Here is a 50,956-nt window from a genome sequence, read left to right as displayed (position 1 = left end):
CCATCCTCCAACCTCCCCCCTTCCCCCCCCCTCCTCCTCCAACCTCCCCCTTCCCCCCCCTCCCTCCTCCAACCTCCCCCCTTCCTCCCCCCCAACCCCCTCCCCCTCCTCCTCCTCCACCTCCCCCTTCCCCCCCCCACCTCCTCTCCTTCCCCCCCCCCACCTCCTCCTCCACCTCCCCCTTCCCCCCCCTCCTCCTCCTCCAACCTCCCCCTTCCCCCCCCCTCCTCCTCCTCCCCCCCCCCCCCTCCTCCCCTCCCCCCCCCCCCTCCTCCACCTCCCCCTTCCCCCCCACCTCCTCCTCCAACCTCCCCCTTCCTCCTCCTCCAACCTCCCCCTTCCCCCCCACCCTCCTCCTCCAACCTCCCCCTTCCCCCCCCTCCTCCTCCAACCTCCCCCCCTCCTCCTCCAACCTCCCCCCTTCCCCCCAACCTCCTCCTCCAACCTCCCCCCTCCCCCCCCCTCCCTCCTCCTCCAACCTCCCCCCCCTCCTCCTCCTCCAACCTCCCCCTTTCCCCCTCCAAACCCTCCCCCTCCCCCTCCTCCCTTCCCCCCACCCACCCCCTCCTCCTCTCCTCCTCCCCCCCCTCCTCCTCCAACCTCCCCCTTCCCCCCCCACCTCCTCCTCCCCCTCCCCCCCACCTCCCCCCACTCCCCCCTCTGCCAACCTCCCCTTCCCCCCACCTCCTCCTCCAACCTCCCCCTTCCTCCTCTTCCAACCTCCCCCTTCCCCCCAGACCTCCTCCAACAGAGAGGGCCCTTGTGGCCCTCCTCCTCCAACCTCAGGGAGTTAGATGTGGCCCTTCCTACGGATACCTCCGGGATACTGAGTTGGATGATCAGCCATCCTCCCCTGAATGGCGGTGCAGGCTCCCGAATGGCCTCTACTCCTGCACCTAATTTCTATGTTTCCCCCCCCTCTAACCACCTCCTCCAACTTCATCGCTCGCACATATTCTCCTTCTCCACCCTCCCGTCGTGCCTCCCCCCTGGGCCCCCCCCCGCACGGCCCTTCTCTCCCCCCCCCCCCCCCCCTCCCCCTCCCCCCGGCACGGCCTTTCTCTCCCCCCCCGCACGGCCCTTCTCTCCCCCCCCCCCCCCGCCCGGCCCTTCTCCCCCCCCCCCCACCCCCACCCTCTCCCCCCCCCTCCCTCCCGGATACTGCCGCCCCCGGCGTTTCCAGATTCTTCCAGCGTTTCGCCTCAGCCCCTGGGCGCCACCATCTTGCCGGACGTCGCGTCACAGGCCGCTTGTGACGCGCGGCGGGGCGGACGTGACGCCAGTGCGGGGCACCCGGGGCCCTGACGGGTGCCTGCCGCGCATGCGCGGTGTGGTCCCAGGCCACTCCATCTCCAAAGATGTCAAGTGATGCCCAAGATGCTCATGGATACAAAATGCTGGAGTAACTCAATGGGACAGGCAGCATCTCTGGATACAAGTCTCCCATTCCTTCTCTCTGGAGATGTTGCCTTTACCACTGACTTACTCCAGCTTTTTGAATTGATTTGAATTAAATACATTTTATTAGCCAAGTATGTATACATACAAGGAATTTGCCTTGGTGCTTTGCTCGCAAGTAACAACACGATATGCGGTAGACAATTAGAAATAAAACATTATAATTTAAACATGTTAAGAATTAAATTAAATACCAGAGCAAAAGGGGGCTACAGACTATTGGCCATTGTGTCTGTAAAAGACGTTTTGGCTGTTGTGATTAAGAAGGAACCGCAGATGCTGGAAAATCGAAGGTAGACAAAAATGCTGGAGAAACTCAGCGGGTGAGGCAGCATCTATAGAGGAAAGGAAATAGGCTAAGTTTCGGGTGGAGACCCTTCTTCAGACCCAGAAGGGTCTCGAACCGAAACGTTGCCTATTTCCTTCGCTCCATAGATGCTGCCTCGCCCGCTGAGTTTTGGCTGTTGTGGTTCAGGTCGAGACCCTTCTTCAGACCCAGAAGAAGGGTCTTGACCTGAAACGTCGCCTATTTCCTTCGCTCCATAGATGCTGCCTCGCCCGCTGAGTTTTGGCTGTTGTGGTTCTGGTCGAGACCCTTCTTCAGACTGAATAGACGATGATGTAGAGAGATATAGAACAAATGAATGAAAGATATGCTCAGATTCGTTAAACAGGTATTTATTTGCACCTGTAAAACATTTTTTGAAAAGTGATACTGATGATTTAACTTCAACAGTCAGTGCCATTCCTCTGTAACTTTGGCTGCTATTTACAAACTTTTAAATTACTGTCCTCAACTGAACAAAGAGATAACATACATACTGTGCCCTCCATAATGTTTGGGACAAAGGCCCATCATTTATTTATTTGCCCTTGTACTCCACAATTTGAGATTTGTAATAGAAAAAATCACATGTGGTTAAAGCGCACATTGTCAGATTTTATTAAAGGCCAATGTTATACATTTTGGTTTTACAATGTAGAAATCACAGCTGTGTTTATACATAGTCCACGCATTTCAGGGCACCATAATGTTTGGGACACATGGCTTCACAGGAGCTTGTATTTGCTCAGGTGTGCTTAATTGCCTTCTTAATGCAGGTATTAGAGAGCTCTCAGCACCAAGACTTTCCTCCAGTCTTTCCATCACATTTGAAAACTTTTAATGCTGTTTATCAACATGAGGACCAAAGTGGTTCCAATGAAAGTCTAAGAAGTCATTATGAGACTGAAAAACAAAAATAAAACTGTTAGATACATCAACCAAACCTTAGGAACATCATTAAGAAGAAAGAGAGCACTGCTGAGCATATTAATCGCAGAAACTTGCAGGCCAAGGAAGACCTCCACAGCTGATGACAGAAGCATTCTCTCTATAATAGAGAAAAAACCCCAAACACCTGTCCGACAGATCAGAAACACTCTTCAGGAGTCAGGTGTGGATTTGTCAATGACCACTGTCCGCAGAATACTTCATGAACAGAGGCTACGCTGCAAGATGCAAACCACTGGCTAGCCGCAAAAATAGGATGGCCGGGTTACAGTTTGCCAAGATGTACTTAAAAATGCAACCACAGTTCTGGAAAACAGTCTTGTGGACAGATGAGATGAAGATTAACTTATATCAGTGCGATGGCAAGAGCAAAGTGTGGAGGAGAGAAGCAACTGACCAAGAGCCAAAGCATACCACCGCATCTGTGAAACACAGTGGCGGGGGTGTTATGGTCTGGGCATGTATGGCTGCTGAAGGTGCTGGCTCACTTATCTTCATTGATGATAAAACTGCTGATGGTAGTAACATAATGAATTCTGAAATGTATAGACACATCCTATCTGCTCAAGTTCAAACAAATGCCTCAAAACTCATTGGCCGGCAGTTCATTCTACAGCAAGACAATGATCCCAAACATACTGATGAAGCAACAAAGGAGCTTTTCAAAGCTAAAAAATGGTTAATTCTTGAGTGGCCAAGTCAATCACCCGATCTGAACCCAATTGAGCATGCCTTTTATATGCTGAAGAGAAAACTGAAGGGTACTAGCCCCCAAAACAAGCATAAGCTAAAGATGGCTGCAATACAGGCCTGGCAGAGCATCACCAGAGAAGACACCCAGTAACTGGTGATGTCCATGAATCGCAGACTTTAAGCAGTCATTGCATGCAAAAGATATGCAACAAAATACTAAACATGACTACTTTCATCTACATGACATTACTGTGTCCCAAACATTATGGTGCCCCAAAATGGGGGGGGGGGACTATGTATAAACGCTGCAGTAATTTCTACATGGTGAAACCAAAATGTATAAAAATGGCCTTTATTAAAATCTGACAATGTGCACTTTAATCACATGTGATTTTTTCTATTACAAATCTCAAATTGTGGAGTACAGAGGACATAAATAAATGATGGGTCTTTGGAGGGCACTGTATGTAGTGATTGTACATTGCACCTCTGCACAATAACAAAGTGCATTTATAAAAACACCTTAAAATAAAGTACCACAAATTGGTTAGCACAAGACAAACTATGTAAGAACAGTGAGGATAAAAAAAACCCATCAGGCAATTAACTAATGCTGTGCTTGCTTGCTCGTCCTTGTTAAATACTTTGATGTCAGGTAGGTTGTAAAGGAGGGCAGGTAGAGGATGTCAGAGTCCACGCCAAGACGTACAATAAACTCATATTTTTATCATAGTTTTGTTTAGTTTATAGATACAGCGCGGAAACAGGCCCTTCGGCCCACCGAGTCCGCGCTAACCCGTGATCCCCGCACTCCAACACTATCCTACATACACGCACACACATGGGACAATTTACAATTGTGCCAAGCCAATTAGCCTACTAACCTGTACGTCTTTGGAGTGTGGGAGGAAACCGGAGCACCCGGAGAAAATCCATGCAGGTCACGGTAAGGAGGTACAAACGCCTTGTTTATAAGGATTCGCCCTTGGTTGTACAAGGAAATCAAGGAACCCAAGGAACCAACACTTATTCCAGCAAAGAAAAACTTTTTTTTTTTTTTTTTTAATGCACTCCAGCCTTGGAGAGATAGCATGCAGAGTTGCACGTATGCAGATCCCATGTTCCACCAAACCAGAGCCAATATTGTCATGGGAATATAGACTGCTCTGATTCTATGAAGGAAAGAAACACCTTCAAACCTGCGATTTGCAACTCCATTCCTTCCAACAGCACCCGCCCAGATATCGGCGTAACCACACACAAGACAGACAACGTTGAGGACACTGTGTATGCAAAGTCTTTACATTTTATAATTGACAATTTTAAAAAATTGTAAGAGACAGGGGTGGGGCAAGGAGAATTATTCTCCCAAGATGTGATGATATGAAATGCATTGTCCGAGGTGACGCAAAAAGCAAATTGAAGGATAAATGCAAGAAATAGAAAAACAAAATGCTGCCAATCCTGGAGGCAAGGTCACAGAAGTGGAATTAATTATACAGCTCTTTCAAAAAGGGACAGGAGGCGTGATGCACCAAATAAACTCCATGTGCACTGCTTGAGCCGATAAAATCCTAACAACAGCACTTTCCACATTAATAGATCCAAGGCGTATGTATTTTTCAGATCTGGTTAGAATCTGTAGAGAGTAAGAAATCTCCATGTGGATATCACAGTCATGGGGGGAGGGGGGAATTTCTTGTAAAAAAAAAAGTGAACACCCACCTTTCTTGTACGAGGGAAAAATATCAAGCACATCAGCCAATCGATAAGCACCAAGAGTTGTTATCCTGAGGTTATATTTATAAGAAGCTTTACATATTGTCCCTGGGATACAGTCAAGGTGAGAGAGTGTATTTCAATGGATACTCCAAGGAATACTGTCCGTTTGCAAGCTGACATGAGCTGCCAACTCATGAGGTACTTGCTTTATTAGCTGTTCAAACACACAAGCTGGGTAGTCACAACCACTCCCTGGTTAACACAGCAATTTATGCTTGTCTGTCGAAACCCCCACCCCCCCCTGCTCTCTGCCCTCTCGTGATCCGTGCGACAGTGTCGATCCAGTTCACAACTAGACATCTCACCCCTGCCAAGTTCACCAAGACTGGCAAACGCATTGGAGGGCAGCTCAGCAGATTCAGCCTTGCCCTGTTGGGGTTAATGGACATATCAGGAGAAGTGGCGGCAGATAAGGGCATATCTTCACCAACTACCCCCGACAACTGGCATTGTGGCCACCCACAGCAGCAGTAACTTTACCACCTCCCCCCCCCACACCCCCCAACTCATGTGATCCCCAACGTCTTGCATCAAGCCTTAGACTTTAGAGATACAACGCGGAAACAGGCCCTTCGGCCCACTGACCAGCGATCACCCCCATACCAGCACACTCCTACACACTAGGGAGAACTTGCAATTTTAAACAAAATTAAGCCAATTAGCCTACAAGCCAGCACGTTTTTGAAATGTAGAGGAAACCGGAGCACCCGGAGAAAACCCACTCAGTCACAGGGTGAACGTGCAAACTACGTACAGACAGCACCCGTAGTCAGGATTGAACCCAGGTCACTGGCGCTGTGAGGCAGCAACTCTACCGCTGCACCACCATGCGGCCCCATAGAGAAATCCTCCTGGGGTTTGTTTATGAACATATTTTAATCAATCACCAATATATTGTGTGGGGGGGGGGGGGGGGGGGGGGGTAGGGGGGGGAGGAGAGTGTAAAAAGACACCAATTTCCAGCATCAGAATTGTTGTTCAAACTGGAGTGATCACCAGCCACTGAGCTGAACAAGAGTCGGTGGGCGTTTTGGTTGTGAGGAAACCTTGCCCTCTCCACAGAAAACTCCTTCAGGAGGCACCAGGGTGACCCTCAGACAGAGTTCTCGCTGGCCGAGGAGGAGATGTCGAAGTCTATGGAGCCATGGCTGACCACCAGACGCAGGTGCTTGGAGCGAGCAAAGGGAGTGAAAACACTGGGTCTTTTCTCTTGGGCCACCGAGGAGGCAAAGCAGCTGTGGGAGAGCAAGCCCTCGTCGCACTCCCCGCCCGGCGATGTTCCCAGCCCCATCGTCTCCGGAGAGCTCGCCAGGCACCTGATCCGCTTGTGGCGTGTCGAGTTCTGCCTCGAGCCGTCGGGATCCGTCCCCGCTCTCTCGCCGTCCAGCTGCTTCCGTTTGACGGCCGACCTCGGGGAGGGCCGGGCTCCTCTCCTCTGGCCGCCGCTTGCCCGCTTGTGCCGCCTGGCGCGGGAGCACGGCTGAGCGGTCCTGGCCGTGCCGCCTCCGCTCGCTGCTCCAGGATCAGGCGGACCAACCTGATGTTCAATGTTCAGCCTGGCCGCCAGCTTGCGGCTGTCGTACCAGGTGCGGGTGGCGCTCTGGCAGACCTTGGAGATGTCCTCCAGAACTACGCGGACACGCTGCAATGCCAAGCGGCTCGCGCTGTCGCCTGGGTCTTGGCCACAGTTGGGGGGAGGTGTCGGGTTGCCTCGCACTTTGTTCTCAACACTGGTGACAAGGACCATGTCCTTGCTCAGATCAATCTTCACAAAATGGGTCAAACCAAAAGATCTTCTTGGTAACATCTCCGGGCTTTGTGAGGTCCTTCTCTTTTGACCCGTCCTTTCTTTCGATCCCCGTTTCCTTCGACACCACCACCACCTCGTCCTCCTCTTTCTTCTCAAGGAGCTACCAGACACACTCTCAGGTTTAGTGGGTGAAGCAACAGGAGGCTTCACTGTGGAGAAGTTGACGTTTGCACCAGAGGCCAACCCAAAAACCTTTGAACTCTCCAAAGTGGACTTTGACTCTCTGGAGTTGGGCCCAGATGCTGGGACTCTGCCGGTGCTTGCAGGGGGGTTTAGATTGGTCACATTTGCTCGTTGCTGGGATGTTGCTAGGTTTTGACCCCATTCCGATTCTTCCCGGAATCTGCCCCCGCCTTTTGTTGCAGTGATTCCAGTCGGATGGGTCAAGTTTCCAGCCAGATTCCCGCAGTCGTACAGGTCTACTCGCAGTCCCTTCAGGACCACACCTTCGGGCACCAGGGACACTGCCGACGTTCCAGGGTCGGTTAGCCGAGCGGCAGGTGGTGACTCCGGCGTTGACGGCGGGCACCTGGGGGATGTCCCCGCCATCGGCTTCTGCAACCCAGCCTCGCCACGGCAACAGTCAGTCCTGCCCTCATTCGGCAAACACTCTGCTGGACCGGGCCGCCTCGCTGCCACCTCTGCTCTGCCAGCTGGAAAGGTCAACGGCCGCAAGGCCAGCGCTGGAGCTGCAGATGGCGACCTGGAGTGGGCGTTTTTTGACAGCTGCCTTCTCCATTTCTTCCGTTGGTTCCTTCTCGAACTCAAGGAGAGCCTTCTGGTTGAATCTGAAACCAAAACAAAACACACAAATGTGTTAGCCTTCGTCAGTCCCATCAATTGTCATCCCAAACTCAGTTCTTTTCCTTCAGCTTTGCGAGCCTTGAACTGGTTACATAGAAAACATAGAAACATAGAAAATAGGTGCAGAAATAGGCCATTCGGCCCTTCGAGCCTGCACTGCCATTCAATATGACCATGGCTGATCATCCAACTCAGTATCCCATCCCTGCCTTCTCTCCATACCCCCTGATCCCTTTAGCCACAAGGGCCACATCTAACTCCCTCTTAAATATAGCCATGAACTGCCCTCAACTACCTTCTGAGGCAGAGAATTCCACAGATTCACCACTCTCTGTGTAAAAAATGATTTTCTCATCTCAGTCCTAAAAGACTTCCCTCTTATCCTTAAACTGTGACCCCTAGTTCTGGACTTCCCCAACATTGGGAACAATCTTCCTGCATCTAGCCTGTCCAACCCCTTAAGAATTTTGTAAGTCTCTATAAGATCCCCCCTCAATCTGCTAAATTCTAGCGTGTACAAGCCGAAGTTGGTATCCCCTTGGCTGTATTTCCACCGCTTAGAGATCAATTAAGTTGGCGATAATTGACTAGGTGTCTGATCGAGGGAGGAGTTCATGATTTCCACTCGTGCACAATCAAAAAGGGGACGCCCCAAAGTAATGCCCGCTGTCTTACAACCTATTATGTTAACACCAAGTCAGGGTGGCACAGTGGTGCAGAGGTAGAGTTGCTGCCTCACGGCGCCAGAGACCCGGGTTCCATCCTGACCCACGGGTGCTGTCTGTACGGAGTTTGCTCCAGTTTCCTCCCACACTCCAAAGACATGCAGGTTTGTAGGTTAAATTGGATTTGGTAAAATTCTAAAGTCCCGAGCGTTTTACGTGAGTGATTTATGTGTTCTTGAAATAACGCGCCAATTTAACTAATACCAAAACCTAAATTATGCACTGTATTTATGAAATAACATGCTCAAATGTTCACCTTTTTAAATATATATGTTTAATTGACGTGTTTTTGAACGACGTGCTGCTATTCAGGAACATTAGCCCCATGTGAAAGGCTGGGTGCCCCTAGCTTGTTTTGAAAAGCCTGCAGTATATTTAGAGAACGGGCTCTTTAACCTGTATCTGTACACTGAAGATGGTTTGATTGGAACATGTATTGTCTTTCCGCTGACTGGATAGCACGCAACAAGAAAGCTTTTCACTGAACCTCGGCACACGTGATAATAAACTAAACTAAACTGAGACCTCTGGAACACAGAATTTACCAACTGAGGTGTAAATACATTTCTTCTCATTTCAGTCCCTTATTGAGAAAAGTGCCCCCTAGATCTGGAATCTCAGCTCAATGAAATGGAGGTAGCAACAGCGGAGGTTGAAAACCCTGGAAGAAGTTGGATGGACGAGCTAAGGTGAGCCATTAAACTTTCTTCATTGTGAATACTATTCGCAAGTTCGTGATGAGTTTTAACCTGATCAACAGACTGAGAATCCATTTGGATGTTTCACCAGCCATTTCCACCCAGAGTCATAGACTCAGGGAGTGACACAGTGTGGAAACAGGCCCTTCGGCCCAACTTGATGTATTCAAGAGAGAGTTAGATATAGCTTGTGGTGCTAGCGAGCGGTCCTGGACATCGGGCCGCCCGTAGCTGCAACTGCGGAGGGCACGGGGAGGCCCTGACCACGGGGAACAATGGAGGAAGAGACCGACTTTGGTGCCTTCCCACACAGTGGGAAACTTTGATTCTGCTGTGTGGGGATGTTTTATGTCAAACCCTATAGTGTGGTGTGTCCCTTATTTTTATTGTATGGCTGTATGGGAATTTCATTTCACTGTGCCATCTGGCACGTGATGAATAAATCTATCTTGTATCTTGTATCTTGTAATGGAATCAAGGGATATGGGGAGAAAGCAGGAACGGGGAACTGGTTGTGGATGATCAGCCATGATCATATTGAATGGCGATGGTGCTGGCTCGAAGGGCCGAATGAATGGCCTACTCCTGCTCCTATTTTCTATGTTTCTAACTTGCCCGCACCGGCCAACATGTCTCAACAACAACAGAACCTGCCAAGCCCCAGCAGTAGCCGCATACAGCGGTGATATTACTCACCCTGCCACATTGCCCTATCCACCGTTTTCTGGCAACGGGAAGCACGTGTTGCCATCAACCATCTTCCTTTGCTTTTCTCTTTCATTCGACTCAGGCGACTGTCCGTCTCTCTTAGTCTGTAATTGCAGAGAGCATCCATTTCAACATCTCGGTTCTTCATCCTGAAGGCTCCTTCACCTCTCCTGGAAGAATTTAAAGATCAACTCTTTTTTTGTTGTTGTTCATGATACGAACAGCGAAATAACAAATCTTCATTAATGGAGTTAATGGAGTTCATTAATTTCTTGCCACTGGCTACTTTGTGAGTCTTTGCAAAGCTGCCGGTACCTGTACTGAACTACCACAGAGGCTTGCTGAGCCATTTAAAAGTCACCTTCACTGTTGTGGGCCTGTGGTCAGGCGTAAGTAAATCAGACCAGCCATGGATGGTGGAGTTTCTCCGCAAAAGGACAAAAGTGAACATGATGGATTTTAAACAACTCAGTCATTTCTAATCAACCGTTCTCAGATGCTGCCTCACCCGCTCAGTTTCTCCAGCATTTTTATCTACCTTCAGTCAATTCCAATGGTCACCATTACCAAGACCAGTACTTAATTGCAGATTTGTTGAATTTTTGAATGTGTTTTTTTTCTATCTGTGATGGTGGGTTTTCAGTTCAATTGACCAGGCCTCTGGATACGAGCCCAATCATTTAATTACACCAACTGTTGAACTCAATGTTGACTGAGGCCATTGACTTGTCTCCGACTCACTTCACCTGAAGTTTGCAATGTGGTGCCTCAACCCCTACACTACCTTCCCCCATATTAGGTCTGGGAGTGATCTGATCTCTCACCTCTCACACGTGTAGCATTCGCACAGCTCGTTGTTTTCACCAAAAAAGCTGTTGCCGTAGTAGCAGGTGATTTCGTCTCCAGGCTCAGTCTCGCGAAGGACTTTGACGCATGCACGGCCACCCTCCGTTGGAACAAACTGCGTGAGTAAAACACAAGAGGAATGCATTTACAGGAGGCCAGTTGTGCCATGATACAGTGTGGAACAACAGACCACAACATCACACTTGCAATCAGAGTGAAACAGCGTGGAAACAGGCCCTTCGGCCCAACTTGCCCACACCAGCCAACATGCCCCAGCTACGCTAGTCCCACCTGCGTGCATTTGGCCCATATCCCTCCAAACTGTCCTATCCATGTACCTGTCTAACTGTTTGTTAAACGTTGGGATAATCCCAGCCTCGACTATTTCCTCTGGCAGCTTGTTCCATACACCTACCACCCTTTGTGTGGAAAAAGTTACCCCTCAGATTCCTATTAAATCTTTTCCCCTTCATCATCAACCTATGACCTCTGGTCCTCGATTCCCCTACTCTGCGCAAGAGACTCTGTGCATCTACCCGATCTATTCCTCTCATGAATTTATACACGATCCTCAATGCTGCAGTTTTCTATGCACAGTAATCCTATCTCTAGCATTCCTGAACCCTTCACCCCTCTCTCTTCACTTTAGATGCTTCTTAAAACCAATCTCCAACCAAACCTATGATCAACAGTCCCAATGTCTGCTGGTGTGGCTTGGTGTCGTATTTTGATTGCTAATGCTGATGTGAATTGGGCGGCTATGTTAAAGCCGCTGTACAAATGCACGTCATTGCTACTGTGAGGAAGAATGAACACGCCATTTTCCCCACAGAAAGGGAAGGGTTTGACCCAGATCGGTTGGGACAACACCCATTTTCTGTTCCTAATTTTCCCCAAAGACAGCAAGCACGGTAAATACCCAAGTACTTGGTTTTGGTTGGTGACAAATGCTGACGAGCAGAACACTGGCGAACATTTACGCCCAAATGAGAAGGCAGACTTATTCTCCCCATGATGTATCAAGTCTCCAAGTACAACACCAAGATATCAAAACGATGGATTCTTTTGAACTTGAAATCTGTTAAGATTCATAAACTAGCTGATACATTTCATAGTAGGAAAAGCAGACTGTAAAGGGCCTGTCCCACGACGATTTTTTCGGCGACTGCCGGCATCACTGACTGGCGTATCATTTTGCGGCGTGATGGCGTGTCGACGCGCGGTGTTTTTTCAAGTGTCGCAACATTTGTTTTGTCGCCGCTGAATTTTGAAATGTTCAAAATCTTTTGGCGACACTGACATGGCACCGGCAGTTGTCAAAAAAAATCGCCAAGTGGGACAGGCCCTTAAAATTTACAGTCAATACAAATTGAGGAATTGTTTTCCTTGTATGGTACCAAGGAGGAGACAGATACAAAAGGCTGGAGTAACTGAGCAGGTCAGGCAGCATCTCTGCAGAAAAGGTAATATGTGATGTTTCGGGTCAGAAAGTTCCTTCAGACTTCAGCTGTTACTGTCTTGGTTGCACAAGGGACTACGGCTTTGGTTTTGTTTTCCACTAATCTTGCTTTTTTTTTGTGGAACTTTTATTATTAATTATGCTTTGTATTGAGTACTGTATTTACAGACCTGTTAAGCTACTGCAAGTAAGAATTTCATTGTTCCATCTTGGTACATACAACAAATAAACACTTGACTAATACACTACAATTTGACTAATGTGATCGAGATCTCTTACCTTACAGTTTGGTCTGCAGTCTTCAGGACATGGAGAGAAAAGAAGAATACCATTATTACGTTTATTTAATTGTGCTTTTTCTTAAAATTGAAATGTAGCCATTTGAGCTGTGGCCTCCATGAGAATTTGTGCTGCAGGGCACTGTCACACAGCAGTAAGGTTAATGGAGCAGCAACCAAAGTTCAGGACCGTTGCTTTTTAGTTTAATTTATTGTCACGTGTACCAAAGTATAGTGAAGAGGTCTTCTTGCGTGCTAGCCAGTCAGCAGACAGATAATACCTGATTACGATCAGGCCATTTACAGTGTATAGCTACATGATAAGAGAATAATGTTTAGTGCAAGGTAAAGACAGCAAAGTTCGATCAAGTCACATTACTTATCTACAGAGATGCTGCCTGTCCTGCTGAGTTACTCCAGCAGAACTGCCCATAGATACATGTTAAGGGAATAACGTTTGAGTTTAGTTTATTGTCATGTGTACCGAGGTACAGTGAAAAGCTTTTGTGTGTTATCCAGTCAGCAGAAATCAATGCATGATTACAGTCGAGCCATCCACATTGTATAGATACATGAGAAAGGGACTAATGTGAATAACGTTTAGTGCAAGGTATAGCCAGCACAGTTTGATCAAAGATAGTCCAAGGGTCACCAAAGAGGTAGATAGTAGTTCAGCACTGCTTTCTGGTTGTGGTAGGATGATTCAGTTGCCGCATAACAGCTTGCATGTCCAGGATTACATGTTTGAATCTCATTATGTGTAAGAAGGAACTGCAGACGCCGGTTTAAACCGAAGATAGACATTAAAAGCTGGAGTAACTCAGCGGGACAGGCCACATCTCTGGAGGGAAAGAATGGGTGACGTTTCGGGACGAGACACGATGGCAGCTGGAATATTTAAATTCAAGTAATTCAATAAATTTGGGATCAAACCTCAACTCAGTAACTATAACCATGAAACTGCCAGGTCGTCGTAAAAACCCATCTGGTCGACTAATTCTTGCAGAAATGAAAATCTGCCATCCGTTCTCATCAGGCTGCAAATTCACCATCGTTAATGCCCGCCACTCAGTGCAATTAATGCTGGCATTACCAGCAACGCCCCTATTCCATGAATGGATACATAAAGATATATTTACAGTGACCTTCGCACGTACTCGCGCACTTTAACATCCACCGAGGATCGTAACAGCAAGAAAACTATTTTAATTTAACGACGCCCTCACTTGTGTGCAGTTAATGCCAACATTGCTAGCAACACCCAATTCCGTGAGTGAATAAATAAAGATGTTTTTACGGTGACCTTCGTACGCCGGCACGGTTTAATATCCATCTGGGATCATAACCGCAAGAGAACCATTATAACTCAGCTAAGATTGGCTCAGAACAGTGTTGGCTATAAAATCGACTGCTGGTTCAAGGGTTTTTGCTAGAATAAGCCCACACAATGGAAGGCAGATGAATCGTGCATAGGAAGGAACTGCAGATGCTGGTTTACACCGAAGATAGACACAAAAAGCTGGAGTAACTCAACCGGATGGGCAGCATCTCTGGAGAGAAGGGATGGGTGACTTTTCGGGTCGAGACCCTTCTTCAGACTCTATTTCCTTCTACAGTCTGAAGAAGGGTCTCAACCACGAAACATCACCCATTCCTTCTCACTAGAGATGCTGCCTGTCCAGCTGAGTCACTCCCGCTTTTTGTATCTACCTGCAATGTATATATTCTTCTTCTTCTTCTTCTTGCTTATGGCGTGCACAGCCTAAAGTTGTAGGACAACTTGTTCTATTTGATCTTATTTGATTGTGCACACCGGGTGGATTGCATTTGTCGAAACAGGGCGGACCACGTGAAGGTTGCAATCTCCCACCCCTATATGTTCTTGAAGCGTGCGATTGTACAAAGAGAATTGAAAGATTATTTGCAACAATGGCACAGTCTCGCTGATAGTTTTCCTTCACTGTTACAGAAGGGCCAAGTGTGGACGTACCGTGGTTGATGAAGGACGCAGGCCCCAGCCACAGCTGAGCACATTTCTTTCGGGTCGAGTACATTACGCTGAAGTCGTTCTCCCCTGGGCGCAAGAGGGACTCCTCCTCCTCGGAGAGCTCCGCCAAGCAGCCGACAAGCAGCTCGATCTTATCATTCTCCTTCCTGTTGAGCAGGAGCAAAGAACGTCGATTAAACTGACGAGGAAAGGAGAAAGGCGCGACTGTTGCATGGAAGTGAAGCAAAACGAACTGGACAATATCAATGTGTAGGAAGGATGCTGGTTTATACCGTAGACACAAAGTGCCGGAGTAACTCAGCGGGTCTGGCAGCATCTCTGGAGAAAAAGGATGGGTCGGAACTCTTCTTCAGACTTTTTCTCCAGAGATGCTGCCAGACCTGCTGAGTTACTCCGGCACTTTGTGTCTCGAACAATATCAATATGATGGTGGAATCTTGAGTATAAAACGATGTGCTGGCCCCTTACTAGGTTTAGGGTTATTATTACCATGTGTTAGAAGGAGATAGAAATGATCAGTGCAGGGTTGGGAAACACTCTATGGTTGGAGGCTGTGAAGGGGAAATTGCCAGAGATGAGGGAGATAGAAATGGGCAGTACGAGGTTTAGTTTAGAGATACAGCGCGGAAACAGGTCATTCGGCCCACCGTGTCCACACCGACAGACGATCCCACACACTAACACTATCCTACACATACTGAGGACAATTTACTTATACCAAGCCTACAAAACTCTGCTTCTTTGGAGTGTGGGAGGAAACTGAAGGTCTCGGAAAAAAAAAGATGTGGTCATGGGGATAACGTACAAACTCCGTACAGACAGCACCCGTGGTCAGGATCGAACCCAGGTCTCTGGCGTTGTAAGGCAGCAACTTTACAGCTGTGCCACTGTGCAGCCCACGGTCGGGGAACGATAAAAGGATGAAGAAACAAAGAAGGATCCTGACCCAAAATGTCGCCAATGTATGTTCTTCAGAGTTGCTGCCTGATCCGCTGAGTTACTCCAGCGCCACAAGATGACATGATTATCACATTACTCTGGCTGGAACCTTGTCTGAAGTGAAAGGCCATGTCACTACTCACTCAGATCACATGAAAGGCAAGGAAACATACCACTTTCTCAAGGACACAATCTTGGCTCCGTTAGATTCTGAAGAATATCGATTACACGGGAGGATTTCAAAGCCACTTATAGGCAGGAATATTCGAAGGTAGCGGAAAACCTAAATTAGAGACAAAATTCCAAACATTTTCCATATAAACAAATGACTGAAAGAGAATCCTTGGAGTATATTTAACTTACACATGTGCCTGCCTGCATGTTTGCTTATTTTTACTACATGTATATTTTTGCATATACAGAGCATATTAAGTAGATGACAAAATTAAAGGTACGTTACTTAAAAGTACAAATTCTACTTGAATAATTTGCAAAATAATTTCTTTGAAATAGGCAATATCAATTGTTCCAATCAACTGCCCCCCACATTGGTACTTATTTTAAAGATGGGACTGTTACAAGTGGTTTGCGTGTCACAGGCTGGTGAAATAAGAGAAGATATTAATGAAGTGACATGTAACTGATGCCTGACCAATGAATCTGTTTGTTTAGTAAGGAATAGACTAGGATCTGGTAATGTTACTTTCTCGACATGCAGTTATAAATGGCCACTTGGATATTGAGCGCATTATTGTTGCCAGTGCTTACGGAATCTACAGTACATTGCTTCATTATGGAGAGCAAATGCGGGAATAAAATAAAACCATTCAGAAGAGCTGTACTTTGGGTAAATAAGCTGCAGCCCCGTGGTTTATGTCTGTTTCTTCAAGTTGTAGAAAACACAAATCAGTACATAGGCGTGTCGCACAAACTCTCCCCGAAAGCTTAGCAGGGGAGAGTTGAACTGAGGCACACACATGCCCCGAGGCGATGGCAGAGGCCTCACAGGCAGCCTTAGAACTCCCTGGCAAGGGTGGAACATGACTGGGGGGGAGCATTAAAACCAACAGAGGAGCATTCCTGATTGTTCACAACGTATGACAAAGTGGAAGTGTGGACACTGATGAGGACGCCAAGGAGCATATTTTGTTTAGTTTAGAGTCATGGTGTTACAGTGTGGAAACAGGCCCTTCGGCCCAACATGTCCCAGCTACACTAGTCCCACCTGCCCGTGTTTAGTCCCTCACAACCAGTCCTATCCATGTACCCGTCCAACTGTTTCTTAAACGTTGGGATAGTCCTTGCTTCAACTACCTCCTCTGGCAGCACGTTCCATACACCCACCACCCTTTGTGTGAAAAAGTCACACATATTCTTATTAAATCTTTTCCGCCTTCACCTTAAACCTATGTCCTCTGGTCCTCGATTCCCCTACTATGGGCAAGACATTCTGTGCATCTCTGCGATCTATTCCTCTCATGATTTTACACACCTCTATAAGATCACCCCTCATCTTCCTGCGGTCTACGGAATGGAGTCCCAGCCTACTCAACCTCTCCCTGTAGCTCAGACCCTCTTGCCTTGGCAAGAGGGTCTGAGCTCTGTACCCTCTGTACCCTTTCCAGCTTGACAGTTTAGCAACAGATCCTTCAGTCCATGGTGCCCACTCTGCCCACCTATCACCTTTTCACGCTGGTTCTATGTTATCCCACTTTGCCATCCACTCCTTACACACTTGGGGCAATTTACAGAGGTAAATTAGCCTACACGCCTGCACGTCTTTGGGATGTGGGAGGAAACCGAAGCACCTGGGCGAAACCCACATGGTCAAAGGGAAAACGTGCAAACTCCACATAGGCAGCACCAGAAGTCAGGATCAAACCTGGGCCCCTGGCGCTGTGAGACAGCAGCTCTACCCTCTACACCGCTCCTTTGTTGCAATGATTCCCACAGCTGGACTGGACTCGGGCAGAAAGGCTGGAATGTCAATCAGGTATTTATGGAGCTGTAGGAAGCATGGCAACTCTTTTAAGAAAGGTGGAGAGAAGAAATAAAGATTTGCTCGCTCACTCACCTGAGATTTGAATATTTCTTCTTCGAGAGGTGTCTTGTGTAGGAAGTAATGCCAGGCCCAGTCGCCCAGCGTCAGCGCCCGATACACAGTCTCCAAGTCTTGAGACTGAAGAAACCTTTGAAGAATATCCCTGAGGTATTGGTGTCTCCTTACAACAGGTCGATGGCTAGAGTTAAATAAAACACACAGCGTCATTGGGAGTTTCGGGTTGCTTCAGTCCCAAACGGGAGAGTAGAGTCAAGAGAGAATCAAGAGTTTCTAAGTGCCACTGTACCAAAAACAGGACAATTAAATGAAAGGGAGAAAACAAATAAGAAGACCTTTGCAGATCAGATACTAAAACATACAAAGTCAGCAATCAGCCGTAAAACTCCTTTGCACAATAGCTTCCACCATCTGGATTTTGCCAAGAACACTACATGAAGATTACAGTGCAGCACAGCGAATAGGTCCGCTGCCTCACGCCAACAGAGACGCAGGTTCAATCCTGACCTCGGGTGCTGTCTGTGTGTGGAGTTTGCACGTTCTCCACGTAACGGCAAGGGTTTCCTCCAGGTGCACCAGTTTCCTCCCACATCCAAAAGGCATGCTGGCCTCTGTGAAGATGCCCAGAGAGTGTGGGGAGTGGATGAGAAAGTGGGATAACATGGAAACTAATGTGAATGGGTGATCAATGCTTGGCCAATGCTCGGTGGGCTGAAGGTTCTGTTTCCATGCTGTATCTCTAAACTAATTAGTAAGTGGTGAATGCAAAAGGGCATTTTAGCTATTATAAATCTTAATGTTAGGGTGGTGGCCATGTCGTAAAAGTGTTGGGATCAATGGAGTAAGGAAAGGTTACGTATTATAATAAGCATATGGAATCCCTTGCTTTCTTTCAGACAGTATTACAAGGGGTAAGGTAGCACACTCATCAAGGAGTAGGAATGAGTAGGAATGATCAAGGCTTAGCTGGTGCAATCAGTTCAAGGAACAGAACATACAACAGCACAGCACAGGAACAGGCGCTTCATCCCACAATGTCTGTGTCGAACATGATGCCAAGGTAGACTAATCTCATCTGCCTGCACGTGATCCACATCCATCCATCCATTCCCTCCACCTGTCAAAGGGCGGATGAGCTTCTAGCGAGCCAACGGCCATCCACACTTCAGTAGAAGTTGCGATCGCTGTCGTACATGGCATTGTAAGGCACCGTACCCGTTGATGTTTTCAACAATGATGGTGATGATGATGTTGAGAAAGGCTCAGAATGGAGGGATCCTGCCCTGGGGCAGCTCAGAGGTGGAGGATAGCAGGATAGAAGCAGCAACCTGCTCTATGCTCACCTGATGTTCATCTTGTGGGTTTGAAACCCCAGGTAAGGATCCAGTACGAGGCTTGTAGCAAGATCATCATACTCGCATAAGTCTCTAGCTGTTACACGTTTGGATTCCATGTCCTGCAATCACCATACTAGCGTTTACAGGATTTAAAAAGAAAGAACGCATTAGAATGAACAATGCACAAAGTAACAATTTTTAGTTTAGTTTAGTTTATTGTCACGTGTACCAAGTGTACAATGAAAAGCTTTTGTTGCGTGCTAACCAGTCAGTGGAAAGACAATACATGATTACAATCGAGCCGTCCACAGTGTACAGATACACGATAAGGGAATAACGTTTAGTGCAAGAAAAAGTCCAGTAAAGTCCGATTAAAGATAGTCCGACGGGTCTCCAATGAGGTATATAGTAGCCCAGGACCACTCTCCGGCTGTTGATAGAATGGTTCAGTTGTCTGATAACAGCTGGGAATGTTAACTTGCTACAGCTGTGATGACGTGTTGAGCCGGCGCAGTGGTTGGGTTGCTGCCATAATACGCCAGAGAACCGGGTTAGTTCCTGACCTATGGAGTTTGTACGTTCTCCCTGTGACCGCGTGGGTTTTCTCCGGGATCTCCGGTTTTCTCCCACGTGCCAAAGATGTACAGTTTGGCGTATGGGGTTCGCTGGTCATCACAGACTCAGTGAGCCAAAGGGCCTGTTTCTACGCTGTATCTCTGAACTAAACTAAAAGATAGCCAACAATAAATGTGAGAAGATTTCTTGATTCCTTATTTTAAAACAGCATCCTAGATTGTGTAGTGCACAATGACCCACAATGATTTCAAAACATTTCAGCCAACTTAGGCCAGATAATAGTAAGGTTTCGTAGTCTTATTCTTGGGTTAAGGAGGGCGTGGTGCTTCAGTTCCAGTTCTTGCCTCATTACTGTGTGAACTAGTTTTGGTAAACTTCACTGAATGAGCCTCAGAGCCAGATTAGGGTTAGTTGTGAAGCTCCAAGCGATCATTGAGCTGATCCAAATATCAAAACACAAACATAAAGAATTGTAGATCAAAGAACTGCAGATGCTGGTTAATACACAAAAAGGACACAAAAAGTGCTGGAGTGACTCAGAAGGGTAGGCAGTATATCTGGAGCACATGGATAGGTGATCTATCGGGTGGGGACCATTTCTTCCTGTCGGGTTTTCACCATCTTGCCCTGACCTCCCCTTTTCCAATGCAAAATGGTCAGTCCTCAGCAGAAGCCTTACCTTTGTACCCGACACCCACTTCTGAGACCACCTTATGATCTCTTCTACTGTCGACTCTGTCTCCAGGCCCTTCTCTTTGGAATGAAATCCTCGCCTCCTAGAAGGAGGAAGGGTCCCAACCTGAAAGTCACCTATCCATAATGTTCTCCAGAGATGCTGCTTAACCAGCTGAGTTACTCCAGCACCATGTGTCCTTTTGTGCACATGAATAATTGTGCTGCCATTTATCTCACTCCATAAGACAACCCACCTCACTACCTCTCCTCTCCCCTTCCCATCCCACTTCTCTTCGCACCCCTACTCACTCCATCCCTCTCCCCTTCCCGCGTACCCTCCTCTCTTCCCCTCCTCTTCCCTTCCCTCCACCTTCCATCTTCCCCATCCTAGTCCACCGCCTCTCCATTTCCCACGCAACCCTACCACACTCATGCCCAACCACGTTACCCCATCACCTTCCCCACTCCTCTTTCCCACCCTCCCCCCACCCCTCATAGCAGGAGAGAGAGGGCGAGGGAGGAAGAAGTGAATGAGAGAGGGAGGGAGGGGGAGGGAGAGAGAGAGGGGGAGAGAAGGAGTGAAAGAGAGGAGTGGGGGAGTGAAGGAGAGAATGAGGGGTGAATTGAGGGGGGGGAGAGAGGGGGGAATGAGGGGGAGGAGGATGATGGGAGGGGGAGAATGACGGGGTGAATGAGGGGGAGAGTGAGGGGGCAGTGAAGAGGGGGGGGGGAGAATGAGGGGGAGAGAGGGGGGTGAATGAGGGGGGAATGAATGGGGGGGGTGAGGGGGTGAAGGGGGGAATGGGGAGAGGGGGTGAATGCGAATGGGGAGGGGGTGAATGAGGGGGGGAATGAGGGGGGTGAATGAGGGGGATGAGTGGGGGAGGAGGGAAAGAGGGGGGAGAATGAGGGGAGAATGAGGGGGTGAATGAGGGGTGTGAGAATGAGAATGAGGGGGGTGAATGAGGGGGGGGGGAATGAGGGGGGAGGGGGAAGGAGTGGGAGGAGGGGGTGGATGAGTGGGAGAATGAGGGGGTGAATGAGGGGGAAAGAATGAGAATGGGGGGTGAATGAGGGGGAGAGTGAGGGGAGTTGAATGAGGGGGTGAATGAGGGGGAGAGTGAGGGGGTTGATTGAGGGGGTAAATGAGGGGGTGAATGAGGGGGTGAATGAGATGGAGAGAGTGAGGGGTTGATTGAGGGGGTAGATGAGGGGGAGAGTGAGGGGTTGATTGAGGGGGTAAATGGGGGGGTGAATGAGGGGGTGAATGAGGGGGAGAATGAGAATGAGGGGGCGGAATGGGAAGGAGGGGGGAGAGGGAGAAATGAGGGGGGTGAGTGAGGGGTTGAATTAGGGGGTGAATGAGGGGGGGAGAATGAGGGGGGTGAAGAGGGGATGAGGGGGAGAGTGAGGGGGAGAGTGAGGGGAGTGAGGAGGGGGGTGAGTGAGGGGGAGAGTGAGGGGGAGGGGTGTGGGGGGAGAGTGAGGGGGTGAGTGAGGAGGGGAATGAGGGGGGGAGTGGGGGGTGAATGAGGGAGGAGAGTGAGGGGGAGATGAGGGGGTGAGAGGGGAGAGGAGGGGGGAGAAGTGAGGGGGTGAATGAGGGGGAGGGACTGAAGGAAGAAGGGGGGGGGAGGAGGGGTGAATGGAGGGGGTGAATGAGGGGGGTGAATGAGGGGGAGAAATGAATGGGGGGGGAAATGAGAATGAGGGGGAGAGAAGAGGGGGGAATGAATGGGATGAAGGGGGAAATGAGAGAGGGGGTGAATGGGGGGGGAATGGGAATGAGGGGGAATGGGGGGAGATGGGGGGGGGTGAATGGGGGGGGGTGAATGAGGGGAGGGAGAATGGGAAAGAGGGGGTGAATGGGGGGGAGAGGGAGGGGGAATGAGGGGGAGATGGAGAGGGGGGGAATGAGGGGGAGGGGGGAATGAGGGGGGAGAATGAGGGGGGAAAAGTGGGGAGAGTGGGAGATTGGGGAAGTGAATGAGGGGGGGAGAATGAGGGGGGGAGAGAAGGGGGAGAGTGAGGGGGTGAATGAGGGGGTGAATGAATGGGGGGAATGAGGAATGAGGGGGGAATGAGGGGAAGGAATGAGGGGGGAGAGTGAGGGGTGAATGAGGGGGAGAATGAGGGGGAGCATCAAGGGGTGACTGAGGGGTGAATGAGGAATGGAGGGGTGAAATGAGGGGGGAAATGAGGGGGGGAATGAGGGGGAGAATGAGGGGGAAGGGGGGGTGACTGATGGGGTGAATGAGAATGAGGGGGGGAAGGGAGGGGGAGAATGAGGGAGGGGGGAATGAGGGGGGGGGGGAGGGGGTAAATGAGGGGGAGCATCAGGGGGGGGAGGGGGAGGGGGAGAATGAGGGGGTGAATGGGGAGGGAGGTGAATGAATGAGGGGGGAGCATCAGGGGGAGAATGAGGGGGAGATTGAGGGGGTGAATGAGGGGTGAATGAGGGGGGTGAATGAGGGGGTGAATGGGGGGGTGAATGAGGGGGAGAATGAGGGGGGAGGGGGAGATTGGGGTGAGAATGAGGGGGGGAGGGGGTGGAATGAGGGGGAGAAAAGATGAGAATGAGGGGGGGATGAGGGGAGGAGAAGAGAATGAGAGGGGGGAATGGGGGGAGAATGAGGGGAGTGGGGAGGGGGGAGGGATGAAGGGGGGGGGGAGGAGGGAGATGAGGGGGGATGATGAGGGGAGGAGGAGGGGGGTGAATGGGGGGGGGGAGAGAATGGGGGGAGAATGAGGGGGGTGAATGGGGAGAGAGGGGGGGGGAATGAGGGGGGGAAGAGGGAGAGAATGAGGGGGGGGATGAGGGGGGGAGTGGGGGGGGAGGAGAGATGAGTGAGGAGGTGAATGAGGGGGTGAATGAGGGGGTGAAAAAGATGGGGGGGGGAATGGGGGGGGTGATGATTGAGGGAGGGAGATTGAGGGGGGATGGAGGGTGTGAATGAGGGGGAGGGGAGAAGGGGGAGGGGGAGGGGGAGAATGAGGAAAGGGGGAGGAGAATGGGGAGAGAATGAGGAAGAGGGGGGAGGGAGGGGGGGAATGAGGGGGGAGAGAGATGAGGGGGGGGAGAATGAGGGGGAGAATGGAGGGGGAGAAGGGGGGGAGAGGGGGATGAATGGGGGGGGGGGGGGAATGAGGGGGGAGAGATGAGAATGAGGGGGGGAAGTAGGGGGAGAAGGGGGGGGGGGAGAGGAGGGGGGGAATGGAGGGGGAGAATGAGGGGAGGGGGGGAGGGGGGAGATGAGGGGGGGAATGAGAATGAGGGGGAGAGGGGGGTGAGATGGGGAGATGGATGGGGGGGGATGGAGGGGAGAATGGAGGGGGGAGGGGGGGGGGGGTGGGGATGGGGTGAATGAGAAGATGGGGGGGTGAGAGGGAGGGGGAGAAAGAGGGGGTGAATGAGGGGATGGCATGGGGGGGGGTTGGGGGGGGGAGGATCAGGGGGGGGGGAGGGGAGAATGAGGGGGGAGGGTGAGGGGAGGGGGGGGTGAATGAGGGGGAGGGGGGGGGAGATGGGGGGGGGGGAGAGGGGGAGATGAAGGGGGGAATGGGGGGGGAGGAGGGGGTGAATGAGGGGGGGGAGGGAGGGGGTGAATGAGGGGGGGAATGAGGGGGAGAATGAGGGGGAGAATGGGATTGGGGAGGGGTGAGAATGAGGGAGGGGGGGGATGGAGGGGGAGGGAGAATGAGGGGAGGGGGGGGAATGAGGGGGAGAATGGGGATGAGGGGGGGGGGGAGGGGGGAGAGGAGAGGAGAGGAGGTGAGGGGAGCGGGGTGGAGAGGGGGGGGGGGTAAAAGGGGAGTAGGGGGGGGGGGGGAGGGGGGGGGGGAGGGGGTGAATGAGGGGGAGAATCAGGGGGGGAGGGGGGAGGGGGGGAATGGGGGGAGGAGGAGGGGGGGAGGAGGGGGAGGGGGGGAGAGGGGGTGATGGGGGGGGGGAGGGGGGGAAGTGGGGGGGGGGAGTGATGGAGGAGAGGGGAGGAAGGGAGGGGGGGGTGAATGAGGGGGGGGGGAATGAGATGGAGGGGGGGGGATGAGGGGGGGAGATGAGGGGAAGAGAGGGGGTGATGGAGGGGTGTGAATGAGGGGGAGGGGAGGGGAGGGGAGGGGGGGGGGAGGAGATGAGAATGGGGGGATGGGGAGATGAGGGTGAGAATGAGAATGAGGGGGTGAATGAGGAGGGGAGAAGGGGAGGGGGTGAATGAGGATGAGGGGGAGGGGAGGGGGAGATTGAGGGGGGAGAGGGGTGGGGGAGAATGAGGGGGAGGGAGAGAGGGGGGGGGGGAGGGGGTGAGGGGAGGGGGAGAGGGAGGGGAAGAATGAGGGGGTGAATGGGAATGAGGGGGGGAATGAGGGGAGGGAATGAGAATGAGGGGGGGAATGAGGGGGGGGAGGGGGGGGAGTGAGGGGGGGAAGAAAGAGAGAGGGAGGGGGTGAATGAGGGGGGAGAGGGGAGGGGGAGAGGGGGAGGGATTGAATGGGTGTGGGAATGAGAGGGGGAGAGGGGAGGAGGAGGGGGGGGGGGGGATTGAGGGGGAGAGGGGAGGGGGAGAGTGGGGAGTGATGATGGGAGAGGGGAGGGGGGGAATGAGATTGAGGGGGAGAATGAGGGTTGAGGGGGGGAAGGAGGGGGGGGGAATGGGAGAGGGGGAGATGGGAGAATGAGGGGGGTGAATGAGGGGAGGGGGAGAGGGAGGGGGAGAATGAGGGGGGAATGGAGAATGAGGGGGAGAATGGGAGGGGGGGTGAATGGGGGGGAGAATGAGGGGGGGGAGAGGGGGTGAATGAGAATGGGGGGGGGTGAATGAGGGGGAGATTGAGGGGGAGAGGGAGGGGGGGGGAATGGGGGGGAGAAGAATGGAGAATGAGGGGGACTGAATGAGAATGGGAGGGGGAAATGAGGGGAGGGGGGAATGAGGGGGAGGGGGGTGAGATGAGATGAGGGGAGGAGAGGGGAGAATGAGAATGAGGGGGGAAATGAGGAGGGGGGAGGGGTGAATGAGAGGGGGGAGAATGAGGGGGGAGGAATGATGGGGTGAATGAGAATGAGGGGGTGATGAAGGAGGGGGTGAATGAGGGGGTGAAGAGGGGGTGAATGAGGGGTTGAATGAGGGGAGAAGAATAAGGGGGTGAATGAGGGGGGAAAGGGGGGGAATGAGGGGGGAGATTGAGGGGGGGGGGAGGGGGTGAATGAGGGGTGGCATCAGGGGGGGGAGGGGGAGCATCAGGGGGTGACTGAGGCGGAGAATGGGGGGGAGGGGAATGAATGAGGGGGGAGGCATCAGGGGGGTAAATGGGGAGCATCAGGGGGTGACTGAGGGGGAGAATGAGGGGGGGGGTGAATGAGGGGTGGCATCAGGGGGGAAATGGGGAGCATCAGGGGGAGAGATGGAGAGAGGGGGAGAATGAGGGGGGGAAAGAAGGGAGGGGTAGCATCCGGGAGAAGGGGTGAATGAGTGGAGGGGGTGAATGGGGAGAGTGAGGGGTTGAATGAGGGGGAGAGTGAGAATAAGGGGGGGGGGATGAGGGGGGTGAATGAGAGGGGGGAGGAGGGGGAGAGGAGGGGGTGAATGAGATTGAGGGTGAGAATGAGATTGAGGGGGTGAATGGGAATGAGGGGGAGATTGAGGGGTTGAATGAGGGGGTGAATGAGGGGGTGAATGAGGGGGGTGAATGAGGGGGGTGAATGTGAATGAGGGGGTGAATGAGGGGGTGAATGAGGGGGAGAGATGAGGGGGGGAATGAGAATGAGGGGGTGAATGAGGGGGAGAATGAGGGGGAGAGTGAGGGTGAGGGGGTGAATGAGGGGGTGAATGAGGGGGAGAATGAGGGGGTGAATGAGAATGAGAATGAGGGGCAGACCCCCAGGTCTGTGCAGCCGGACATTCCCACTCAGGTATTAAACAAAGGACAGGGGCGTGCACTCCAGTCTCAGCCACTGAATCGCTTTTATTTTAATACCTCCCACCCCTCCGCCTGGCACTGTTACCGGTGCAACGTTAATTAAACCATATAACTCTCTAGATGAAACTTACCGCCGGCGCGCTTACCTTTAAACGGCGGAGACAATCCCGGGTCCACGCGTCACACAAACCCGCTGCCCGGCCATTCCCCGCCCTCCCCCCGCTCGTCCATTGGTCCGGATCCGCGCATTACGTCACCATTCCGTATTCCGATTGGCCGCCCCTCCCCGTCGATCAGCGTCCGTTTCCGCTCGGCAGCAGGTTAGGGTGTGGCGGAAGTGGAGGCCGCACTGAAGCCTGCCTTGCGTTGCTAGGCGACTTTCTCACCCACCCCCAGACCAATATAAAATATCACCTGGGTTTTTTTTTGTTGTAAAGAATAACTTTAAATTCGAGCTTCATTGCAATCACCAAACACTACAATGACGGAGGCTGAAGGGTTTGGACACAAAACATTCCCTGGCCATTCCCCTCCACAGATGCTGACTGACCCAATGAGTTCCTCCAGCACTTTGTGTTTTGCCCAGTATCCCAGCATCTGCAGTTCCCTGTGTCCCTAAAATTTCTGATTGCATTTGGAAATTATTATCTTTATGGCCTAACTTGGAAATGAACTGTAGTCACTTGAAACAACTTCATCAAACAAATTGCAATTGAGTTTTAAGTCAGAAGATCCAAAACTTTGGCTGACCATTCCCACCACAGATGCTGCCTGACCCTCCGATGTTGGGTTCCTCCAGCACTTTGTGTTTTGCTCAACATTCCAGCATCTGCAGTTCCTACAGTCTCCAATTAACATTTAGACTCTTAGCAACAAACACAAGATGCTTATTGCATAAAAATAATTTGGACATTGAGATATCTGAAAACATATGGATTTTAACAGGGTTTGTAATCAGAGTACAAATGATGGTCCAGATCCATAACATCAAAAAACTACATATTTTATCGTTCAATGGTGCTTTTAATGAGTAAAGTGTAAACACAGAGATTTTTTTCCCCTTACAAACAGTCCAGTAGAGTATTGCCATACCTCTGATCCCTGATTAGCAAATGTACAGAAATAGTTTACTGAGCCCTCATGCAAGAGGTACCATGTTCTGGTGCCATTTTCAAGGTATACGCTCTAGTTCTTATGGGTGGTGCCTGTTCCGGGCAAGCCCCAGGCTGCTGCGGGTCTCCAGCGATCTTCTTCCTTGGTCCCTCTCCTCGACTGTCCATCTTTGTTCTCCGGGGTTGCCTCCTGCAGCCAACCACGAAGGCGTGGTTGGCCAGTACTCTCTCCTAAACATCCTAGAACACTTTGACAGCACTGGGCCTCTACACACCGGAGTTTAGTAGGTTGAAGGGAGGACCTCATTGAAACTTACAGAATAATGAAAGGCATAGATAGTGTGGATGTGGAAATGGTGTTTCCACTGTTGGGAGAGTCTAGGACCAGAGGGCATAGCCTCAGAATTAAAGGACACTCTTTTGGAAAGGAGGTGAGGAGGAACTTCTTTAGTTAGAGGGTAGTAAATCTATGAACTCATTGGCACAGAAGGCTGTGGAGGCCAAGTCAGTGGATATTTTTAAGGCAGAGATAGACAAATTCTTGACGAGAACGGATGTCAAGTGTTATGGGGAGAAGGCAGGAAAATGGGATTAGGAGGCAAGGATCAGCCATGATTGAATGGCGCTGTAGACTCGATGGGCCAAATGGCCTAATTCTGCTCTTATAACTTGTGAAGGTGAACACTTCATGGGTGTCAGTGGATGACATATTGGTACACTTGCCCCTGCACAAATCCATCCCAGTTCCATCGATCACCTGCCATTCTCTGTCCCACTCCCCCAGCCCAACCCCATATCGTTCTGTAGTGTACTGAAATTGTTTCCTCTCCCCTGACGCAAGGACTCAACCTGAAACGTTAGCTAACACCTCTTGTCTTCAAAGATAAAACCACAAAGTGCTGAAACAGACATTGTGGGCCGAAGGGCCTGTTCCTGTGTCGTATAGTTCTATGGTCTATGTGCACCATGGAGGTGAAACTGGAAACTAACATTGATCTTTACGAACAGCATATAATCTTAGCAAACATTCCTGGAAAAAGGCAGCATCTCTGAAGAGAATGAATGGGTGAAGTTTCGGGTCGAGACCCTTTCTTCAGACTGAGAGTCAGGGGAGAGGGAAACTTCTCTCCAGAGATGTTGCCTGTCCCGCTGAGTTACTCCAGCTTTTGGTGTCTCCAGTTCACCTCTCCTTAGACTCTCAGCCTGAAGAAGGGTCTCGGCCCGAAACGTCACCCATTCCTTCCCTCGAGTGAAGCCGCCAGTTCGGCTGAGTTACTTCAACATTTTGCGTCTATCTTCGGTGTAACCCAGCGTCTGCAGTTCCTTCATATACATTATTAGAAAGAGGATGTCAGAATAATGGGAACCTCCTGGGCCTGTGGTCACTCTCATCGTCATCTCAACTGTATGCAGTGCTGGACAAGTCAAGAAAAATGTACAGGTACTGTCATCCTGAAATTTAAAAGAAGGAAGTACAAAAGTTAGTCAATTAAGCAAATTGCAAAAAAAGGGTGTTTTTTCCCTTGTCGTGCAACTAAAGGTTATGGGGTCATCTTTTTGTCCCTTTTGAAAATAGGTCAAAGTTTGTTCGAAACGCCCGGGATGCAGCACAAAATAAATACCCTGTGAAAATCTCTCAGAAATCCGTTTGCGAATTTGCAACCTTCTTTCCCAGTCATAGTTCCGTACCGGGAGTCTCACAGGGTAAGTCTCTTTTAGTTTAAAAAAATATTTTTTTAGTGTTTGAGATACAGCGTGGAAACAGGCCCTGAGGCCTACCGAGTCCGCGCCAACCAGCGATCACCCCGTACACTATTTCTATCCTACACGCTACTAACAACTTACATGAGCCAATTAACATACAGACCTTTGAAGTGCTTGGCTTTGAAGTATGGGAGGAAACCGGAGCACCCGGAGAAAACTCATTGGGTCACGAGGAGAACGTACAAACTCCGTACAGACATCACCATACACAGTGAGGAAGGGGAGTTAAAATGGCTAGTGACCAGACCGTGGTGGGATCATAGGTTCTAATGTCTGTGAGGTTGGAAGAGGGAGTACAAGAGACATCAACTCGTTCATCGAAGATAGGCACAAAATGCTGGAGTAACTCAGCGGGACAGACAGCATCTTTGGAGAGAAGGAATGGGTGACGTTTTGGGTCGAGACCCTTCTTCAGACTCTGGGCTGAATAGTCTGACATAAACTAAAAAACTCACCGTCGTTCAGTCCGCCTTAACCCACCTGATCTCCCGGTTGCCAAACACTTTAACTCCCCCTCCCATTCCCACATTGGCCTTTCGGTCCTGGGCCTCGTCCACTGTCCCAGCACAAATTGGAGGAACAGCACCTCATATTTCGTTTGGGCAGCTCACAACCCAGTGGTATGAACATTGACATCTCTAACTTCAAGTAGCCCTGCCCTGCATCTCCTCTCTCTCCGTCCCTCCCCCACCCAAGTTGCATCAGCTTCTCGTTCTCACCTAGCAAACAGCCAACAATGGCCTATTTCTTTTATCATTGGGTTTTTTTTGCATCCATTTTTTCCCATTCATTTGTTCTACATCTCTCGTCTAAATCAGCGCCTATATCTCTTGTTTCCCTTTCCCGTGACTCTCAGTCTGAAGAACGGCCTCGACCCGAAACGTCGCCCATTCCTTCTCTCCAGAGATGCCGCCTGTCCCGCTGAGTTACCCCAGCATTTAGCGTCTACCTTCGGTTTAAACCGGCTTCTGCAATCCTTTCCTACTCAACATGTCCATTGCTCTCCCCCGAATTTAGCTCCACCCCAGGTAAGGAGGACCCCTTGTCGCCTGCTTCAATGCTGCCCGCCTTCAAGCAGGCAGTTTGCCAGCAGCCACCATACAAGGAAGTGGTGCATACAGGAGGCAGGAGTGCCCAACACATGCTGCCCCCATGCATCTGGTAAGAACGGCCACTTATAACAATCTTTATTGTGTCTGAAGATGTGTCTCGACCCAAAACGTCGCCCATTCCTTCTCTCCAGAGTTGCTGCCTGTCCTGCAGAGTTATTCCAGCTTTATGTGTCTATAGCAATCCTTATTGTTAAAATATATAGACACAAAGAGCTGGAGTTGACCTGAAGGGCCGAGCGGCCAAATTCTGCTCTTATCACTTATGATGACAACCAACCAAGTCACCTCTGGGTGCCTGCTCTACCACCCACCAAATGGAGCTCAGGGCCTGGCAGACATTGACGTAGAGACAACAACCTGGCTGCTCAACACCCGGCTTGTGATCTAACTATTCCTTTGGTTTATGTTTCATTCGCAAGAAGAACAAGATCACTTATGATCCGTGTCGGAAGGAACTGCAGATGCTGGTTTAAACCGAAGACAGACACAAAAATCTGGAGTAACTCAGCGGGTCAGGCAGCATCACTGGAGAGAAGGAACAGGTGATGTTTCGGGTCGAGACCCTTCTTCAGACTGAGAATCAGGGGGGAGACGGAAACTAGAGTTTTGAAAATGTCTCGACCCGAAACGTGATCCGTTCCTTTTCTCCAGAGAGGCTGCCTGACCTGCTGAGTTAGTCCAGCATTGAAACCAACATTTACTTCCTACACAAATTCATTGCCACAGACATTGGGCATTTCTAAAGCGGAGCTTGACTGGTTCATGTTTAAGGGCATCAGATTTTACGGGGAGGAGGCAGGAGAATGGGGTTGAGAGGGAAAGACAGATCTGTCAGTCTCCAGTTAAAACCAGCATCTGCAGTCCCTCACTATAGATTTTTAGGTTAATTGGCTTCAGTAGACAATAGACAATAGGTGCAGGAGTAGGCCATTCGGCCCTTCCAGCCAGCACCGCCATTCAAAGTGATCATGGCTGATCATCCCCAATCAATACCCCGTTCCTGCCTTCTCCCCATATCCCCTGACTCCGCTATCTTTAAGAGCCCTATCTAGCTCTCTCATGAAAGCATCCAGAGAACTGTCCTCTGAGGCAGAGAATTCCACAGACTCACCACTCTCTGTGTGAAAAAGTGTTTCCTCGTCTCCGTTCTACATGGCTTACCCCTTATTCTTAAACAGTGGTCCCCTGGTTCTGGACTCCCCCAACATCGGGAACGTTGTTTCCTGCCTCTAGTAAAAAAATTGTAAATTGTCCCTCGTGTGTAGGATAGTTATAGCGTATGGGTCGGCACGGACCTGGTGGGCCGAAGGGCCTGTTTCTGCACTTTATCTCTAAGGTCTAAAGAGACAGACAAGGTTTATATTTAATACCCGATCTGACCATCAGTACCTCTAACAGTGCAGAACTCCCTTAGTGCTGGACAGTGAAAATCAGCCTGGTGTATCCAGGTGCTGGACTTGAACTCACTACCTCAAGATTCAAGATTCAAGAGAGTTTATTGTCATGGGGCATGTGCAACAACTGGATAATCCATAGATTTTAGAATTTAGATTACCCGCAGTCACAACTTTCCCCTTGCTAATCTTTTAAGAGCTGTCAACGTTAGCCAGGGGTCTAGCAAAGAGCGTTCACATCGGGACCCTGTATCCACCAATCTTTCAACCACCACACCCAAGAAGCGACAAGACAGACGTCATTGTACGCAGATGCCGAGAAGTGAGTTTAGCTCTGGCTGAACAACTTCTAATCTTGCGTGTGGACTCGATAAGAACGTTATCCACCTGATTAGACGCTGCCAATTTAACACCTTGAGTGAGACCTATTAGTTCTGGGAAACTTAGACCACTTCCCAACAATTCTCCCATTCAGAGATGACCTCTGGAGTAACTCAGCGGGACTGAAGGTGTACACAAAATGCCGGAGAAACTCAGCGGGTGAGGCAGCATCTATGGAGAAAAGTAAATGGGTGATGTATCGGGGCGAGACCCTTCTTCAGACTTCAGTCTGAAAAATCAAAGATAGACACAAACTGCTGGAGTAACTCAGTGGGATAGGCGGCATCTATGGAGAGAAGGAATGGGTGACGTTTCGGGGAGAGACCCTTCTTCAGACTACATGCCGTACATTTGTTACAGAGATAGGTTGAATAAGTTAGGTCTTTATTCTCTGGAGCGCAGAAGGTTAAGGGGGGACTTGATAGAGGTCTTTAAAATGATGAGAGGGATAGACAGAGTTGATGTGGACCAGCTTTTCCCTTTGAGAATAGGGAAGATTCAAACAAGAGGACATGACTTCAGAATTAAGGGACAGATATTTAGAGGTAATATGAGGGAGTACTTCTTTACTCAGAGAGTGGTAGCGGTGTGGAATGAGCTTCCAGTGGAAGTGGTGGAGGCAGGTTCATTGGTATCATTTAAAAATAAATTGGATAGGCATATGGATGAGGAGGGAATGGAGGGTTATGGTATGAGTGCAGGCAGGTACGGACTTGTAGGGCCGAGATGGCCTGTTTCCGTGCTGTAATTGTTATATGTTATATGCCAGCAGCATGAACATTGACTTCTCTAACATCAGATAGCCCTTGCTTTCCCTTTCCATCCCCTCCCCCTTCCCAGTTCTCCCACCAGTCTTACTGTCTCCAACTGCATTCTATCGTTCTCATGCCCCTTCCCCTGATCACCTGAAGAAGGGTCTCGCCCCGAAACGTCACCCATTCCTTCTCTCCAGAGATGCTGCCTGTCCCGCTGAGTTACTCCAGCGTTTTGTGTCTATCTCCGATTTTAAAACAGCAACTGCAGTTCTTTCCTACACATCATCACCGGAGTGCCAGTTTAACAGATGGGACTTGACGTGTTCAGTTTGTACTTGGAAAAGCCAACCAGGATGTTCTTGTTTATTTTTGCACATAAATCCCTGGTGGTGCGTCTTCAAAGGACTTCTTTGTTACGGGGCTGGAGAGACCTCTTCCAGAGGAGCTAATAATCTTCCCTGTTAATTTCCACCAGATCCTTTTCCTTTTACTACTGACTTTCCTCCGCCTTTGTCCTTTCCAAGGCTCGGAGTTTATTTCTACAAGGCATTCACTCACAACGTGCACTGGTCGTGCAAGAAGGGAGAGTGTGAGCTGTCGGAGAGGGGAGTGAAGTTCTTTCCCCCGCCTCTGCCCAACCCTTCCCTTGGCCCAGACTGACCACTGCTCCCTCCCTCCTCCCACAAGACCAACAGACTGCAGACGGGAAGGCAGATGGTCACACAAGACGCTGGAATCTTCAGCAAAAGAGCTGGACGAGATACAAGGAACTGCAGACGCTGGTTTACAAAAAAAAAAAGGCACAAAGTGCCGGAGTAACTCAGCGGGCCAGGCAGCATCTTTGGAGCAAAGGATTAGGCAATGTTTCGGATCAGGAGACTTCATCCTTAAAATGTAGAACGAAGGAATTGCAGACGCTGGTTTACAGAAAAAGGCGCAATGTGCCGGAGTAACTCAGCGGGCCAGGCAGCATCTTTGGAGAAAAGGAATAGGCAATATTTCGGGTCAGGAGACTTCATCCTCAAAATGTAGAAGTAAGGAACTGCAGAATGCAGGAAGCAGGGTCCTGAACTGGGAAAGCTTTTTCACCCAGAGAGTTGTGTATCTGTGGAATTCTTTGCCACAGAAGGCAGTGGAGGCCGATTCACTGGATGTATTCAAGAGAGCAGTTAGATTTAGCTCTTAGAGCTAAAAATAGCGAATCAAGATGGACAATAATTACAAGGTTTCTGGGTGGAGAGAGCTAGACAGAGGGAACTCTCCCTGGAGAGAAAAAATCTGGCTGCTTCAGACTTTTCTGAAGAAGGGTCTCAATCCGATCATCAAGGGATATGGAGTTATTCCCCAGTTGGCGGGACTGGAAGGGAGCGGTGAGCTTGTATACTGATGGAGGGTGGATCTTATTGAAACATATAAGATTAGGATATGTGAGAGGCAAGAGAATAGTGTTGGGGGATCGGAGATTGAATGGAGCCACGGCTTAAGAATATGGGGCAAGCCATTTAGAACAGAGATGAGGAAAAACGTTTTCACCCAGAGAGTTGGGAATCTGTGGAATTCTCTGCCTCAGAAGGCAATGGAGGCAGGTTCTCTGAATGCTTTCAAGAGAGAGCTAGACAGAGCTCTTAAAAATAGCGGAATCAAGGGATATGGGGAGAAGGCAGGAACGGGGTACTGATTGTGGATGATCAGCCGTGATCACATTGAATGGCGGTGCTGGCTAGAGGGGCCGAATGGCCTACTCCTACACCTATTGTGTATTGTCTATTATCACTTTGAATGCCAGTGCCGGCTCGAGGGGCCGAATGGCCTACTCCTGCACCTATTGTCTATTGTCTCCTGTCTATCGCCCAGCATTCTGTGTGTTTATATTTGGTGTAAACCAGCAATTGCAGTTCCTTCCTGCACACTTCTTCGTAGCTTCCTTATATATGGAGACGGGCGATACACTGGTAAATACAGTAGCTATCTACCTGTGCTTGTTCAACCCTTTACAGAGGAAACTCACCCTGTCGACGTGTAGAGTAAAGTACACCCGAGAGATTGAATTCATTCATTCGGTCAAGCCCGCTGGAAGGAGGTGGGTGAAAGGATTTACAAATTATTTATGCTTTAAATCAAACAGGAAAAGTGATTCAAGAGAGGGTGACAAGGAGACTCATTCGGGGGGAGAGTTAGTCGAAGTGTTACTGAGGTGGGGGGAGGAAGAGAGGTTTGGGGACCGACCGACAGCCAGCGTACTTTCAGCAGCAATGGGGCTGTGAGAGAGAGACGGGGGGGGGGGGGGGGGGGGGGGTAAAATAAAAAAATCGCAGCAAATCCTAGTCCCGACCCTCATCAAAGACGGGGTTCGGCATTGGGTTGGGGAGGGACCCCCACATGGCTGAGTGTGCCTCTTTAAATGAGGTAAAGGATGAGATTTGTGGAGTTTAATCTGGTAAAGACATTCCAAAGAGGGCAAGACGGATTGTTGGTAAGTAAAATCTGCTCACTTGTTGCTGCAAGTAAGAATTTCATTATTCTACCTGGGACATGTAACAGTAAAACACACTTGGCTCTCCCTTGAAAATCATTCTCAAACTATTAGGCATTTAGAAGGATGAGAGGGGATCTTACTGAAACATATAAGATTATTAAGGTTACACAAAAAAGCTGGAGAAACTCAGCGGGCACCCGCTGAGTTTCTCCAGCTTTTTTGTGTAACCTTCGATTCTCCAGCATCTGCAGTTCCCTCTTAAACACTAAGATTATTAAGGGTTTGGACACGCTAGAGGCGGGAAACGTGTTCCCAATGTTAGGGGGGGTCCAGAACCAGGATCCACAGTTTAAGAATAAGGGGTAAGCCATTTAGAACGGAGATGAGGAAAAACTTTTTCTCACAGAGAGTGGTGAGTCTGTGGAATTCTCTGCCTCAGAGGGTGGTGGAGGCAGGTTCTCAGGATGCTTTCAAGAGAGAGCTAGATAGGGCTCTTAAAAATAGCGGAGTCAGGGGATATGGGGAGAGGGCTGGAACGGGGTACTGATTGTGGATGATCAGCCATGATCACATTGAATGGCGGTGCTGGCTCGAAGGGCCGAATGGCCTACTCCTGCTCCTATTGTCTATTGGATATTTAACAAATAGCATAGCAATAATAGTTGTAAATAATGGTGTCTTACTGGTCTGCTAAATACTCGAAACCTCGCCCATTCCTTCTCTCCAGAGATGCTGCCACACCCACTGAGTTACTCCACCATTTGGTGTCTACCTTAGGTGAGCGAGTGGGATAGTTTAGTTTAGTTTATTGTCACGTGTAGCGAGGTACAGTGAAAAGCTTTTGTTGCAAGCTAACCAGTCAGCGGAAAGACAATACATGATTACAATCGAGCCGTCCACAGTGTACAGATACAGGATAAAGGGAATAATGTAGAACGTGTGATTGGGTGATCAATGGTTTTTTGTGTGTTCGATCGTCCCGACGTCAGAGTTTGGATCATCAGGGCCTGTACATCGGGCTGTCCGTAACGGCGACTACAGAGGGTTTATGGCCCCGACCACGGGTGAACAAAGGAGGAGGACCGACTAAACATTGTGCCTTCCACCAGAGTGAAGAACGCTGTGGTAGATGTTTGTGTCAAATGTTATTGTGCATTGTGTGGTCTTTTTGAGTGTATCGCTGCTGGCAAATTCATTTCACTGCACCTTTGGGTGTATGTGACGAATAAGATGGACTTTGACTTTGACTGGTGTGGTCTCGATGGGCTGAAGGGCCTATTTCCCAGTTGTATCTCTGAACTAAACTAAAATTAATCTTTTCAGTCCCTTTGAAAATCACTACCCAAGCTGTTTACGCAGGTTTTGCCCGACGTTACTGGAAATTCATCAAACTCTATTTTCTGTGCGGTATTCTCGAACAATAAGAGACTTGTACCTATGTGGTGCAAGTTTATTTACCGTTCCATCTAAGTGCCTCTCAGTTTGATTTTTTTTCTGTATATCATTAAAACCTATGAATAAAGTTAAGCAAATAAGATTGGCCCGTAAGCACTAATCCAGAGGTGTATTAATGTCTGCTGTAAAATTTTGTTTAGTGGCCATCTAATACGTTAGGTTTTAGTTTAGTATAGGCGGCACAGCGGTAGAGTTGCTGCCTCACAGCGCCAGAGACCCGGGTTCGATCCTGACCACGGGTGCTGCCTGTACGGAGTTTGCACGTTCTCCCCGTGACCCGCGTGGGTTTTCTCCGGTTTCCTCCCACACTTCAAAGACCTGCGGGTTTGTAGGTTTATCGGCCCTCTGTAAATTGCCCCACAGTGTGTTGAAAGTGGGATAACGTTGAACTAGTCTGAACGGGAGATCGATGGTCGGCGTGGACCTGCTGTGCCGAAGAGCCTGTCTACGCGCCGTATCCCGTTCTAATAATAATAGACATATCTGTAAATACAATCAAGCCTCTCTCCTCAGCGAAACTCTGGGTCCCCAATTCTAAGTGTTAGTGCGCGGGGATCGCTGGTCGGCAGGGACTCGGTGGGCCGAAGGGCCTGTTTCCATGCTGTGTCTCTAAAGATACAGCATCCATTCTTTCATCACCCCCGGGTCTAAATCCAAAACCCTTCAAACCAGTGCCGTCCTGAGGAAACTCTTGGCTCAAGAAGACCTTCTCAAGGGCTGGCGGAGGGAGATAGGTTGAATTGATTGATCGAAAGATACTTTGTGGAAACAGGCCCTTCGGCCCATCGAGTCCAAGCTGACCATCGACCACTCTTTCATACTAGTTCTACCTTATCCCGACGCAATTTTCAGAAGCCAATTAACCCGCAAACCCACACATCTTTGGGATGAGGGGGGAAACCCGCGCAGCCACCGGGAAGAACGTGCAAACTCCGCACAGACAGACAGACAGCATCCGAGGTCAGGATCGAACCTGGGACTCTGGCGACGTGATTTCCCAGTCAGAGTTACGTAGCAAGGAAGGTAGACACAAAATGCTGGAGTAACTCAGCGGGACAGGCAGCATCTCCGGAGAGAAGGAATGGGTGACGTTTCGGGTCGAGACCCTTGGTTATTGTTGCCCTGGTCGACACAAAGAGCAGGAGTAACTCAGTGGGACAGGAAGCATCTCCAGAGAGAAGGAATGGGTGACGTTTCGGGTCGAGACCCCAAGGGTCTCGACCCGAAACGTCACCCATTCCTTCTCTCCAGAGATGCTGCCTGACCCGCTGAATTACTCCAGCATTTTGTGTCTACCTTCGATTTTACCAGCATCTGCAGTTAGTTCTTTCTTACTCCACTTTACGTAGCAAGGATATGTTTTAACAGGACATGTTTATTTTAATAAAGGGAGGGGGAATTGATGTAAACCTTTGGTTTATAGACTTATGGAAATTTCCTGCCACATAGGTATATCTGTTCGATAAACGTGCTATTTTCTGAAGGAGTGCGATTCCAACATCACCAGGCTGTGGCAGGGGATAAATATAGATGTTTTGGTCAGGCAAATATCTGGTTGATTATTAATAGTTTTAAACCTGAACCTAAACCTCTGAGCATCATATAATGGGGAGTGTTGGCACACCTTCTAGGTCAGGTTAGTTCAGTCAGCAATGTGCGATCTAGCGAGGATAGGCAGGCGAGGGATAGTATATAATGTTTATAGAGTGGTGAATCTGTGGAATTCTCTGCCACAGAAGGTAGTTGAGGCCACAGTTCATTGGCTATATTTAAGAGGGAGTTAGATGTGGCCCTTGTGGCTAAAGGGATCAGGGGGTATGGAGAGAACGCAGGTACAGGATACTGAGTTGGATGATCAGCCATGATCATATTGAATGGCGGTGCAGGCTCGAAGGGCCGAATGGCCTCTACTCCTGCACCTATTTTCTATGTTTATAGAGTCATAGAATGATACAGCGTGGAAACAGGCCCTTCGGCCCAACTTGCCCACACCGGCCAACATGTCCCAGGTACACTAGTCCCACCTGCCTGTGTTTGGTCCAAACCCGTCCTATCCATGTACCCATCTAAATTATTAAAACGTTGGGATAGTCCCAGCCTCAACTACCTCCTCTGGCAGCTCGTTCCATACACCCACCACCCTTTGTGTGAAAAAAGTTACTCCCCAGATTTCTACTAAATCTTTTCCCCTTCACCTTAAACCTATGTCCTCTGGTCCTCGATTCCCCTACTCTGGGCAAGAGACTGTGCATCTATTCCTCTCATGATTTTATACACCTCTATAAGATCACCCCTCATCCTCCTGCGCTCCAAGGAATAGAGACCCAGCCTACTCAACCTCTCCCTGTAGCTCACACCCTCTAGTCCTGGCAACATCCTCGTAAATCTTCTCTGAACCCTTTCCAGCTTGACAATATACAGCATTTCCTATAACCCGAGGTGGCAGGTTGTTATGGCCACTGGGGGTGGTGTGGTTTTTGGTTCTTGGTTTCTTGGTCCTCCAAAATATTCCAAAAGGGAGGGAAAGTTGTTGGAGTGACGGTGTTGTGCTTCAGAATAACGGGATCTGTTCAATCTGTTGCAGCTGCTGCAGGATGTGGAGATGGGCGCTGCTCCCCATCCTCTTGGCCATCATCGCCACAGCAGGTATCTGGGCCGTGTAAGTATCTGAACCTTCGTGCCACTGCGCGGTACACCGCGATACAACTCTATTTATCCCACAGGGAGACACAAAAAGCTGGAGTAACTCAGCGGGACAGAGCAGCATCTCTGGGGAGAGGAGGAATGGGCGACGTTTTGGGCCGGGAACCTTCTTCAGACTGATTTCAGGGGAGTGGGCGGTACAGAGATAAGGAAGCGCAAGGTGTGAAAACATGACAGAGGGGGATGGAGAGCAAGGAACACGTAGAATAGATCATTGCTAGTTGGGGAGAAGGTGACAACAAAGCAAACAGAGATAAAATGTGGTCGGAGACAGTAAGACTGCTCGGAGAACTGGGAAGGGGGAGGGGATGGAGAGAGGGGGAAAGCAAGGGTTTTGAAATTAAATTCAAGTGTTAAGTGGAAAAGTCCAGGATTGGGGATGTGCAAAGGTTGGGGGGGGGAGTCAGTCTCAGTCTACCCCATGACAGAAGGGGGAGGAGGAGTTGTACAGTTTGATAGCCACAGGGAAGAAGGATCTCCTGTAGCGTTCTGTGCTGCATCTTGGTGGGACCAGTCTGTTGCTGAAGGTGCTCCTCAGGTTGACCAGTGTGTGTCATGGAGGGGGTGAGCTGTGTTGTCCAGGATGCTCCGCAGTTTGAGGAGCATCCTCCCCTCCAAGACCAACCCCCCCCCCCGTGAATCCAACTCCAACTCCATCCCCAGGATGGAGCCGGCCCTCCTAATGGGCTTGTTGGTTCAGTTGGTGTCCGCTGCCTTCGCCATGCTGCCCCGGCACACGGCAGCACCTCACCCCTTCCCCACCATCAAAACACACACAGTGCTGGATGGAGTCACTCAGCAGGTCAGGCAACATCTCGGGAGAATGGTGGAGTCACAGCGCCAGAGACCCGGGCTCGATCTCGACTATGGCTGCTGTCTGTACGGAGTTTGTACCTTCTCCCCGTGACCTGCGTGGGTTTTCTCCGGGTGCTCCGGTTTCCTCCCACACTCCCACAAAGACGTGCAGGTTGGTAGGTTAATTGGGTTCGGAAAAACTGCAAATTGGCCCTAGTGTGTGTAGGATAGTGTTAATGTGCGGGGATCGCTGGTCGGCTCGGACTCAGTGTTTCTGCGTTGTATCTCTAGTCTAAACTAAACTAAATCTGACATTTCTTTCCTTCCGCTGTAGACCCTTGCTCATCCGCTGACTGTAACACTCATAGACCTGTCTTGGGCTAAGAGATTGGGGCTTGGGCCTGTCTAAGCCCCAATCTCTTAAGTCTCTTCCCTATATCTCTTGACCCACCCTACCTCCTTACAGATCTCTGACTGAGGTTTGCGTCCTGTGTATCCTAACATTTCCTTGTATGGCTTGGTCAATAATGCTCCCGAACATCGATATGTTTTACTGCTTTGAAGATAATATACATAAGTCGACATGACCCATGGTACGATCCTTGATGTAAACTGTGAAACAGCTGGTAGCCCGACACTTTGCGAGATGTCTGAGAATGAATTATTAAACAGCTGTGTTGCACGTAAGGTGTATATTCATTGTCCATATCTGTCAGCTGTGTGGATTACCAATCATTTTATAGGACAACCAAAGTCCAATCTCACTGGGTCAACAGCCACCAACTCGATGAGAGTGTAAATTCTCTTCTCAAAAAGACTTCCTCCCTTCCTCCTTAAAAATTGTCAAAGACTCAACTTTCACCGACCTTTGAGGAAGAGGGTGCAGTGATCCTCTTAGAGAAAAAAAAACCTCTAAGTCTTTGGTATACAATCCTGACCATGGCCCTGTTTCCAATGCTGCATATCTATGTGTTTTACAGCAAACTTATAGACAATAGACAATAGATGCAGGAGTAGGCCATTTGTCAGCAATGGTTCTTGAGTCCGTGATACATTTAATCACTTTTAAAACAGGTTGTTCCTTAATTTGGAAGACTATTTTTTAGATATATTCAGATATATTGCTCATTTTAGATATATGCAGGTCTGTGCAAACATTTATCTGAGGAAATGTTTAAGAAGGAACTGCAGATGCTGGAAAAATCGGTAGGCAAAAATGCTGGAGAAACTCAGCGGGTGAGGCAGCGTCTATGGAGCGAAGGAATAGGTGACGTTTCGGGTCGAGACCCTTCTTCAGACTGATGTGGGGGTGGGAAGAAGAAGGGGCGGAGACAGTGGGCTGTGGGAGAGCTGGGAAGGGGAGGGGAAGGAGGGAGGAAGCAAGGACTACCTGAAATTGGAGAGGTCAATGTTCATACCGCTGGGGTGTAAACTGAGGAAGGTTTAATTATTATCATGGATTGCTTGCAACCTTTGGATTTAAGGAGGCTGTTCACAATTACCATTAGTGTCTGATAAGTGACAGGCAAAGTGATATGGCCCTTCGATCATTCACCTCACCCTTGAACCGTAAGGAAGGCAAATTCAATGCTAGCATTTATATCATGGGGACTGGAATACAAAATCAGAGATGTAACGCTGAGGTTATATAAGGCGCTGGTCAGGCCACATTTGGGACCCATATCTGAGGAAGGATGTGCTGGCTCTGGAGGAGGGTTTACAAGATTGATCCCCAGAATGAGTGGGTTAGCATATGATGAGCGTTTGACAGCACTGGGCCTGTACTCGCTGGAGTTTAGAAAGTTGAGGGAGGGTCCTCACTGAAACTTACAGAATAATGAAAGGCATAGATAGAGTGGATGTGGAGAGGATGTTTCCACTGGTGGGAGAGTCTAGGACCAGAGATTGAAAGGCGCTCTTTTAGAAAGGAGGTGAGGAGGAACTTCTTTAGTCAGAGGGTAGTTAATCTGTGGAACCCATTGCCACAGACATCTGTGGAGGCCAAGTCAGTGGATATTTTTAAGGCAGAGATAGACAAATTCTTGACTAGAATGGGTGTCAAGGGTTATGGGGAGAAGGCAGGAAAATGGGATTAGGAGGGAGAGATCAGCCATGATTGAACGGCGGAGTAGACTCGATGGGCCGAATGGCCTGATTCTGTTCCTATAACTTGTGAACATTGTTTTTGTAAGTTTATTTTGGTATGTTTTTGCATTGCCTCACCTTGTCACGTCATGGTTGGCCATCCCATGTTGCTCCAATGTCATTGATGGTTGATCTCCTGCAGGTTTGCGATGGCGGTGGTCAATGGGTCAGTCAACGTCACCGTGGAGTTCCCCTACATCAGGTGAGCAATCCAAGATCCTCAGCTAGGGCGGCACGGTGGCGCAGCGGGTAGAGCTGCTGCCTCACTGCGCCGGGGACCCGGGTTCGATCCCGACTACGGGTGCTGTCTGTGCGGAGTTTTACGTTCTCCCTGCGTGGGTTTTCTCTGGGTGCTCCGTTTTCCTCCCGCACTCCAAACACGTGCAGGTTTGTAGGTTATTAGGCTTCTGGATATTGTCCCCACTGTGCAGGATAGTGCTCGTGTATGGGGTGATCACTGAAGAGGGGTCTCCCCTCTCCCATCGGGCAAGAAGTACAGAAGTGTGAAAACGCACACCTCCAGATTCAGGGACAGTTTCTTCCCAGCTGTTATCAGGCGACTGAACCATCCTCCGACCAACTAGAAAGTGGTCCTGACCTCCCATCTACCTCATTGGAGGCCTGATGAAAGACTAACTTTAATCAGAGTTGACTGGACTTTATCTTGCACTAAGTTCTCTGCCACAAAAGGCAGTGGAGGCCAATTCACTGGATGTTTTCAAGAGAGAGTTGGATTTAGCTCTTTGGGCTAAGGGAATCAAGGGATATGGGGAGAAAGCAGGAACGGGGTACTGATTGTGGATGATCAGCCATGATTATATTGAATGGCGGTGCTGGCATGACGGGCCGAATGGCCTACTCCTGCACCTATCTGCTATGTTTCTATCAACTGAAAATGCTAGTTTGAACAGAAGATACTGGGAGCATCGATGGTGTGAGCATATATTGAGGGAGGTTGTTCTGGGAATGACAGAACCAACTGTTGGGCCTTCCCAAGGCGTCTTGGGCCTAACTCATCCAGACACCAATGAAGGGAGGTGCCCACTTGAAAACCCCAATAATATACAGTACTTGCATCAACATGATTTGTTTTTTAAGAACTAGTTAATATGCAGGTCGCTATTTTTTTGTATACGGAGTTATTTATTTTTTAAGTAGGTATATTTAGTTAGATAGTTGGATAATACTTTTGGCATTGGGGGCTTGGTTTTCTTAGTTGAGCGCTTGTCCTAGAGTTATAGCGAAAGTACTTTGTGTTTTAATTGTAATTCAGACACAAAATGCTGGAGTAACTCAGCGGGAGTTAACTCTGCTGCAGCTCTGGAGAGAAGGAATGGGAGATGTTTCGGCTGGAGACTCTTCTTCAGACGTTTCTCCAGCCGAAACGTCACCCAGAGATGCTGCCTGTCGCGCTGAGTTACTCCGGCAATTTGTGTCCATCTTCTAACGTATGTCCTCTCCTCAGCGTGTGTGGTGCTAACCCTCCTCAGAGCTGTGTTTTTGGCCAAGTCATGAACGTCGGATCCTTCATGGGTGAGCCATCTTGATTATCCTTCCCCCTCGGGCTAAGAAAAGGTCGGGTGGAAAGAGAATGCGTAAACGATAATCCAATAATAAGGCATTGCAGAGGGTGGTGAAAATTGCCCAACGCATCACCGGTTCCTCGCTCCCCTCCATTGAGTCTGTCCAAAGCAAGCGTTGTCTGCGGAGGGCGCTCAGCATCGCCAAGGACTGCTCTCACCCCAACCATGGACTGTTTACCCTCCTACAATCCGGGAGGCGCTACAGGTCTCTCCGTTGCCGAACCAGCAGGTCGAGGAACAGCTTCTTTCCAGCGGCTGTCACTCTACTCAACAACGTACCTCGGTGACTGCCAATCACCCCCCCCCCCCCCCCCCCCCCCGGACACTTATTATTATTTTTATTCAAATCGTTTGCTATGTCGCTCTTCAAGGGAGATGCTAAATGCATTTCGTTGTCTCTGTACTGTACACTGACAATGACAATTAAAATTGAATCTGAATCTGAATCTGAATCTGAATCGGATAATGGGCGAGATTCTGCTCTGCTCTCGTAACTAGAGCGACGGCCTGTTTTACACGATAAACCAAAAACTATAAAAAAACTACAAGTAATTCATGTTTTATCATAGGTCCTTATACCTCCAATCAGTTCAATGCATTTCCCCACCATAGATACATCATGGAGACAGGCCCTTTACATAGAAACATAGAAAATAGGCGCAGGAGGAGGCCATTCGGCCCCTTGAGCCAGCACCGCCATTCATTGTGATCATGGCTGATCGTCCCCTATCAATAACCCGTCTCCCCATATCCCTCGACTCCACTAACCCCTAGAGCTCTATCTAACTCTCTCTTAAATCCATCCAGTGACTTGGCCTCTGTGGCAGGGAATTCCATGCATTCACAACTCTCTGGTTGAAAAAGTTTTTTTCTCACCTCAGTCTTAAATGGCCTCCCCTTTATTCTAAGACTGTGTGTGGCCCCTGGTTCTGGACTCGCCCAACATTGGAAAATAATTTCCTGCATCTAGCTGGTCCAGTCCTTTTATAATTTTATATGTTTCTATAAGAATATCCCCTCATCCTTCTAAACTCCAGTGAATACAAACCTAGTCTTTTCAATCTTTCCTCATATGACAGTCCCGCGATCCCAGGGATTAATCTCGTGAACCTACGCTGCACTGCCTCAATCACAAGGATGTCCTTCCTCAAATTAGAAGACCAAAACTGTACACAATACTCCAGATGTGGTCTCACCAGAGCCCTATACAACTGCAGAAGAACCTCTTTACTACTATACTGAAATTCTCTTGTTATCCTTTGGAACAGGGGTGGAATTCGCTTTTAAAACATGGGGGGGGGGGGGGGGGGAGACAATAGACAATATTGAAGCAACGACCAAGAAGAAAGCACATCAACGCCTCAACGTCCCTCAAGGACTGAGGAAGTTCGGCATGTCCCCCTTCAACTCACACTAACTTCTACAGATCAACTTCTATCAGGTAACTGAACCATCCGACAACCAGAGAGCAGTGCTGTGTGTCTATCTACCTCTTTGGTGACCCTCGGACTATCCTTGATCGGGCTTTGCCTTGCACTGAACATTATTTCGTTATCCTGTATCTGTACACTGTAAATGGCTCGATTGTAATCATGTATTGTCTTTCCGCTGACTGGTTAGCACGCAACAAAAGCTTTTCACTGTACCTCGGTACACGTGACAATAAACTCAACTAGACTAAACATTTTTCTTGTAATGGGGTGACCAGAACTGCCCATAGATACATGATAAGGGAATAACGTTTAGTGCAAGGTAAAGCCAGCAAGGTCCGATCAGGGATAGTCCGAGTGTTTAAGAAGGAACTGCAGATGCTGGAAAAAATCGAAGGTAGACAAAAATGCTGGAGAAACTCAACGGGTGAGGCAGCATCTATGGAGCGAAGGAATGGGTGACGTTTCGGGTCAAGACCCTTTTTCAGACTGATGTGGGATGGGGGGGGGGGAGCGGGAAGAAGAATAGAATAGAATAGTTTCTTTATTGTCATTGTAACATGAACCATGTACAACGAAATTTAAAAATGTCAGCCAGTCAGTGCACCATTCAAACATTTCTAAAAGCTAACGATACATACAAGATAAAATATTAAAAGATAAACAACTAAAATAAATATCACGAAAATAGCACGCATAAACACCCAACCCTCCATCCTTCTGTCGATTTCACAGTGTACCACAGTCCCTTAGTATATATCGAAGAAAGGAAGAGGCGGAGACAGTGGTCTGTGGGAGAGCTGGGAAGGGGAAGGGAAAGAGGGAGAAAGCAAAGACTGCCTTCTTTTTGCGTATGATGTGCACAGCCTAAAGTTGTCGGACAACTTGTTCTATTTGATCTTATTTGATTGTGCACGCCAGGTTGATTGCATTCGTCGAAACAGGGCGGGCCACGTGAAGGTTGCAATCTCCCACCCCACAAAGAGCACCTGAAATTGGAGAAGTCAATGTTCGTACCGCTGGGGTGTAAACTACCCAAGCGAAAAATGAGGTGCTGCTCCTCCAATAGTCCGAGGGTCACCAATGAGGTAGATAGTAGTTCAGCGCTGCTCTCTGGTTGTGGTAGGATGGTTCAGTTGCCCGATAACAGCTGGGACACGTGACAATGAACGGAACTGACCTGAGCAGGAGAGGTTCCATGTTGAAGAAGCTGCGACTCTGGGGAAGATTACTTGGTGACGTTTAAGCTGGTCTTTCTCTTGCAGTGACCTGGGTTTGCATCATCAGGTACCAGCAAGTGGTAGACTATGGGCATCAATCCTCCCTCAACATCCTCAGCTTGGTGGCCGGTTGTCTTTGTGCACTGGGCGGCTCGCTGGTGGGAAATTTCCAGGTAAGTCCATAAGGTCACAAGTGTGATAGGAACAGAATTAGGCCATTTGGTCCATCAAGTCTACTCCGCCCTTCAATCATGGCTGATCTACCTCCCTCCACCTCTTCCCCCCCCATATTTCCAAGGTTGTAGATGCAGCCCAGACCATCACACAAACCCAACCTCCCTTCCATTGACTCCATCTACACCTCACACACTGCCTCGGCAAGGCCAGCAGCATCATCAAGGACCAGTCTCACCCCGGCCATTCCCTCTTCTCCCCTCTCCCATCGGGCAAAAGGTACAGAAGTGCCAAAACGCACACCTCCAGATTCAGGGACAGTTTCTTCCCGGCTGTTATCAGGCAACTGAATCATCCTACCACAACCAGAGAGCGGTCCTGAACTACTATCTACCTCATTGGTGACCCTCGGACTATCCTTGATCAGACTTTAAAGGTAGACAAAAATGCTGGAGAAACTCAGCGGGTGCAGCAGCATCTATGGAGCGAAGGAAATAGGCAACGTTTCGGGCCAAAACCCTTGACTTTGTTAGCTTTACCTTGCACTAAACGTTATTCCCTTTATCATGTATCTGTACACTGTGGACGGCTCGATTGTAATCGTGTATTGTCTTTCCGCTGACTGGTTAGCACGCAACAAAAGCTTTTCACTGTACCTCGGTACACGTGACAATAAACTAGACTGAACTAAATGGGTAGGAAGGAACTGCAGAAGCTGGTTTAAACCAAAGATAGACACAAAAAGCTGGAGGTAGCTCAGCGGGACAGGCAGCATCTCTGGAGAGAAAGAATGGGTGACGTTTCGGGTCGAGACCCTTACTAAATGGGTGGTTGGTGCATGGAACGAGCTGCCGGGGGAGGTATTTGAGGCAGGGACTATCAGGGCTAGAATGATGGAGTGAAGAGCGAATTAACTCTGAAATTCGAAGGTAGACACAAAATGCTGGAGTAACTCAGCGGGACAGGCAGCAGAGAAGGAATGGGTGACGTTTCGGGCTGAGATGAGATGCTGTCCATCTCCTCGAGAGATGCTGCCCGTCCCGCTGACTTACTCCAGCTGTTTGTGTCGACCAGGGCAAGACTGACCTCTCCGACCCTTCTCCCCACAGACTGTCAACCAGATCTATGTCCACCTGCTTGGAGCGTTCCTGTCGTTCTTCATCGGCAACCTGTATTTCTGGCTGCAGGTGGTGCTGATGTACAGGCTCAAGCCCAGGCACGGGGGGTGCTGGGTCGGCCCTCTGAGGATCATCTGCAACCTGCTGGTCACGGTTTGCCTCGTCCTAGGTATCCTTTGAGCAGAGGTCGCGGACACGGGCAGGACGCGGGGATTTGAAGCGGAGATAGAATAAAGGGGAGGTCATTTAACACTGAGGTGAGAAAAAACTTTTATCACTCAGAGAGTTGTGAATTTGTGGAATTCCCTGCCACAGAGGGCAGTGGAGGCCAAGTCACTGGATGGCTTTAAGAGAGAGTTAGATAGAGCTCTAGGGGCTAGTGGAGTCAAGGGATATGGGGAGAAGGCAGGCACGGGTTATTGAATAGGGACAATCAGCCATGATCACAATGAATGGCGGTGCTGGCTCGAAGGGCCGAATGGGATTGGGAATGAGATTGGGAATGGGATGGGATTGGGAATGGGCTTTCCGGGTGGGACATTTGATGGGGGTTGTGGGAAGGGGGATGGAGGTGGGATTGGGAATGGGATGTGGAATGGGATTGGGAATGGGATGGGCGGGGATGGGATTGGGAATGGGATGTGGAATAGGATGGGGAATGGGATTGGGAATGGAATTTGGAATGGGCGGGGATGGGATTGGGAATAGGATGTGGAATGGGATGGGGAATGGGATTGGGAAGGGGGGGGGTGGGGATGGGATTGGGAATGGGATGTAGAACGGGATGGGGAATGGGATTGGGAATGGGAATGGGCGGGGATGGGATGGGGAATGGGATTGGGATTGGGAATGGGCTAGGCGGGTGGGAAGTTTTTGGGGGGATGTGGGAAGGGGGGGTGGAGGGATGGGATGGGGGTGGGGTGGGGGCGGTGGGCCACAAGCGGGGGGGTTGGGGATGGGGTGTGGGTGGGGGCAGTGGGCCACAAGCGGGGGGGGGATGGGATGGGAATGGGTTGTAGGGGTGGGGGGGTTGGGGATGGGGTGTGGGTGGGGGCAGTGGGCCACAAGCGGGGGGGTTGGGGTGGGAGGGTTGGGGGGATGGGGTGTGGGTGGGGGCAGTGGGCCACAAGCGGGGGGGATGGGGTGGGGGGGTTGGGGGATGGGGTGTGGGTGGGGCAGTGGGCAAACAACGCCTTGGCGACACTTTCCTTGACAGCGGCTGCAGTGGTGGTGCTGCATCTGTGGGAGCACCGATCAGCGGCGGCCATTTGCGAGTGGGTGGCGGGCATCATCCTGCTCTTCCTCTTCGGCCTCTTCGCCGTGGACTTTGGCCACATCGACGGCCACTACTTCCACGTCATGAGGGAGAAGAGCGCCATGCAGACCTCTGTCACCACCCTGGAGCTGTAGCAGCAACAACTGCCCCGGCTGCAAGACAGACGGGCGGACTGTGGCCCAGAGCCAAGGCTCCCTCCATCTGCCTCTACCTCAATGGAACGTGAGGGGACTGCACATTTTGCCACGCTCCCTTGAGGACATTTTGCCACGCTCCCTTGAGGACATTTTACCACGCTGCCTTTGGTGGAGGACATTTCACCACGCTCCCTTGAGGACATTTTACCACGGTCCCTTGGTGGAGGACATTTCACCACGGTCCCTTGCTGGAGGACATTTTACCACAGTCCCTTGGAGATCATTTCACCACGCTCCCTTGAAATACATTATTTACTGCACTCCTTTAAAGCAACTCAGGACATTTCACCACACTCCCTTGAAACATTAAACCATGCCAAAAAGGTGCTACTTAAATGCAGATTACTACCAGCATGTAAGAATCAATGCAAACCGCAGGTAGTTTTATGTTACTTGCTAATATCAGGGAGAAATAATATCAGTCTTATGATTAACATTCTTATTTTATTCCAGTTTTGCTGATCAGTGGTGTTTGAATCTGATATTTTAGTTTAGTTCAGAGATACAGCATGGAAACAGGCCCTTCGGCCCATCGAGTCCGTACTGACCAGCGATCACCCGTTCTATGTCCTACACACTTTGGGGGGGGGACAATTTACAGAGAGCAGATTAACCTACAAACCCGCACGTCTTTGGCGTGTGGGAGGAAACCGGAGCGCCCGGAGGAAACCCACGCAGTCACGGGGAGAACGTGCAAACTCCACGCAGACAGCACCCGACGTCAGGATCGGAACCGGGTCTCTGGCGCCGTGAGGCAGCAGCTCTACCGCTGTGCCACCCTGTAAAATGTTCTCACTATTGAGTTCAGCCATCGAATGGTACAACGTGATCTAGTTTAGTTTAGAGATACAGCGCGGAAACAGGCCATTCGGCTCATCTTGTCTGCACCGACCAGCGATCCCTGCTCACTAACACTGTTCTACACACACCAGGGACGACTTTACATTTTATGCCAAGCCAATTAACCTACAAACCTACATGTTTTTGGAGATTGCTTTGCCACTTACGGGAAGGTACAGCCTTTATATTCCGCCTCTGCCTTTATCTTCACGAGATGCTGCTAGAACCAACAACTCGCTTCCAAAGGATAACTTCAGTTTAGTTTATTGTCCCGTGTACCGAGGTACAGTGAAAAGCTTTTGTTGCGTGCTAACCAAGTCAGCGGAAAGACAATACATGATTACAATCGAGCCGTCCACAGTGTACAGATACATGATGAGGGAATAACGTTTAGTGCAAGGTAAAGTCCGATCATTGATAGTCCGAGGGTCTCCAGTGAGGTAGATAGTAGCTCAGCACTGCTCTCTAGTAAGACTGCTCTCCTTCCCTACCCCTTCCCAATTCTCCAACCAGTCTGACTGCCCCCCTGATCATATTTTATCTGTTTGCTTTGTCATCGCCTTCTCCTAGATAACTAACTAATCTACTTTATCCATGATCACCATCTCTTTTGATGTCTCGTTTTCACACCTTACACTTCCTTATCTCTGTGTCTCCCTCTCCCCTGACTCTCAGTCTGAAGAAGGGTCTCGACCCGAAACGTCACCCGTTCCTTCCCTCCAGAGATGCTGCCTGCCTGTCCAGCTGAGTTATTCCAGCACCTACTCCAGCCTTTTCAGCCCTTTAACTACCTAATAAATAATGGAGGTTCGCTGCCACTGTGTGGCTATCCTTGTAACTGCAGCCGTCAGAACTTCAAGAGTGTTTTCACAATTTGACCAGTGATAGGAGCAGAATGAGGCCATTCGGCCCATCAAGTCTACTCCGCCATTCAATCATGGCTGATCCATCTCTCCCTCCTAACCACATTCTCCTGCCTTCT

General features: G+C 49.7%; 2 protein-coding genes across 3 annotated transcripts; one reads left to right on the top strand and one right to left on the bottom strand.

The window, feature by feature from the left end:
* Positions 1 to 6,120: 6,120 nt before the first annotated feature.
* LOC129713956 (uncharacterized) lies at positions 6,121 to 26,264 on the bottom strand. Of its 2 annotated transcripts, none has more exons than XM_055663373.1 (9): positions 26,191 to 26,264; positions 18,884 to 19,010; positions 17,556 to 17,721; positions 15,655 to 15,764; positions 14,525 to 14,688; positions 12,536 to 12,555; positions 10,776 to 10,912; positions 9,940 to 10,121; positions 6,121 to 7,804 (listed from the first exon to the last, which is right to left on the bottom strand). In XM_055663373.1, exons 2-9 carry the CDS (start codon positions 18,991 to 18,993, stop codon positions 6,300 to 6,302), a joined length of 2,394 nt encoding a protein of 797 aa, XP_055519348.1. In that variant the 5' UTR covers positions 18,994 to 19,010; positions 26,191 to 26,264; the 3' UTR covers positions 6,121 to 6,299. The 2 variants fall into 2 exon arrangements, with proteins under 2 accessions (XP_055519348.1, XP_055519350.1); XM_055663375.1 differs by having other exon boundaries at positions 9,940 to 10,055.
* Positions 26,265 to 34,198: 7,934 nt separating this feature from the next.
* On the top strand, positions 34,199 to 49,470 carry tmem150b (transmembrane protein 150B). Its single transcript, XM_055663372.1, has 7 exons — positions 34,199 to 34,642; positions 39,078 to 39,152; positions 42,279 to 42,338; positions 43,602 to 43,669; positions 46,415 to 46,542; positions 47,653 to 47,830; positions 48,887 to 49,470. Exons 1-7 carry the CDS (start codon positions 34,296 to 34,298, stop codon positions 49,069 to 49,071), a joined length of 1,041 nt encoding a protein of 346 aa, XP_055519347.1. The 5' UTR covers positions 34,199 to 34,295; the 3' UTR covers positions 49,072 to 49,470.
* The last annotated feature ends 1,486 nt before the right edge of the window (positions 49,471 to 50,956 follow it).

The sequence above is a fragment of the Leucoraja erinacea genome, chromosome 37, assembly GCF_028641065.1.
Source record: "Leucoraja erinacea ecotype New England chromosome 37, Leri_hhj_1, whole genome shotgun sequence".
Taxonomy (NCBI): Eukaryota; Metazoa; Chordata; class Chondrichthyes; order Rajiformes; family Rajidae; genus Leucoraja; species Leucoraja erinaceus.
This window is presented reverse-complemented; position numbering and strand designations above follow the sequence as displayed.

What these genes read in the sequence shown, in the direction of transcription:
- LOC129713956 (XM_055663373.1), bottom strand. Translation starts at nt 18,993, where the DNA reads ATGGAATCCAAACGTGTAACAGCTAGAGACTTATGCGAGTATGATGAT. An exon ending in TGCGTCCTTCATCAACCACG is followed by an intron (nt 12,556 to 14,524) that starts GTACGTCCACAC and finishes CATGTCCTGAAG; the next exon opens with ACTGCAGACCAAACTGTAAG. An exon ending in ACTGCAGACCAAACTGTAAG is followed by an intron (nt 10,913 to 12,535) that starts GTAAGAGATCTC and finishes TTACTCACGCAG; the next exon opens with TTTGTTCCAACGGAGGGTGG.
- tmem150b (XM_055663372.1), top strand. Translation starts at nt 34,296, where the DNA reads ATGGCCTACTCCTACACCTATTGTGTATTGTCTATTATCACTTTGAAT. An exon ending in ACAGCAGGTATCTGGGCCGT is followed by an intron (nt 39,153 to 42,278) that starts GTAAGTATCTGA and finishes GATCTCCTGCAG; the next exon opens with GTTTGCGATGGCGGTGGTCA. An exon ending in GTGGAGTTCCCCTACATCAG is followed by an intron (nt 42,339 to 43,601) that starts GTGAGCAATCCA and finishes TCCTCTCCTCAG; the next exon opens with CGTGTGTGGTGCTAACCCTC.